Raw genomic sequence first — 72,089 nt, 5'->3', positions numbered from 1 at the left:
TTGACATTCTTTGCAGTACTTATTTATATAAGGTGTAGACGGTGTAGACTCAGTACAAATTTATAAGACGGTATTGTGTAGCTTTTTATGCTAAAAAATAATAGTTTAAACCAAAAGATTGTATACAATAAAATTTAATTAAAATAACTGATAATACTGACTATTTATATCGGCTAATGGGTAGCGATATAAAGCAAATTCTATCAGATAACAAATATTATGCTTGTGTTATTGACCGTCTTAAATATTAAATTCACCTCTACAGTAGGTAGTCTACACCAAATATATCCTTCCCCATAAAAATGTCTCCAATTCAATATCAAAAATCTAATCTAAAATCGATACGTTCAACCCCGCCAATTTACAAGCCCTGTTCACAACAAATACTTCGCAAAAATGAGCAAATTCACCCTCAAAGTTTGGGACAAAACATATCTGCCGGCGAAGTATAGTCCGCGAAATCAAGGTCACTCTCTGCAAGAGACAGACGACAAAAATATACCGTCACGTTTCCGATATACATGCCCGAAGTATATCCCCTGTACCCCTCAGCCTTAGGAGATTTAGATATTTTTAAATAAAAATAAGAAATTCACCATCACAGAACAGATAATAAATAGAATTCCGATAGCGTAGATTATTGAAAATGCGATAGGCTATTTTCAGGGAACTCAAAAATAATAGGAACTGAAAGAGTATTATTATTATTATTAATTATTTATTCAGCAGGACTTTGAATCTTAAAATAAACAGATAGATATATATTGCAAACGTATGTATAATATAGTTGATTCGATTACTTACAAATGTATAACAACAAATATAATAATATCAGTATCTTAAGGGCTCACGTGCGCCGCGTACGTCAAAATGAAGTTTTCTGGTATTTTCAGAGCATGATAATGGACAGTCTTTAAACGTTGTAGATAATCTATTCATATAATTTTGAAGCCTTATTACATTTGATGACTGCATAAAGTATTTTTATTACATAAAATAGTATTCTTTTAAACCTCTTGATCTAATGTTTTAGATTATAGTCATATTTCAGTACATCCATGTGCAGTGGTGTTAAGATTTTTTATGCTTATAGTTTTAAACGCATTATCTACAATGTTTAAAGAGTTTCCAGGATCATGCTCTGAAAATACCATAAAACCCCAATTTTGACCTACGCGGCGCACGTGGGCCGTTCAGATTTTTCCAAATATTATCATATGAATCTTTTATATATGATAAGCGCCGACGCCTGGATGACCTTATTCGGGGTGCGGAATCTGCTGCCTGCAAGAATAATCCAAGTGCTGTCTTCCGCATCACCAGAACAATTTGCGGTAGAAAACGTCCGGTGGTCACTGCATTACGCAAATCTGAAGGAGTGACAATCACTGACTCTGCAACGGTTCAGGAGCTATGGCGCCAACATTTCAGTGATGTACTGAATCGCTAACCTCAATTGCATCCCATCGATATTCCGTCGGAGATCATCGCCCTCGGAATCACTACTTCATTTGCATGCTGCGAAGATCCTCCGACAACTGCTAAAGTTAAAGAGGCAGTCAAAAAACCGAAGCGCAGGAAAGCTCCTGGAGAGAATTTTTGCTCTGCGGACTGAGCGCCATACTGCCATCCTTATGGTGACCTTCTGCGCGAGGTGTGGGAGAGGGAACAATGCTCCAAAGCCTAAAGGAATGGTACCGTAGTTACTCTTGACAAAAAGGGTGACCCACAAGATTGTAATAATTACAAAAGAATCACTTTCCTTAGCGTTCCCGATTAGAAGTCCCATGTTTTTGCGTGCACAGCAGAGTGGATTTGTTCCGGAAAAGTCCTGCTCGGAGCATATTTCTACTCTACAATGCCTCCTGCAACAGTATCAAGAGATGAATATACCTATCGCCTGCTGCTTCGTGGACTATGAAAATTCATTTGACAGCCCACATCGTGAATTTCTGTGGCAAATTCTGCTAAGACAAGGTGTCCCACGGAAACTGGTCACCTTGATAAGTGCTCTCTACAGAGTGTCGCGTGAGAATATCTGGAACATCATCTGACCTCTTTGAAATCACGTCAGGTGTCAAGCAAGGATGTGTGCTCGCGCCCTTTCTTTTTATCATCATGATGGATTTCATAATGCGTAAGACGGTTCGCCCCGACAGTGGGATACGCCTACATCATAATGACACAACCAAACTATGCGAAAAAAAACTGTGCGATTTGGAGTATGCATAAATTATCAAAAATAATTCTCAAATTGCAAGCTTCGTATTTTTCCGACAGGTGCTCTGTTGAACACTATTTAATTTTGAACTTATTTTTATTCCAATTGATCCAGGAACATTGAAATTTTGTGTTTATGTAAAAATATGTGCTTAAACCTAAAATATCTATAAAAATATAATATAATAAATTATCCAAAAATATTTTAAAATAGGTGCTAACAGATAGGATTTAAAAGTTTCAAAATCATCTGAAACAGATAGATATTTTTGATATTTTGTTGTAGGGCGGCTGAAAAACAAATATTTAAATACCCAATAATCCTAAGCCTAGTGGTGATAATGATGCATCTTTATAATTTCTCATATCATTATCATTTATCATTTCTCATTTTATTAATTATGTACTGTTTTACATTGCGTAATGTGAATAACGGCAATACTTGTTTTGGTTATCTGTCACCAACTTCAAAATAATGTTTTCAAAATAATTGTAACTGCACAGAAGAGCGGTGCGCATTTCAGGGTTAATTTCTTTGAGAAAATTCATATGTCAGAAGATGCAAAAAATATGTGAAATCGAAATATTATTAATTCATAAATTAAAAAGTTAATAACATTCAGAAAATAGTAACGCAAAATTAATGCGCGACTAAATTTTGTTATATCATACTAGGGGCATCCGCCCTCCCCCGTCAAGGACCTCGACCCTTGTTCACCGAAGGTAGGTAGGTAGGTAGTAGAGGGCAGAGCGTCGTTACTCATTTATATTGATATATAAATACATTGTCTTTTTAGATGACATATAAACTTATACATTTTTACTTGCATAAACTGTTTGACATCATATTCAAAGGATGGTATTTTTTCGGTATATATAAGCAGAAATCAGAAGCATTCACTGCAAATGGAAATTTAGTTTGTCTCGTTTTTACAATGAAGATTGTTCCTAAAATCTCTAATTGACTATATAGGTATATTTCTTTAAATATATTTCACATTTTCAAATGTTAACTGTGGTTTCCATTTAAACAATTTAACATTTAATCTTACAAAACCTACCTACTCTTGCCTACAATATTCATTAATTACATGTGATGATCTTAGAAAATAGAACAGATGTACACCTCCAAAGAGGTTCACAGAGAGAAGTCAGTAAATCACATTAAATGAAATATCGGTCGGAGTAATTAAAGTCATTTATATAATTATTATCTTCGCACATAAAGGAATCACATTACAAAGAAACTTAAAATTCAGTAGCGCATTTAGGGCGGTGGAGATCCGACGTATTGTCTGTTTTTGAGGCTCCCACGATAATAATAAAATAAACGCATAAATTTCATTTTTTAATAGGTCTTATTTGCAATGCTTTTCCGTAAATAGGCACTTTTTAACAAATTAAATATATTCAAATACCATTACGAATATTTCCAAACTACATTAATACGTGCCAGGCAACAGGAACTGAAATACCTATCGGGTGAGGAATAGCAGGTAACCGATCTCGAGTAAGGAATAATCCGGGATAAACTTAAAAACGTATCAAGAATACATCATACGTCAAATACTGACAATTGCTCTCAGTTTATGCATTGATGCTCATTTAATATTGCTATATTACACTCTCACATACCATTTCACATGCATAATGCGTGTTTCATTTTCGTAGGACACTCACACTTTCAAAACCCTGCATCAAAATGTGGCATATTGAATATAGCTTATCGGAATTCTATTTATTATCTGTTCTGTGATACATACCTACTGACACACCCCTGAGACGTTGGCTGTCTACTGATAACCACCCTAGAACATTATTCTTCTTCTTTTTTCTTCGGCCATATCCGCCCCTTAATTGGAGCATATAGACACCACGCGGCGCCTCCAAGAATCCCTATCGCTCGCCAGTCTTCTTGCTTCATTTCAGGACAAACCAGCATCCCGTAACTCCGCCATATACACTCTATAGATAGTATTTAGCGGCTTTCCAGGACGCCGGAAACCTATCGGCTTGAAGAGCAGGCAAGCCAGGTTGAGATTCTCTTCTAACACCCGCAGCACGTAGCATAGCCAGGTCCAACGTCGCTTTTTCACTCTCATGTTATGAGAGGCTGCTTGGTGCGTTTTCTTATCTCCTCATTGCTCCTAAAGTCATACTAAACTCAGTATCCATCGCAAACATCTATTTTTGAAGCTCAGTATACGTTGCTCTGGGCCTTCGTAAGGTTTGGTAAACATAGACGTATCAACAGCTCAAAATGACAAACAACGAAACAAATATATATATTTATATTTTAGTCTATGACTGAATTAACTAATAAATAATAATGACGAGATAAAATTATTAATTATTTTAAAAAACATTCTATCTTTATATGACGTGATTGAACCCATATATATATTTTTTTAATTGTCGCATTATTAATTATTATTTGAATAAAGCGCCAGAGCAATATTCCTCGACAATAAATATAGCCGGAGATAACCTTTGCCTTATAAGCTTATAGCCATTTTCTTATATGACTTGGATTTAAGATTTAATTGAATTTTAAAAAGTAACAAACACTGTCTACCTCAGTGGTCGGTAACCTTTTGAGAGACTGGGTAAAACATATACATTTTCCAAGGTACTTCCGTGTAGCGGAGGTACTCAACATCAGGCTACTGATGTTTTAGTGAAGATTTTTTTTATAATTAGCTGTCGTTGACAATGTTCTTTTGCAAACAAATCCGGTTTTTATTTACAAACTTTACACACTGTTGTTTACAATTATTTACATGTTATATACAGGCTTATATTCTAATTTATACAAACCTACACAAAAGGTCATCTTCATTCATCATCTGTCATACCACTTTACCAGGTTTTCCATCCACGCCTTACATTTACATCCTCGAAAATATAAGACGTGGGACTTACTCCTGAAAATAATCATTTTAACTAATCAAGGAATTAGGAGATACGGTTCGTTTATCCAATCCCGTTATATGTTAAGACTATACCTCAGTTGAGATATGGTCTAAAAAAATCGTGGCTAGGCGATGCGCGGATCGCGGGTCGCGGGTGCAAATGACGCATGCCGACCGAAATATAATTTGTCATTTAAATCCAACATACGTCCATTTAATGTACTGTTTATTGTTCTATTAGTAACAATCCTATTATATGCATTGGCGTGTTTTCTTTTTAAAGTAAATGGGTAACGTTTTTAGTCATCTTTACACGATTTAAGAATTAATACCCCCGTCGCCATCACGAAACAAATTGACGTATTGACACCTCAACGTTCGCTCTCAGACTGCCAGCGAGTCCAAAATATCGTGGCGCCTATAGTTAAAAATTATTCGCCGTTTCACTGAAGTATCGCCTTAAGGCCTTTTAAATGTTCCAGACATATCTGCGGAAGCTTTACTTTTGAACATTCACGGGGCGACCAACATTTCCGATTGCCCGCCTATGCACACCATGATAAAATTGTCTGTGAAAAGGCTCAAGAACGAAAAGGCACCGGGGGGAGACGGGATTTATCCTGAATTCCTCAAGTTCAGCTTTAGCACAATGCTGCACCTTATGATTCATCTGATGACAAAGGTGTGGGAAGAAGAGTGCTGCCCAAGGGACTGGGTGAACAGTAAAATCATCTCACTTCACAAAAAAGGTGACCCACTTAGCTGCGACAATTACCGAGGCATTACGCTACTCAGTGTTCCGGGAAAGTTTTTGGCAAATATCCTCTTGATGAGAATAAGGGACCCAATGATGCACGTCCTCAAGAAAAACCGGGCCAGGTTTCTACCTGGACGAACGTGTGCAGACCAAATCCAAAACATTCGATGTCTTCTCCAGCAGAGCCATGAGCTTTATAGTCCAATGGCATGCTGCTTTATGGATTATGAGTAGGCTTTCGACAGTCTGCACCCTCCCTTTAGTGGATACTGGGAGCATACGGGATCCCTCCCATGGTCATTGTCATAATAAAATGCCTGCATGAGAATAGCGAATGCTGTGTCAGAATTGGTGATACTGTCACGGAATGGTTCGGGGTCACGACTGGAGTCAGACAGGGTTGTGTCCTTGCTCTGTTACTCTTCATCATCCTCTTTGACTTCATACAACGGAAATCAATACCACCCGACCGAGGCATACCTGTTACCGACATGGTGAAGCTATGCAACCTGGAATACGCCGATGACGCTGTCCTGTTCGACAACTCAATCAAGGGCATTAAAGAGACAATCGACAGGTTGCATAACAACTCATCTCGCGTTAATTTGAAAATCAACGCGAAGAGACCCAACGTTTTGTGTAATAGAACCAGTCCTGATCTAGATTTCCCTCTAATTAGCGACGGACAAAACATCGAGTGCGTCGACAGCTTCAAGTACCTGGGGGTACATATCACGGGAGATGGCATTTTGCAGAAAGTGCTCGCTATCCGAATGCGAATGGCTGGATCAACATTCAACTCGATGCAGAATCTCTGGGACTCATGATTGTACTCGGTCAAAACCAAATTCCGCCTATTCGACGCTTGCATTCTGACAGCACTGCTTTACGGTGGCGAATCAGTGTACCTTAGTTAACCCTTCCATTAGTTATATTTTACAAAAAAAAACATCCGTTATCTCAGTAAATTTTTAAAAATTATTACTACTCACCTACATGATTAAAAATCGTATATTACATTGAAATCTGTGCGAACAGTGACATCAAAAACATTCACAATCTCTATATATATAAAAATCTCGTGTCACGGTGTTTGTGGTCGCACTCCTTTATTTTGCACGCAACTTTTTTATGTATATTTGTTCGGTATGAGAATAGGTCGTAAAGTGTAGTTCATACCGCTAGATGATTAGGGTGTCCCTATCCAGAAAAAAATCAATTGTTTTTGACAATTTTTTTTGTATTTTTTTTATTTGGCATCAAAAATACATATAACCCCAAATTTTCACCTTCCTACCCCCACCCTCCCATTTTTTAATCGCGATTTTAGTATTTTTGTGTGAACAAATTTAACCGTCGTTCGTATTTCAAACAGAACGAAAATATTGAGATGGCGCTACGTCCGAGAAGAATTCACGAGAAGCGTCGCGTCATTTTGATATTTCATTCGGCATATCACAACGCAGTGCGTGCAAAATTTTGTACGATTTATTTTATTTTTCTATTTGTGTGCATGTATTACAGTTATACAATGCCAGCAAGACGCAAGGGGGGCCATTTGGGCCGTCGAACGAATAAAGCAACAAACATGCAAAATAGTAGAGCAGAAAGATCAGACGAACAAATCCAACAAGATAACGAAAATGTGCGTGTGAGCATGTCACAATTGCTGAACGAAATCAAGAACGACAATTGGAACGGAGACAAGCGCGCCGGTTCGTAGTTAATACACGCAGAGCAAATGACCGACAACGCCAACAAGTACATCGAGCATTTACATCCGCTTTGTTCTTTCGTCTCGCATTCGAGTACGAGCCAGATATTGAATATTCCGCTCATCCGAAAGTGCTAATTGCTATGGACAAAGAATGTCCCCATTATCATGCACTCAAATTCAAACATGAGTCAGCCGGGATGTGTTGCGCATCAGGAAAAGTGCAACTACCAGAAATTGAGACACCACCAGAACCATTGAACGGCTTGCTCATCGGCACAGATCAAGATTCAAACTTTTTCCTGAAGTCTATTCGCACATTCAATTCATGCTTCCAAATTAATGACTTCGTTCGGAGCAACAGAAATAGTTCACAATACTGCGGAAAATGGTCAACAATTCTATTCAACGTTCAAAAGCAAAGGCCAAGTGTACCACAAAGTAGGCTCATTGCCACCAATGCCAAAGGAACCACATACATTTTTACAAATCTACTTCATGGGCGGTGAGGACATCAATCGTGTGGATGCACGTGGTGGCTACAATAACCTCATTTTGCCTAATGCCTGGCGTATCGTCGGCAAACTGGGTGCTCAATTGAATGAGCACAATGAATTATTGAAATTCTTCAAATCACACATGCACGAATTGCAAAGTGACAATCACGCTATTGTCATCAAAACTGATGAAACACGAGCTGGAGAGCACGTGCGTCGATTCAATGCGCCTGTTGTTGATGACATTGCTGGAATCATGGACATTCATCGCTGACACACACCGTTCATACGACGCTCTCCAATATCCGCTAATTTTCTGGAAGGCACAAGACGGATATTGCATAATCATTAAACAACGAGATCTGAGATCAAACAATGAATATGTCCGTTACTTTAATAAAATACATTGAATTGAGAAAATGAATGGTTGGTTTTTTTTTTGTTTTTATCGGCGGTCATCGTCTACAGCGCTCCATTCCTCTTTTTTTCATAGATCCCATCCCCACACACTTACAATACATTCGTTATTTTTTATTTAACAACCAAAATATTCATTAGAAATAATTTATATGGCAGAACAACGTTTGCCGGGTCAGCTAGTAAATAATAAAATGCCATGTAAAAATGATTTTTCGATTATAGTACTTATCATATTATGTAATGTTCAGTCACACAATCCGTAGAGTGAAAGTGACAATGTTGTTGGATTTCGCAAAGTGACGAGCTACGTTGCGAGAACTACATCAAATTTGCGTGTGGAGTCGGCAAGCTCAGTGTTATTAACTTAATATTTTTTAATAGTTTATATAATTATTATTCCACTTATATGTAATATTTAAATCAAAATTTTATATTGCTCACACCTCACCACATTTGCTCATACTAGGAGTAGTTCCAGCACCGAGGAGTATATTATCATAATTGATTCGGCTGGAATTTGGATTCAATTAGGAGAGTACTTCATGAAATCATCATACTATTTGCCCATAAGATTTTCCCAAATATGATTCAACTTTTTTGGATATTGGTCTGGTTAGCCGTGAGATATAACCAGTGCAGTTTAAGAACACAACATCAAAAATTATTAATTTATCAAAATATTGAGTGGGTACATTATACACCGGCTCACATCAACGTCACAGCACAGACCAACAGACTTGACAGGCTACCTCCGGGCTCGGTGGTCGAGAGCGCGAGGCTGTCTGGGTGTAACGCCACTCACAAGCGAGTAATACTCACCTTATTCATTTGCTAATAAAATGAAATTATTTATTTTTCAGGGTCCCATTACTTCATACTTTTACGACTTTCAGTTATGCAAAGGACCTAAAAGAGTAAATCTGACAGAGAATCTTCATTTGAGCATGATCATAACAAAAGAAAATCACTCAATCGTCATTGGAAATTATTCACTTCCTGGAGATCATGGAAATGCCATGGTACTGTGACATTAAATAAATATAAGTATAATATACAACTTGGCCACCACATCCTGAAGCGAAGAAACAACTGTATAACCCCTATTTTACCGTGTTATTATTTTTGAAGTTATACTTCTTTCGCGCGTTTGAGAAAACAGATCAGAGTGTATTTTTGGCTTGTGACGAAGTTGCGCGCCGATATAACACGTTTAGCGTATGACGGAAGTTGCACGTGCCGATGCATCACATATTTTTTATTATGATTATATTTATTTCGGTCTCAGGGCTACATGCGCATAGTGTCATTTAGTTGGTCGTTCAATACAACCAAGTAAACAAAAACAAAAAAGTGTTGTTAACATAACCAATATTTTTACACTGTTAATTTATATTCATAAAACTTTATTTATATTGGAGTGTATATTTATTTTTCATTGTAAAAATCGCGCACGTTTTCATCAACTCAATCCACTATCATATTAATAGACTCAGTTAGCGACTTATTCTATGAAGAATTATAACTTCTAACGCGCGTACATAAGTACATGCGCCGATTTTTTTCTTTCTTCTTTCAGACCCACGACGAAAAAACTCATCGTTAATAGGTTAACAAACAAGTTACTAGCGAGTACTACAGATGACGAGGATAAAGGCTGTTTGGCTTTGATGCCTCAAATTACACGTATTACCTCAAGTTTAACTATGGTGCCTTAAATCCATACTTTATTGAAACACCTTAATATTATATAGTTAAACATGCGACTCTTTCTCTGCCGTCGGTGTGGTAACGTTTGCTGTGCGCTGTAGTAGGGCGCTCGGATGGTGCTGTAATAATATGTGTATTCAACGCCCGAACTAGTGATGGAGAAATTATTTGAAGGCCCTACGCGGCGGTATAATTTTTGTTAATTACACCCAATCCTCTTTTTGCACGGCTTTTTTTTGCAGGGTTTCGAAATAACACGGTTTAAAAAATTACCGATTATTTTTTATTTACACTGATTTCTTTGCTTAAACACGGGTTAAAAAATCTATAAAGAATAAAAATACGTATGTATGTACATTTTTATCAAAAAATTGCGTTGCAATGCACCTCACGCTACTGGTGCATGCACATGTTGTAACCGGATGCCGCCCAGACGTACATACATGGCGCCACTAGTCAGTTACTTTGGGTTCGATACGAGAGACGCGCCGCGTGCTTCAGCGTCAGCGTCATTAAATATTTCCAGCGATGAGAGTGATTTTTCGCCAGCAAAAAACAGCAGTAAACGGGCACGTTTATTGTCAAGTAGCGACACTGAATGAATATATTTATCTATGCTAAATTTAATTTAAATCCAAAACTATGTATTTGTATGTACTTATAAATATTTTTATGTGTAAATAAAAAATAAATTCGATCTATTTTTAGGTTCAAGAAATTCGTATTTTGAGTTGACTTTTAGTAATGGAACCTATCTACGATTTTTGTATGGGCACCTTATCTTTTTTTACACGGTTTTGTTTTGCACGGTGATCTTTGGAACGTATTCTCTGTGTAAAAAGAGGATCGGGTGTACATCATATTTAATTTTTAATTTATTTTTATTAAATTTATTTTATTTAAAATCATCTGCTTATTTCTTCTATTACAGATTAGACTAAGAGAGTATCATCGTGACAATGGCATTTTTAGAAAACTTTGGACGGTGACCGATACAGACGTATGCAATCCTCATTTGGACTATGTAGTATCAATCGCAAAACAAGTTGCTAACATTGATAATAAATGTATTGTTAAAAAGGTATGACTTTTAAAATAAACAGTATTATATATTATTAGGTGGAAAGCCCATCCAAAAATGTATTAAAAATATTTAAATTATTAATGATTATATGGAACTTATAGCGGCATGTATAATTTAGGAACGCGCCTCATGTAAAATAACAGTACATAAAGATCCCCTATAGCAGGGTTGGCGAACCTTTTTACGTACGCGTGCCAAAATTTTTCAAAAAATATTTTTCGACTGTGACGTGCCATGCAGATTTTCATGGCGAAAAAAGTTAAAAAACAGTTTATAAGAATGCTATTAAAAAGTTTAAAAAACACAATTGAGTTCAATCAGTTCTTGAGATTCTATCTTTCACAACGTTTCTAGCGGAAGGCATATCTTTTATTCTTTGAATTTTTTTTTCCTTGTTTTCAAATTTTTTAAAGCGATCGTGAAAGCATTTAAACCACTCTACTTTCATTAATTATATTCTCCATCACTGAACGGTAATCTATTTTAATCGAATATGTTTGAGGGAAAATAACAAGTAGCCATTATTATTATTTTAGATTGACTGCCGACAATTAATTTCATGGTTGTTGATTGAATATTCTTAATTGTCCAATCCAAAAGACCGACTTATGCAATTTTATAACATTTACATTGAACGTAATGATTATTCTTAAAGCGTATTACCTGCTATTTTTTATACAAGTGATATATTCTTTATGCATGTATTTCTTCATTTCCGTTTGCGCATTGATTTGTAAAAATAATAGTAAAAAACAGGGAACTCAGATATAATGGGAACTGAAATACATAACGGGTAAGGCGATAGCAGGTAACCGACTCGGCAGGCCTTCACGTAAGTTAAAGAGTATTATCAAGAATATAGTCTATCCCCGCATACCCGGATTTAATTGATTAAAAAAGGCATTCAAGAGATTTCATTAAAATATCTTCATGTGAACAACCTAGATGACAAAAGCTTGCAAATAAAATCCGCAAAATAAGTTAAAGGATAAATGTCTCGAAGATAAAAGTAATGATAAACTACTTTACTGATTCAAAGGCAATCCTCATATTGTCATTAGATACTCAAATCTAGCGGGTCACAACATCGTCTACCTATCTATCTATCTTCAAAAATGGCCTTCCATTTTGAATTACACATAAAGTGTTCAACCGATGTGTGGTAGCAATGCTAATATATGCATCGGATTTAGAGTAACAGGGCCCTAACTAAAAAAATCAGTATATTGCAGTGGCGAAGGCTCCATAGTAGGCGATTATTTAAAGCATACGTTCTAAGAAAAATAGATCTTCAAGTTAAATAATTTAATTTAAAATAAATAAATACACTGAAAAATTCAAGCAAATTGAGAGTCATCTATCATCAGAATTTAGAAGTTTTATTTTATTTAGTAAGGTTTATAACCATATAACCATAACTAGCGCCGTCTGGAGTAAACTATATTATGAATTAATTTGATACTTTTTCGAGATCTGTTTTGTATGACTTTAGTCTCGTGGCGTCGATCACTGTCTGGCTTTTTATTCCGAAATCATAAGTTGTTTCATTAGCGCTTACATCCGCAAGGGCACATTTATTCGAAATAATTATAAATAAGATAATTTAAAAAATATTTTCTATGGGTTTCAATCACATATAAATATTGATTGTTGTTAATAATATAATTTATCTCGCGATTTTTATTTATCAGTTATTTATACGAAAGTTTGTGTTTTAAATATAGAAATATTTTAAAATGTCTAGTTGTACGGGTTAAATTATAAATTGTTATGGAACATATTATTATACACAAGAACGGATATTTTCAAAGATGATAGGTAATATATTTTGAGCCTATGTTATGTTTATAAATGTTTAGGAAAATATATAATTCAAACTAATTGCTTATTTATAAACTAAGTATATCAAACTAATTGAGCTTTTGAAATTTCATCGATTTAATGTACCTATTTATCAGTAGTAATATTGCGTTATATTCTTATTTCCCGTAAATATATCTGACAAACGTGGTTACTCCACAGCCTACCTCTTTCCAAAAATCGCCCTTCGCCACTGGTGTATTGAGTTAACCCCGTTTTAGATAATAACATAGTAGCATTTTATTGGTGGCATAGAGCTCTATGTCATACATTATATAGCCGTTTATATGATATGGTTGAGTAAAGTGTACTTTATTTTATGAATTCCATAGTGTCAAAATCTTTAGTTGCGTTTATCTCGAAACAATGTTATTATAGATAGGCCCCCGTGTTTCTTAATTCCCGATGTAAAATATGGACGTTACATTTAAGAGAAATCCAAAAATAGGAATAGCGCAGCGTGGCATGGAAAGATGCATGTTGGATATAATGCGAAAAGAACACAATATAAGCCAATTAATAAGGAAACAGACAAGAGTACGCGATGTAATGGAGGTCGCCAATCGGATGAAATTGCAATGGGCTGGAATATCGCTCGGCAAGTGGACAACCGCTAGATGGACAAATGCTATCATTTGGTGGTACACAAGGGGCACTAAACGACCACAAGGACGCCACCCGGGAGCTCTGGGTTCGATTCCCGGTGCGGACACAATATACTTATGTGATTCGCTCAGAGCCTGGGTGTCTGTGATTGTTCCACTTATATTACTAAATATACTGTTCTACTACACTACTGTCATTGGGCCTCTAAGCCTGTTGTAGTTTTAAAAAGAATTGTAACTGCACAGAAGACCCGTGCGCATTTCAGGGTTAATTTCTTTGAGAAAATACATATAATAGAAGATGTATACAAATATTATGTGCACTTAAAATATTGTCAAATATTAATAATCGTGGTTACACATGGCAGCTAAAGCACGCAGGTACATTTTATGAAGAACGTAAATTTCATGAAATTCAGTATTCTAACAAACAAAACGTTCAAAGGTACCGTATAATAACAGTCGGAAAATACTAACGCAAAATTAATGCGCGACTATATTGTGTTATATCTTCCTAAGGGGATCCACCCTTCCCCGCATCAAGGGCCTCTACCTTTGTTCGCCGAAGGTGGCCAGGGGCATAGTCGCATAAGTATTTATGTATAAACACATTATCTTTTCAGGTGAGAGATAAACAAATATATTTCGACTTGCATAAACTATTTGATATTATATTCAAAGGAAACTATTTCTTCGGCATATATAAGCAGAAGGTAGAAGCATTCACTGCAAAAGGAAATTTCTTTTGTCTCGTGTTTACAATGAAGTTTGTTCCTAAAATCTCGAATTGATTGTTTGTATATTTTTATTAAATATATTTCACATTTTAAAACATTAACTGTGGTTTCCATTTTAAACAATTTAAAATTTAATATTACAAATCCTACGTAATCTTACCTATAATATTCATTAATTCCATGTGATGATATTAGACAATATGGGTTTACTATGTTTAAATATTTAAATATAATATATACCTACTGATACACTTAGGTTTCACGGCTAGCACAAGTGTACACCTCCGATCCAATGTTGAGCACAGGTTCGTGTGTAAGATGCAGGATAGCAAGACAGTGTCAGTAAAGCAAATTAAATTAAATATCGGTGGGAGTAATTAAAATCAATTATATTTCTTCGCACATAAAGGAAACACGGTACAAAGAAACTTAATATTTAGTGGCGCATTTAGTGTGTTGGAGGCCCGGCGCATTGTTTGATTTTGAGGCTATACGATAAAAATAAAATAAACGCATAAATTCCATTTTTTATTTGGTCTTATTTGCATTGCTTTTTCGTAGACTACTTTTTTACAAATTAAAAATATAACAATACCAACACGAATATTGCCAAACTACATAAATAAATACCAGGGAACTCAAAAATAATCGCAACTAAAGGAAGCAACTAATCGGAACTAAAATACCTAACGGGTAAAGAGTGGCAGGTAACCGATCTCGAGTAAGGAAGAATTCGGGATAAACTTAAATATGTATCAAGAATACGTTATACGTCGAATACTGACAACTGCTCTCGGTTTATGCATTGACGCTCATTTAATATTAGTGTATTACAGACATCCATTGCACATGCATAATACGTGTTTCATTTTCGTAGGACACTCACACATTCAAAACCCTGCATCAAAATGTAGCGTATTTAATATACGTATTATCTGTTCTGTGATATATACGTACTGACACACCCCTAGGGTGTTGGTCCTCTACTGACGTCCACCCTGGAACATTTTAAAGGCCTAAAAATGTAACTTGATCCAATAGTCACTTGGTTAAACGAACCGTATGCCCAAATGCCTTGATTAGTTGAAATGATTATTTTCGGGAGTAAGTCCTACGTCTTATATTTTCGAGGCTGTAAATGTAAGGCGTGGATGGAAAACCTGGTAAGGTGGTATGAAAGATGAAAAATGAGATGTACCTTTTGTGTAGATTTGTATTAATTAGAATGTAAGCCTGTAGGTATTTAACATGTAAATAATTCTAAATAATAATGTGTAAAGAATGTAAATAAAAATGTGTTAGAATTAAGAATTGAAATGTACCTAATTAGTTCATTAGATGATTGTGCTGTGCAAAAAAATGAGATGAAGAATTATATACCCTATCCATGGAATAAGCCAAACCGAATTGTTTATTACCCTCCAAACTTACGCTGTTTCCGTTTGCAACCATTTACAAACTAGTCGAGTGTTCATGGAAGTACTTGCAAAACTGTATACAGACATCGCTTCGTGTTCCGTTATGCTTCACTCAAATTATAGTGTTCGGATATGCTCGCATATTTGGATCAAGTATTCATTCTACCAAAATCAGAAGAATTTCTTTCTCTATGGCCACTTTTTAACAAGTTTGATGTCTATGGACGCTTAAACGTCAAACAAAAACGACGCAAGACGTAATTTTTGCATTTTGCCGCGAGTTACCTCTAGTAATAATACAATGCCAATATTTAAAATGAAAGATGTTAAAATCGCTACGTCATTTACATACTCATTATTTATTATATTTTTCGATTAATACTACATTATGGCCGGATAATCCGAATGCCGAATAAACGTTATTGAATAAATATAACCGTTACAATATAAACAAATGCAAGTAAATGGTTATCGTGATAGTATACCTACCTACCATATAATTATTATGCATAAATCGATTCCAGCATAATCATGTGAATTGAGTTGTTAAAAATGTTATATTATATTTATTTAATTTTCATGAATCTGCGTCTGATGTGTATTTACTAACAACTTAACGACACTTAAATTCGAAAGCGTCGCCGCTTTTACGAAATTTGCGGCATTGTAAAAATTAGCTTCATCTACGAAAGCAAAGTTTAGTACCTAAAAATAAAGCATTTATGTTTGAATAAAATAAAGCACCAATTATATGATCAATTGTAAAATAGATAATACCATTAGACAATAATCAAAATAATTCACTGAATCATAATAAAATACGAAAGAAAACAAGTACCTATGACAATTATCAACAAACGCGGGAAGTCAGTTGCAATCTGTCAAAAATCGACTGCCGAATTTAGCAATCGGTTCGCTAAACTTATGGTAGAGGGGCATTAGGTGTTCGGGTTCGGCAAGATGCTTATGTACAAAATTTCCATGAACGGAATTATACGTTTTGCACGCCATCTGGCGTAAAATCGCATTCGAAAATATTGGATGAAAGGCCCCTAATACGTAATAATATACTTACTCGATGTTAAATAAGATTTGTTATTTTCTTTTATTTTGTTAACTGTCAATTCATGGTGGAACTGCATTGTATTGTTGTTTTAATTTAATAAAATGCAACTAAAAATGTCCCTTTGAGGCGGACGAAACCGGTCCTAATTTATTGATTAAAAGTGGAATAAGTAGTACAAAAAAATTGCGTTTTATTAAATTAAAACAACAGTAAGATTTTTTATATATAATAATCATAAGTAGGGATCGCAATACCGGTATTTCAAAACCGGTATTCCAGTATTTATCAATACCGAAATACCGGTTTCAAAAATCCGAAATACTGTAAATTTTGGTATTAAGAAAGCACACTCGTTTACGTTTTTGAAAATGAATTATAAGTTATGTGCTGCTAAAATGCAAATATATTGAGTGAATCCAACAGAGGTGAAGAAATAATAAAACAAATTTCATCAAATATATTTATATAAGTAATTGCCGCGATGAATTATCATAATATTATTTTGAAATAGAAAACATCCGTGACAAAAATGTTCAATTATTCTATAATTGAGCCGTTGCCCGGAATAATGTTGTATCCAACAAAATTGTCAATGTTGAGTTATTGATGGAATAATGTTGGGTATGTTTTTATGCATCGTTTAAGGTAGGTAGTATGGCAAAGAAAAATTATTTAGGCTTGTGGCAGCATTTTAAAGTTATTGGTTTGTGGAAGAACGTTGTATATGTATTGTGAAAATGGCGTCGCCGTCCGTCAATATCACGGAGCGTGGTATAATTCACTTGAATAAAGAAAGAAAACAGACATCTAATGTTTTAAACTGGACAAATATCAAAGCTAGGAAGCTGAAGGATGTAGGAAAAGAGTATTTATCCAGAAATAATATTATTAAGCCTGCAATTTACACGTCGAAACAGTTTTGTGGAATAATGTTGTATACCATTTGACAGTTCTGTTGATCTCATGAATAAAATTATTACATTCGACATATTATTAATATGTCAAACGTTAATCGATTGTATTCAATTGATTTATCCATATTGATATTGGAAATGTTCTTTGATAATAATGCTGGCATTGTAGTGCTCTATATATTGTAACTTAATCTAATACTGTTTCAATTTTTTTTATCGATCCTAGTTTTATTTTGCAAGGTGGCGTTTGTGCCAAATAAAATTTAATCCGGGATGTGCTCCTCGATTTTAATATCAAGACAAATATTCAATTAGCATTCAGGTTACTGAATCACAATGGACAAAGTCATCATCTCGTCTCATGTATCGAGAGTCGAATGTCGGACGCTATGTTCAGAAAGCAGACGAAGATAATTCTAAGCTCAAAGACCTCAATGACATGTGTGAATTCATGTTAGATGAGCATGCTGCCTTTTTAAGGCACTATTGAGTGAAGCAGAATGAATAAAATACATTTTGCGGAATAATGTTGTATGTGAAATTTTCATATACAACATTTTTCCACTAATTTACTATATTTTTTTGTAATAAATCCAAATTTAATTGCCTTTCTTCACCACTTTACATTTCAAACTTTTAATATATGTATGTCTATTGTATTTAAAATATAAAATGTAACAAAACATAACTGGTTTAATTTTTTCCATTTTTCTCAAAACAAGAATATTGTTGGATACAACGTTATTCCGGGCAAGGGCTCAATTATTGATGACTGTACAAGCATTGAATTTAAGAAAGTTTTCCCGCAGCCGAGAGTTATTTGCACTAAACTTGATGAACTTTTGAGGGCTTTAGTTAAAATTATCAATATTTATTCAAATTATTCGTAAAAAATCACTAGTTCTACAATAATTATGATCAACACATATTTTTAAATGTCAACATAATAAATGTAGATATTTACGTTTTTGCTATAAAATAATATTTTAATAAGCTTTTAACAGCTATATTTATTGATAAGCACGTACTTCTGTTTTGTTATGTTTAAGTACCGATATTCAATAAGAAATACCGAAAAACCGGTATTGACATTTTCATTCGGTATTGCAATCCCTAATCATAAGACCTAATATTAAGAAAATGCTCATATTGTATGAAATTGAAAACATGCCATTTACGGAGGGATTCACAGCTCACTCCCTGTCTGTCACGTGCTTTTCATACAAAAATGGGGACTTCACAAACAGCAGCTCGGGTGGCTGCATTATATTAGTTGGAAAATTTAAAGAAAGTCAATATAAGTCAGTTTTGTGTGACAAAAGTTACGAATTAATTGTATTTATACAAATAATGATAACTTTTTCTACCTAACTTAATACATAACTCACATCGACTCTCTCCGCAGTAAGTATTATTAGAACAAAACTCCATGTAATACAATTGTAAAAAAATAAATACCAATGTGAATAATAGAAAAGATACGCTAGTGCACAAATTTGTCTTCTAATTTGAAGTTAATTATTACCATCCTATAAACCTAGTGTAGGTTGTCCATAGCTACACATATTATGTTACATAATAATTATTTTTCCACATATGTTACATAATAACTTTTTTGAACATACATAATTTTGAAAAACACTTCTGAGAAAATATATTATATATAACCAATAGAAAAATCTTTTTGAAAAAAGTAAGACACCCGGGAGAAATCGAGCCTACATCTCCTGGGTTTACGCCCCGATCCGAGCATTATCCACGGGGTCATGCACCAAAATTACATTAATTTATATTTTTTGTATTTAATAAATAATTAAATATACAAACAATATAACACACGACGAAGAACTAAATGTAGGTACATATTTCCATGTATTTGTATTAACAATATAATAACTAATTAATGTGATAACTGAGCTCGTTTGAATGAATGTAAAAGTTTTATATATTTTGACTTGATACTTGAAAGAGCAACACGAAGTTCTCGGCCAAGATCCTTCAAGCAAGACTGCTTATTATTTTTAATTATTGCTTGAGTTGAAAAACTTTTCTCACGTAGATATGTCATAGAAAATAGGAGCTGTAATGCGATAGGCTTGTCGAACATCCGAGGATATTCTTTATTAACCGAAATCCAGAAAATAGCCAATGGAACAACGGCGAAAGTCAGTTCTAGCGTCCCGTCGTTTCTCAATTCAACCGATTCTTCTCGAATTTATAGTGAAAGCGCTTTTATAGAATATTCGGCATTGGTTGCAAAGGGTTTCGAATCCAGTCGTATTGATTATTTATGAAAGTAATGATGAAATTTCTTTTGCAGAAAAGTTAGATGTTTTTGAGACCGATCCAAAATTAATTGTTTGTTTTCATTGGTGGTCTGGTAGGTCCTTTGGTACATTTGTAGAGATCCTTGTCTTAACTCCTAATTTATCCGAGCACGTCAATATATTTTCATTCTGACCTTGCATTGTTTGCTGCAGATAGTTGCAGTATGCAGGTGCTCATATATATTACCAGCCATTTTCGCAAATTTGGCTATTAAGGAAGTATTGTATAATATACAAAATTATTAGTATTTTTTTAACCAATGCACTGCGGCACATCTAACATCGTCTCGCGGTGCACCGGCGGCATTCCTGGTGTGGTGACCCATTGCCGACTCAATAGAAAGCCGAAACATTCATGACTGGTCCTACCTTTTCCGCCTCTCCCGTTGTCTATGGATGACCTGTCATTGTTCTATAGCAGAGATGACGATCCTATGGAACGCGTGCCACCAGTGGCACGCGAGATGATTTTGCATGGCACGCGAATGTTTCATTTTGAAAAGAAAAGAAATATTACTATTTTATGTAAGTATATTATTTAAATAATGTTTTATTTTATAAAAATGTTTTACAAATAAATATATACTTCAGTAAATACTTACTTTTATAATAAGATATTAAAAAATAATGACGACATAGCCATGCGTATTTTCATCGGTTTTTCATATAATGTTTAAGTACCAATCCATCCGGAAACGGAAACAATGAATACATCTATAAATAATGACAAATCGCATTGTATAAAGACTATAAAGAATATTGCAGGCAAATCATTTTAAAGAATAATCATTACGTTTAATGTAAATATACAATTGCATAGGTCGGTCCTTGTCGGAAAATGAAAAATAAATAGTTACAAGATAAAAATAACTTTTTACATACGTTTTTAAATTTTCTGTTGAATCATATAAACCTGACTTGACTAGCTTAAACGATCAAAAAAATTTGTACTTTATAGAAATACTGAATAATGAAATGTCATTTCATATTGATTTTCATAGTAACGTACGTATATATTATTTAATAATTTAGTTGCTAGGACCCCCTAGCAACCAATAATGGTATCGAAATATTTTTTCATACAAAACAGAATTAACTAAAAATGAATTCAATTCTACTTCAAGATGGCTAAAAGTATTTAAAAAATGCATTGGCACCGTGTTCTGATATATTCTAAAAGTTTCAAATGTCTAGATAGTCGGGAAGTTAGTAAAAATTGATTGCAAGATTTGTAACGGACAAACGGTGGACAAAGAAAACGCGACCTAAGAAAAACGTTGTAAAATATACAATCAACAAACCTTAAGAAATTAATTATCGGCAGTCACTCAAATATAATAATTGCTAAAAATGGAAAACCGCTCAGTGATAAAGAATATAATATGAAAAAAGAGTGGTTTAAATGCTTCCACGATCTCTTTGAGTGATTTGTAAACAAGGAAAAAATATTCAAAGAATAAAAAATATGCCATCGGCTAGAATTACGGAGAAAAACAGAATATCAACAACTCAATTGTGATTTTTTAACCTTTTTAATAAAACTCTTTAAAAGTATTTTTTTAGAAAACTTAAAAAAAAATCGCCATAAAAAAAAACTGCTTGACACGTCAGACAGTCGAAAAATATTATTTGGGAAATTTTGGCACGCGTACGTAAAAAGGTTCGTCATCCCTGTTCTATAGCATCGGTGCCCAACCCGTAGCTCACGAACAACGTGTTGCTCACGTGCCGTGTTAATGTGTCTCGCGGCTCGCGTATTCAGATTATGTATTAAGCGCGCTGTGTATATCAAAAATCGTCAAAATTGCTACTCACTGTGGCAACACCTCGTCGGCATCACCACTGGCGAAAAGGCGAGTGTAATAGTATATTAGTCTACGGGCGAGACGAAGCGCGTTCTGACACAAGTGTCAGTTTTACAATTATATTTATCATATAGTTACCCTAATAATTATGTCTGAATATAAGCCAGAGGAAAAAAAAACGGACATATACATACAATTTTCAAGAAGATTGGGAAGAGAAATATTTATGTAAGTATTTTAAGAGCAAATGTATTTGTTTGATTTGCGGTTCAATAGTTGCTATTGGAAAAAAGTGCAACGTAGAACGACATTTTACAACGGTTCATAAAAAAAATCATCGTCCTATGTGTGGCTCGCCTAAATTTTTTAAATTCTTAATTTGCTCGTGATAGACAAAAGGTTGGACACCACTGTTCTATAGAGTGCCCATACTGACGCGTCTGTCGCGTTAATTTGTCAGAGTATTCTTAGTTTCAGATTTCTTTCAGATTATTTTAACGTATCTTGGAGACCTTCATCTGATTTAATGGTTAGTACAAACCGATATTTCCAGCTGTCTTGACAAAGGGAATAGTTTGATTTGGATAGATAAGTTACATGATAAAGAATACACTTGTATTAAGGGCGGACGTGCTCAGCGTGGGTCAAAATGGAGCTTTTTTTTCTATTTTCAAAGCATGATCCTGGACATACCTTAAACGTTGTAAATAATCTATTTATATAATTTTGAAGCCTTATTATCCTTTATATTTATTTTAAACATTTGATGACTGCATAAAGTATTTTTATTACATAAAAATTCGGGGGTCTAGGATCATAAGGGCGAAACTACAAAAATGGCTGTTTTGAGTTAAATATTGCATTGTCTTGCTAGAACTCAGTTCTATCATATGTACAAAGATGAAACTCGTACGTATAGCGGTTTGCCAGATATTACTTGGCGTATCTACAAATCCACATGGAATTTTAATGTCATATGGGTGAATGTCCTCTTACACCTGTGTGACTCTGACATTAATGCCGATTATTCAAAGACACTTCGACGTCAGCGGCGTTTCGCCTTTATGTCACTGACATAAAGTTTAGTTTATGGAAGTTTCGTAATTTTTAGTTTGGCGTAAGTTGTCAATTTGACTTAAGTAAACACTTGTTATCGGTTCATATTTGCGTATCAACAATGTTTTGGAGAGGTATTGATTGTGAATATCTTTAAACAGAACCAACGTACAAGCATGCGAAGTAAGTAATTACTTATGTGTAATATTTAAGTTATGTTATTTCGATTCATAACCGGTCAAATTGTTTTTAAATGTAATCTGATTAAATATTTATATACTTACAAATCATGTTTTTGCAGATCGAAATACAGAATTGGAAGACGAAAAAATGAATTTTTTGAACTCAAATCATGTACCAGATTATACACCCACTACTGATTATAATTTCAAGGAGAATCACTCTGATAAACAGTTAACCTTGATGAAATATTATAATGAATTTATTGTTCATTTTTTCAGATATGGCTTTATCTACTACTTCTCAGACATGCATATTATCATCTTAGGAGTTACTTCGTGGTTGCAGAGCTCAAGATAATATTTTCGAGAGTTTCTCCCTGATACGTTACCAGGATGGCCAGCAAAATGACTTATGGAAAATAATGCAGAATATTCACTCATCATAAAAGACAGAATTGAACTCTATATTTTTTTTAAAAAACCGGACTCAAAATATCTGTCTTTTGTATTAAAAATACTAATTCTTTTCTTAGACGTGCACATTATCCCAGAATTTACTTCGTGGTTGAATAGTGAAACAGGATTTTTTGAAGAGATTGTATTTGAGCCATTACCAGGACATTCGGAACAATTATTATTGTCAGTAGAACATATATTAAAACCTACGCATGAACCACCATTATATGCTGAATTTAACCATGGTATATACTTGATAATATTATATTATGAAAACAGATAAAAGTGAGTTAATTCATCGATTTCCTGTAGAACAAACTCATTTACAGCATCTCATGAATTACTACGTGTTTGAATAGCTCAACCGGTTTTTTAAAAATGTAATGGATGCCCAGAAGAAATTACAATAAGAAATGATGTCGGTGATGTCCTATAATGTTTAATTCAGAAATAAGATTGTGTTTAAATAGTAAACGAACACGTATTGCTAAGCCGTAAGAATGCAAAAGAAATAAACATATAACTAATAGACAAAACGGAATGTCATATGTTTCACTTACAGGTAAGCAAATTGAAGGAAATTATTTAAAGCCCAAAGACTATTTTAAATGTTCTAGAAAGTGTAATGAGAATTTTACCGAAACAGTACGGCAGACAATGTTGAATTTATATTGGTCTTTAGGCGATATTGAAAAACAAAGACCGGATGGTGCCACAAGATGTTGATTATAAAACATAGTCGTTCCCAAAAATGCCGATAGTTATTGATCTACCATCATAAATTGGCATTTCAGCGAGGGCGCCAGTATGACATTGAGAATGTTGCCATAACTAACAAAAAAATGGTAATTTATATTTTTTTATTGGTAGTTGATTTCTGTATAAATATTATTAAAATAAAAAATTAGCACAATCAAAATAAAAACGTGTTACTTTTTTATAACCACGAGGAAGAAATGCATAGTTGGAAAAATCAGAAATTGGAAAATATAAAGTAGTATTGTGTATATTTTAGTCATGGAAAAAATATAATAAAAAAACGAAAATAAATTAAACTCTAAAGACAGTTAAATAGTATCAACATAAATGGAATTTTAAATGAAACACGATAACTATAAATTACACAAACAATGTAGAAATTATATAACTACCATAATGTTTCAATTCCAAATAGACTATCATCCGATTCTGTGTCACTCTCAGGACCATTTACGGTAAAAATAAAACCTGTCAAGGTCATATTATGGAATTCAAACTTTTAAATGTCAGTTTAATTAATATACTAAATTTCTTTATAAATCCGTTTACATACACAAATAATAAATAAGTATTCATTTATATTGCTATCCGACATAGATTTTTATTTATATCATAACTTTGAACAAAACTAAAAAAACAAGAAATTACTTGCGTTGTAATATAAATGCAACTTGATAACACGGAAAATAAATCTTCAACTGTCATGGCGACTGGCCGTTGTATTCCATTATCGATATAAATAATCAATTCTTTTTGTCCTTTTTCATCATCGCAGAATTGCCATACTTTTAAAATGATGTCTCTGGCATCCCCACGAACTGTTTTAGAACTACTTGCCATTATGCACTATATATTTTCTTCTGTATTTTCAATAACACAATATTATATATCCCGAATTTTGCACGCTGACGTTTCAAAACGTAAACATTTGACTCAGTTTGGAATAAATTTGTCATAACGCCCAATCAGTAAACACTACTTACTGCGAAGTTATTTTCGGCTTGCGTTTCGTCTGCGGAGACATAATTCGTTGTTGATTATATTAAAATATAGCTTACTTCAAATACTTATCAAATAATTGGTGCTAAGTAGCTATCGAATAATGTCAAATATTGAAAGGTCACATTCGTTTATTAATAATCTAAAATGCTCTTTATGTTTTCAAATGTACAAACAATAAAAATCTTTCGAGCAAGAAAAACAGCGTACCTACCTAAATTAGCAACAAACACTCATTCGATTATAAAATACTATATCAAATATAAAATTATGTATTAGGTACATTCCTTATTTAAAAGGAAAAAGCTTTTTTTACTTGTTGATCTCTTTTTTTAATAGGTCGGTATATTTTATTTATCAACACTAAATATAATGTGTTTTTGATATTTTGATGCCATGAGAGCTAAATAAACGCAAGCGCAATCCATAATTCGAGAAATATGTTGTAAAATTAAATGGCATTTGTGACAAATTTATCCTCGATAGACAATTTTAGTTTCAAATTCGACCGGCTGCCAACTTACGATGGTAGATCTATAATCAAATGTTCTTTGAATCCGAGCACTCGCAAATGAAATGAGATTCCGTTCATGCGAGAATCGAAAACTAAGCCATTTGGATATAAATACCATCCATCCGCATGGTACTCTGCTGTTCAGATGGCACACAAAAAATACAATCTAACTGAGATGGATCAACAAGATTTTCTTGATTTTTCTGAATTACAAAAATACATATAAGAAATATAGAATAAAATAAAAATAAAAAATAATAAAAATAAGAATATTGATGCGGATGGAGAAAGTGTTATACGATTCATACGGATTGATACGGATGGAGAAAATATGGATTTGACGAGCAATTCAAAATGCTCCAAGTCATTCGAAGAGAAACCAGAATAAAAAAACCATTCATCTTTTCGACTCCAGCCTAAATATAACGCAGCACTTTCCCTCACTGCGAAAAATATATCAATGGGCATTATTCAGGAATAATATTACTATTTTTACAATTCTTTAAAGTTGCCAAATCTTGAGAATAATTAGGAAAACTTAGATGAAGACGATATACATAACAAAAGTATATATAATATAGTTAGATTTAGGAATAGAATTTGATGAAAGATACTTCGCCTATGTTTTGTATTATCTATATTGTATTATGAACAAATATTTACCAGTAACCTTATTTGAAAATATTTTGAGAGACAAAAAGGCGAATATCTCCCATTAATTATATTTTATTTTTTTCCCATCTAACTAATGTCTAAAATGACGATATTGATGCTCTAAATTACTCTTATGAATATGTTACAATAGCTTTAATTTTTTTTATTTCTATTTTTACAGTGTGAAATAGTTTTTTTTAACAATAAAAACTATTTTACCCTATTTTCCCATTTATCTCAGAACAGTGTTTTTGTAGTTTCGCCCTTATGATCCTAGACCCCCGAATATAGGCCTCTACAGAGTAGATGTTTATATTAACAGATTTTGTTTTTTACGAGAAATGGATGTCAGCCACTTGCTCTTATATATTTACATGTTAATAATTAATCAAGCCACTGATGCATTGAAAGTATGTACAATATATTACTTACTATTCGTAATATAATAATATTTAGTTATATTTTTCTGTATAAAACTATACTTATGTTTATTATTATTATTATTATATATATCTCATGTTGTGAACGTCTTGAATTTAGATTTGTTATGTCCACAATGTTCTGTTTTCTTAAATAAATAAATATTATATTAAAGATACTTTTTTATTTATGTTAATACATACGTTTAATTGCACTGTTTAAACCTAGAAGACGCTGAAAGAATCAAATAATTGTTGTAAATTTAATTTAAAATCACGCAAATATTGATTGATTTGTAAAATCTATTTAATTATACATAACGACTAAAAACTTCCTTTATTTTAATAAACATCGTAAGGCATAATAATTCTCAACCTAAATCAATATTATACAAATTAGGTAGGTAGGTACCTGTCAAGTAAGTATCTAAGTAGTTTATCAATCAAACTACTGAAACATTTATACTTAGCAGATAACTTACTTAATATTTTGTTTGTAATTTCATACTATCTAAAAATACGCATGTATGCATAATAATATACATGTTCAAGTTTTATTAGAATAATAAGTCGATAAAACGCTGAAATATAATGTTATTTTCATTCTAACATCTAACATTATTTTTAATATTTGTTGTAAATATAAATAAGTACCCATGTATATACAATAAATTAATTGATTATGCACATCTTTAAGTTTATACGAGGGAATAATTATTTTCTTTTAATAAACATCATAAGGCATAATAATTATTCTCAATCCATATTAAAAATGTGTCAAGCATGAAATGTATAAGGTACAACTACTGAGAAGATAGAAGTATAAACTGACTTGCTTATTTACTCCAACGAATCGTAACGTACGTCTATTCCTTTGCGCATTTAATTCAGCAGTGCGGCGTCCAATCCTCCCGGCAGCCAATTGAGTCGGTGTCGAATTGGGTCGGCGTCCAGTTGGGCCGGCGTCCGATTGTACCGGCGGCCAATTACCGGAGGCCAATCGCCGGAGGCCAGTTCGCGGTGCCAAATCGTCCCATTCCCCCAGTTGGTTGTTTGGTTTTCCTAAATCATTTTCCCCAGTTGATTCTCGATCGCCTTTCCATTGGCTGAATTTTTAAAGTACCTCATATAAAACTTGGTTAATATACATAATTTGCATAAATCATAGATAACTCGTAAGCTTGAGCCTTTTTTAAACAAAGGCTAGATCACTCATCTAGAAAGTGTGTTAGTTAGAGTATCAACAAGTGTAAGTTTTAGATGGGATTTTATTACAAAAAGTAAGTTTTTTATGTCTTTTAAAATAAATATATATTTTCAATAATAAAGAATGTAACATTCCAAGCTCATGTGTATATTCAGTGTTGAAAATCGACACCTCCTACGTAGAGTATTGTAACTTCAAAATCGCAACTTTACAGGAGAGCGGTTTAAAGATACAAAAGCTTGGTGTAAGTCGACCTTTTGAATGTTTTTCACCAAATTTGGGATGTCAATTGTAAATTATAAATAGATTTGTTTTGCATCAAAGGATATCTAATATTTTCTGTGGTTAATCATAAAATGCAGTTACAATATTATAGTGCGGAAAAAAATTTGATCCAAATATTGTATAAACCACATACAATAGTTTACGGCGGAACCTCTTACATGCATTTAGTTGTATGTGATACTTATCATAATTTACGTCGTCATGGTTTTGGTGAAATATATTGTATATGTTAGATACAATCCTTCACCTAGGATTTTTTGCGTATTTAAAATCATAATTCGGTAATAACAATAATTAAAAGTTATGGTATGGTTCGTCAGATAGGTAGGTTGGAAATAATACTCTATGAAAATTGCTTTTATTGTCATTTAATAAAACATTAAATAAATTTAAGACTTTCATGACATGATAAAAATTAAACATACAGAAAAAAACAGAGAAGAAATTATTTCAAACAAAAATCCAATTCAAGGAAGTATGTAAATATTGAAATAAAATCAAAAGCTAAAAAGAAAAATTACAATCACTTAAAACCAACGTTTTTGGTTAAATAATATATCAAATATCAAAGGAAAATCAGACCAGAGAATAACAATGGGTGATTAAGTGGAAGGGTGCACTTCAGGTTAAAATATAAGTGAAACTGAAAAAGAAATCATTCTGGAACTATATTTTTAGTTTGGAATTAATTTTCAATTATATGATGCGAAAAAAGAAGCATGCACAATTTAAAACATACAACCGAAAAGAGATTTTTTACACTCACATATTAATTATTAAGCTGATTTTATTTTCATCCTACAAAACACTATTTGCTATAGGTGTTCGTATTTACAAATAATAAAATCAATCTTCTTCAGAAACTGCTGGTGGAATTTCAGTGGTAGGTATTAACAGGTATAAAATTACTGAAAAACTCAAGATAACGCTCAGGAATGATTCCATTGCTGCACATATGCAGTAAATCATCTGTCTTAGCTTTTGGAATTGGCAATATTTGTGAATAAAGAACGTTTACCGAAAATGAAGTTTCTCGTTGCGTGTGCTATGTGTTACTTTTCACGACCATGGTCGAGTAGACAGTGCTGGAAAAGTCGCACTTGTAATTAATCTTAAACGGATCATTGTGATTTACATTAATTTGTATTAGTCCATATATGATAATTTAATGGAGCTCTGAAATCAAACATACTACGTGATTGATCTCTACCACATCCTCAGGTTTTCCTTCTTGTTTTGTCCATCCAACTAAACACTACCATTCTGGAGGTGCAAAAATTTGTTTGTTTGTCGAACATCTTTCAATCAGGGCTTGAACGCAGTCCTCTTCATTTTGCGTACGTCCCCTTTCCAAAAATGTGTGCTTTACATTAACATTGTATTTATGGACCAAATACAGTCATGTTAAAGTCATAAACAATGCGATTTCTGTTCTGGCCTATATTGTTAGAGCAAAACCTGAATTCTTTTGCTTATAGACCACAATAAGTAAGCAACTTGAGTCCTCATTTGCACCTCGTTTGCCTTCAGCTTCCTGCTATATGTATAATGTAGCTACCTTTTGTGTAAATTGAAAAACTGTGAAATTTCAAACTGATAATTTACGTTTATAATAAAATGTACTTACTCAAATTTCCGTGAAGGGCATTCAAAATTTTTTGGAAGTCAAAATTCGCAGATACAATTTTGCCGTGTAATGATTGAACATCATTTTTATCAAATAATCTTAACTGACGAGCAAGGTTCTTGCCATAAACTGGGAGTTGCTCCGTGGATGCTACTCGGACTTGTAAGTTTTTGAAAATGTGATATTGGTCACACTGGTCCTTTTTAGGGACATAGTGACACAACACAAATTAAAATTTTCATTGATTATAAATAATAATTGATACTGCCTTTCTGTTTGAGCTTTATGTGTGTATATTATGGGCTCATACCATTCATTATATAGTTTAAATAAATGGGTAAAATCCAGGTCCCCATCTAAGTAAAGTTTGCTTGATCGCTGTCGAACATAATCTGATTCGACCGGTTGGATGGACTTAACATGGTCGGAAACACTAGTATTCATATCTTCAGTTAATACAACATTTCAATTTTTGTGTTGACTTCGTTGATCAGGTGTTAAAACGGCGGTTTCATTATCCACCTTGTCCAAAGCTGTGAATACGAATTGGTCACAAATAGAGAATGTAGCTAGAAATTTTTTTTGCAGACCTTAACCAGCTCCATGTTATTTTCATTTTGATATTTCGTCAGATGATATTTAATAGTAAAACTTCGCCGCGACTGAGTTTCAGTAAAAACTCTGCGTTGCTTTTCATTTATCGCTAATTTAGCAACGTATTACCACTTTTATTTCGATCACCCGAAACCTTAACCATTATAATTGAGGTTTTTTTAAAAAAAAAAATGATTAAAAAACATTATAAATCTCATAGTTTATGATAACAGTACCTCTTGAGGTGATTTTTCACAAAAATAGCTCTATATTTTATAATATATCCAATTACTTGTACTGTTAATCTTTTCGAGAGAATGTAGTCTGTTTGTATCAGCAACGCTGGCACTAGTCTCATCATCGTCACAAATAATGTCTAAAAGTTCCATTATCATATTTTAATCAGCACTTGAAGGCAGTGATGACTCTGTAAAAAGCAAAACAACTAAATAAACATGAATTTATAGAAGTTTTCACGCGTATAATGTTGCAACTAAATTTGTATGTCGCCGTATAATATGATAAGTACTACATACAATTTATTTTACTAAAATAAGCACGACGTAAATTATTATAAGTGATAGATACAATATTTTTTTTCAGTTTTTTCCGACGTAAAATATGGTAAATATTACATACAATAATAGTTACAAGTAAAGAAACGACGTAGACAATGGTAAGTATAACTTACGATACTTTTTGTTGTCGTACGAGAAAAAGATTAAAAATATTAACTTACCTTGAATCCTAAAGTCACAGTTTCCCTGGGTAGAATTTATTTCGTCCATTGTTGTTTTACTATTATTATCCGTTTCTATAATATTATACGCTGTACTATTAATTGTCCCATCTGGCCTAATCACACATTTTTGTGCACGCATAGATTTTCTATCAATTTTTGTATTCTTGACTTAAGTCCTGTAGGGGCGGATATATTGCGCAATATTTATTGACATTGTCTAGATCTCTTCATTATGGTATTTAATATTTACCAAACCATACAAAAATACAATATAACCGAAAGTTCACAGTGGTAGCGGTGTGTCACCTCCCGTCCGAAGTGAAGTATCGTAATTAGCAGTAACAATACACCCGCGCGGCAAGATCTCCGCGCGTTTCCCGCGTATAGTATTGCTAAATACGTTACCATACTTCACGTCGGAATAATTTCAAGAAATTTGAGATACAATAATATGCAATGCTTGAAAATCGCACTTATAATACGAATTTTGAAATTCTGTAAATTGCATCATATGTAATACATACTATGGATACGAAAAATGAAAAAAAGTGAAAAACGTCATTTTGTTAGTTACAATAGTATACGTAGGAGGTGTCGAAATATTGGTTTAAATAAACTGTTAAAAAATAAAAGTTTGAAACGTACAAAGATAAACATAATAATAATTTATTATACATACCTACATTTATTAAACTATTAGTTATTACGGCCAATGACAAACAATTTTAATTATTAAAACTATTTACCTAATCATCATCATCAGCCGGGGTCAATCCACTGCTGGATGAAGGCCTCCCCAAGCTTTCTCCAACTCTCTCGGTCCTTTGTCGGCTCGCCTCGGTTCCCACGTATTTCCGCCGAACTTTACCAGTTCGTCAATCCAGCGGCTTTTAGGGCGACCCTGTGGCCGTTTTGTACCCTTTGGGAACCACTGGATGACGGCATTTGTCCAGCGGCCGTCCTTTCGGCGAGCAATGTGCCCCGCCCATCTCCATTTCAGCTGTTTGTCAACGTCTATTACATCGCGTACTCTTGTCTGCTTCCTAACCCATTCGTTCCTCTTACGGTCCTTTCGCGTGATGCACCTCTCCATGCCTCGCTGTGTGACTCTTAGCCTTTGGACATCTCTCGTGTTGAGGGTTCACGTCTCGCAGCCATACGTGAGCACGGGTAGCACACATTGGTTGAACACCCTACGCTTAAGACATAAAGGTAGGTCACTCTTGAAGATAATATTCAGACGTCCGAAAACACTCCATCCTAGCTTTGTTCTTCGAGCAATTTCATCGTGCATGCTTCCGTCAATGGACACCTGCTGTCTGAGATAGACGTAGCTGCTGACTTGCTTGAGTTGGGTGCCAGAAATACAGATAATCGCAGGGTCCGAAAAACAGTTCCTCATCACTTTTGTCTTTGAGACATTTATCTTTAGACCGACCGTTTGACTGACATCCGCGAGTTCTTGCATTCTACCTTGGAGGTCTTTCGGGTCTTGTGAGAGTATAACAATATCATCTGCAAATCGCAGGTGACTGAGGTGCTTCCCATTAATTGGAACACCCTTTTCCTCCCAATCAAGTTTCTTAAATAAGTCCTCAAGAGTAGCGGTGAATAGTTTAAGTGAAATGGTATCACCTTGCCGGACACCTTTGTTAATGGGGAATTTACACGACCGTTTGTGGAGTTTCACGCATGCTGTGGCATCACTGTATATACTGTTCAATATGTTTATATAGCGTCTGGAAATTCCTTGGTTGCTAAGGGCGTCTATAATTGAGAAATTTTTGATGGATTCAAACGCCTTTTCATAGTCTATAAAACCAACATATAATGGCAGTTTGTATTCCTGGTAGCGCTCTATGATTTCCCTGACGACCTGTATATGATCCATAGTACTGTAGCTTCTTCTGAATCCGGCTTGCTCTCTTGGTTGGTTCTCGTCTAGAACGGTTTCGAGACGGTTTGAGAGTATTTTCGTGAAAACCTTATACAGAATTGGCAGTAGACTAATTGGTCGATAGTTTTTCAGATCTTCAGTGTCTCCTTTCTTATGAAGAATAATAATGGAGGCATTTTTCCATGACTTTGGGATGTTCTCTTCGTGCAGATAAAACGTGAACAGACGTGCGAGCACATCGCTTACCGTCCTCCCGGCCCGTTTGAGAACATCGATAGTCAGCCCGTTTTCTCCCGGGGTTTTCCCACTCTTCATGCACATTATAGCATATTCCACCTCTTAGGTAGTAACCTCGGGAAGAGGATCTCCATATTTTCCGTTCACCGGAAGATCTGAGTTGATGTCAGTGGCATCTTTGTATAGAGCGCTGTAAAGCTCTACAACAGTGTCCAGTAGATGATCCCTATTGACAGATGCTGCTTGTTCTTATGTAAGCTCCTTCCTGACGCAACAATTGATTCTACAAGGTTCATATTGAACTTACGAAGATCTTCTCGTATGTTTTTACGTAGAGTTTTGCACAGCGTGGAGTATTTGAGATCATTTGCAACTTATTGCTCGCTTTTCGTACTCCTACGCAGCTTCATAAGATCCAACGTTTCCTTTGAAAGTTTGCTTACTCGTTCAACCACAGCAGCAACTGTCTCTTCCAAAGATTCTATTATGATTTTTGTTACTGCCTCGGTGTTTTGTAGGGAGATGGGGTCATTTTCAGATTGGAAAGCCGCTAGCCTGTTCTCCAGCTCTTGTTGGAATTCGACTCTGGGCTTCTGCATCAGTTTGGATCTCTCACGTTTGATGTTAAATCGTACTTTACACCTTACCATTCAGTGGTCGCTGCCAGTATTAAATTTGTTAATGACTGTGCAGTCTAGAAAAATATCCTTCTTGTCGGTGAGGATGTAGTCGATTTCGCTGGTTCGTTTTGCTGGGCTTCGCCATGTCCATTTTCGAGAAGGCTTCTTTTTTAAGAATGAGTTCATGATGTAGAGATTGTGGTTTTCCGCAAACTCCACTAACATGTCTCCTCGGCTATCCCTGGTGCCATGTCCAAAGTGCCCGACCGCTACATCATCCTGGTGTTGAGATCCGATTCGTGCATTAAAGTCTCCCATGATGATAGTGAAGTGACATTTCCTTTTATTTTTCAATGTACTGATTTCTTCATATAGCTCCTCCACTTTTTCATCAGGTGAGTTTTAAGTGGGCGCATAAACTTGCAAAAGCAGAATCTGGTATCTTTTGCTGAGCTGAAGTGTGAAACTTGCTCCTCTATCTGAGGAGAAATCAAATTCAACTATGCGATCTTTCCAGAGTCTGTGGATTAAAAATCCGACACCGCTTGTGCGTCCGGTCTTAGTCCCATTATAACAGAGTACATATTATCTGCTGTGGAGATTGACGATATCGTCTCCTTGTCGTCTTACCTCGCTGAGCCCGACAACATCCGAAAGGATTTTTTCGAGTTCTTCTTCGAGCTCTAGAAGTTTTTCGTTGCTGGATAATGTTCTCGCATTATAGGTGGCAATGGTCATCGGTAGACAGCCGTACCGTCTTTCCGGGAATTCTTAGCACCCTCTGCCTTCCCTTGCTGATTGCTGCCGTGATCAGTGTCAAGTTGGTCTCCGGAGAATGAGGGCCGAGATTTTTGTTTATGTTCCATGGGGGTATTTGGACATAACACACCACGCTGTCCAAATGGGTTGGTGTGTGGTTTTCTGTCTGGGTTTTCCTTCCCGTAGCCAAGGAGTCTCTCGTTTTAAGGCGCCAGAGTTTCGCCTTTCACCCTTCTCTATTAGCTACAGATGAGTTATACTGTCACAAGACACACCACATCTGCATTGCCCAGGGGACGCCGCGTGGAGGCTAGAGATAGGATTTGTTGGCCATCTGTAGAGTAGCGTCTCAGCACTTTATAGAAATGTACCTATTGGCAATAGTGCATTTCATTGAGGCCCTAGCCAACCATTTGCCTAAAGAAACTAAAATAATAACTTACACTATTCCACCCCCGTGATGAACAAAGGGCAAAATGTTCGCTTCTGAAATTGGTGGATTGGTGAAACGGCAAAGAAACATCCGCGTAGGAGACGAAGATCCATATAGGATTATTCAACGATGATTTTGGTGATTTGCATATAGTGTTCACCCAATTAGAAACAACAGAACGTAATAAACTATTTTAAATATCTTACCCATATTCCTAGGCCTTTATAAATATTTCCTGGCACGCTGCTTATCGCTTTTAGAAACACACATAGTAAAATGAAATGTATTATGATGTTACTTGCGCAAGTCATTTTAACGTTTGGAATTAATTAATTCATTTACTCGGACTTTTATATAAATAACTTACAATACAGATACGTAATTAGTTGTTATTATACGAGTGTAGGCTAAAAAGTTTGCAGCGTTAAATAACATGCTACAGTAGAGTTAAAACTATTATTATTTGTCTATAATTTACAATAAATTGCTTGGTCGTTTTATATACATATTATGCACCTACATATTATAGTTATATCTTTATCATGAGCTTAGCTTGATCCACTGCTGGAAGAAGGCCTCCCCTAGATCTTTCGGTTTTTCTCGATTCTTTTTTGTTTCCACATACATCATCCAAATTTATTGGTTTTATTGGTATTTATAAGTGGCAAAAATAATATTGAAGATATTGATTGAGCAATTAATTTTAACCTACTAATAGATAACTTAGTTTTTCTATGCTGCGATTTTTTTGGCCCATCGGTATATTATCATCTGATTTAAATAACTATAATAAATGGTATAATGTTAGGATACTTATGCATTTTGTACTTGTCACTTTTATTAAAGCATCATGGTCATAACAATACTTTTTTTTCATTGGCGGCGTGAATATTTGGAGAGGTTTCGTAACAGATGTTTTCTTTAAATGTAGATCTTAGAGATTTTCTCAACGTATAAGATCCATACTGATCATTTTTGTAATTAAAACTTTATAATAGCAATATTACGTCGGTTATAAAATGAAAATTATTACGTCACTTGAGATAACTAACACGATTTTCGGTTCTTCTCTGTTTAGTGGAAGCCAGCGTCAAACAAGTTTTTAAAATATCCGATATGATGGATTATTAATTAGGCTAGGTTAAGTTGGTTATTTTAGAGTAGTTTATGTTATTTTAGGTTAGGTAAGGTTAAAATTCTTGCCGAAATTGGCTATGAAAAAACCACTTTTCCCGCCTGGCGTCCTGTTAACAGACTTGTACCTAATAAGCTATTTCGATTGTAAGCTGGTCGTAAATCATATTGCACCGCTAGGATAAATATTTATTTTATATTTTTCAGCGGCCTTCTATTTTTCTTTCTATAATAATTTAGAATAAAGTATACATGTCCAACTTCAAACAAATAGGCTGTTCTTGTATCAAAACTAGCAGTAATCAACCACATTCTCCCATTGCAATTTTTCTTTCTTTCCAATGCATTTACCTTTACTTTGTTGCTTTAAGTTCATCTCATTTAGTTTACCTGTGAGATTAGCAAAATAAACCAAATCAAACAACTACTTTTCATTTTTTAACTAAACAAACTCATCTTACCTTTTACCATGACGTGTGAACCTAATAAAATCACATGGGTCACTTGATCAACCTACTAGGACCATTCTCTGACTCTTAACTTTTTTTACAGCGATGTAATTTTTATATATTATAATTAGTTCACACAATTTGTGATAATGCATCACTGTTATAAATTATTATCTCTTAAAAAAAGTAAAATATAAAATTTCATGTTAAGAAAATTATACAATAAAATACCGATGGCACAAAATCCAAATTTGAATCCTGTAAGTATGGCTTTTCAGGTATTTTTTCTGTTACCTTTCATAGCCTACCTTTCTACGATAGGCATGTTTTGTCACTGAATAACACTATCCAGTATCTTCCGATATATTATGTAGTTTCAATTATCATAATGAATTAATACTTAAAAGTTTTCATAGCTCCAAATGATTTATTAACAGTTTAAAACATTTTTTTCGTAGAATTTAAACCAAAACCAAGAGCAACTATATTTCCCATATGACTGAGGTAAGGGATGTGTGAGATGGGGTAGGTAGGTTCCAACGAGTAGCAGGATTTGTGCGTGATAAAGTAATCCCAGCTTATTTCCCTTAACCACAAAAAGATACACTCGTTAATACAGACTCGTACTATGAGATTAATGAATTTTACAATTAATATTTACATAGAGGTGTCGCGAGAAAATTACTAATAGTGAAATCGTATATGCGACTAGAGTTTAGAATGGCTTTAATACGTGTGTGTTTTGATATATTGCCCCCTTGGATTTTATAGTGAATTAAGACAAAGGAAACGCTGCTATCTACTACTTGAATATTTTGATAATCATGCTTATGAAGTTTATTGTGCAATGCATGATTCTTTCGTAAAGTATAAACAATTGATTTTAATTTGAACAATTATGCAGTTTCAATAATTGAGTAAGATTGATTTTTATACAAACAACTTTTGTGCATGGTATAGCAAACTTACATAGCATTATTTCTTAATTTGCGATATCATTGATTCATTAAATTATTATATTATTTTTCTAAATAAGCTTTCTGTTGAAATTTGATTGAGTCGCATAAACTGCTTGTTTTGTAGTTTTAACAATATTATGTTGCAAGATACACTGTAGTTATAAATTAATGGTTTTCTGTTAAGTCATGCTGGATGGTAGGGTATTAAAACAAACTTAAGATGCTAACTTAAAAGTACACTCTGCCTGGAGATCCGTTAGGCACCCACAGGACTATACAATATTTTATCAAACCTGAATACTCCATATATGCTTTTGCCTGCATTTGATTTGTAAAATATATTTGTTAAGCTTATGTCAATTTTTGGTCATCAGCCTAAAAAAGTAAATGAATGATTTCGATAATATGTAATTATATAAAAATGAATTATGAATTATATTTTTGCCATAATGATAGACCATAATGAGTAAAATTATTTTCTGTAAATTATGCATAAATGCAGAATAAAAAAAATTGGTAATATCTATTTAATGTAAATGGAATATGCAATGCACGTTACCTCTCATCCTGTGCATTGACGCAAACTCTCGTCACATAGTATACCAGTTCATGATTATTCCAGTACTTTCATGGTGCAAAATCCCGAGGCGAATCCTGGCTCCTCCAAATCATCTTCATCATTCCGGTTTATCCCTACTCGAATCCGGGATTCAAATTGCAATAGTTACTCAAGAGTCTCAATCTTGCCTGCATTTTCTTCAAGTAACTGGGTTTAAGCCAAATACCATTCACCAGTCCAGGCATCTCCAACTTCAAGTAGGTTATCCACTGTTATTATTCAACTTAGAAAAACGTAGAATATTTGACTCACCGAGAGAACACCGATGACAATAATAAACAACATGACTTGTCCTTCACCACTACAAATAAATACACAATTTCGTCGTGAATTTTTTTTGTTAATATTTTGGACACTCATTGTCAAACAATCGTCCTACTGTGAAAACAGACTTCTGCTCAATGGTAATAATAAACTGAGCGTAGTTATACACAAAGCAGCCAAGCCACAATTTTGAAAAAAATGAGTTATTGTGATTTCCATAATCTCACACGTTTGTTTTAGGTTCTGCACAAATCAGCCAAGCTGTTGTCATACAAAAATCTCATATAAATGCGTTTTAAAGATTTTGCTAATCGCAAAATATGACATTTTTGATTTGCATGAAGCAACCAAGCTGCTGTTATACAAAAATATCATATAAATGCGTTCTAAAAATATGCCATATTCGTTCTGCAAAAAGCAGCCAAATGATAATATTATTATGTACTTACCTGATTATTAAAATCCTGACTATAAGGTGTGTTTTTCTATATTCAATTAATAAACATTATTTTCTCAATGACATTAAGTATATGTTTTTTATTTAATTATAATATATAATATAATATACAGATTTTTCATATAAAAGATAGTGCCAGGCAGCTAAATATTAATGTATAATTTACAAGTTTTTCGAATTATTTTCAGAATTTTGAAATTCCCATAATACTTCAATAACTAAGAAGGTATTTTTTAAGAAAATAGTTGAAAAAATAACGATTTTTCTTACAAAAATAAGAGTTGGCTGCATTCAAGAATGAACATTCTAAAAAACCCATTTTGCACAAAACAGCCTGGACTGCTAAAAGACCAAAATTTCGTACATTTTATGCTTTTATCTCCTTTATAAGTTACACAAAATCATATAAATATATAATATCTATCATTCAAAAGGTAAACCTACATGGTATACAGAGGCTTTGTGAATTTTTAGAAACACACTTTACATAAAAGTGCTTCTATCTCTGTTTGAGGTTTGTGTGCCATGGCTGCTTTGCGTATAACTACGCTCATTACTATGCTTTTTTAGATCTTCTCTTTTTCCCACTACTGTAGCAAACTGTAAGTATTTGAACACGAATCAAGTTCCTCATTTGGTTGAGGCAATAAAAATTGGAAAAAAATGTAAGTAGATACATGCTTTTATCAATATTAGCTTTTAATTACCAATAAAGTGGCTCTAAAAATTTTTTTTTTATATCTTGCTATTAGTTAACGGTCCGTTGGATTTTTCAATTTTTGTTGAATTAAGAATACATACCTACTACCTACTACTAATACATGTTGTTGGATTTTTTTTAAATTCATTAAACCCTGCACAACCAAACCATGGTAAATCAAAAATATTATTATATCTATAAAATATCCAAAATTATGTATGATTTAATGGCATAATTTTAGATATTTTAGATTATTACTTTTTTACTTTTATTGATAATGGCTTGGTTTCGCAGTATTTAATTGGATTTTAAGAAACTAACCAACATCATCAGAATCTGTTAATAATTGTAGACTTACTTCAATGAAAACAAATACGATTGACCTCCAAAGTATATTGTGCAATATTTGTGTCGGATCTTAACACCCTACCTCCACCCTTTGCCAATGCATAATATAGAAACTTAGTGATGATTATTATGGGTGCCGAACGAAATCCCGAAGGCCGAAATCCCGAAGAATAAAAAAATACAAACATCAATAATTGCGCAATCTTGAATTTAAAAACCATTTTTTTTGTAGAACAAATGGGTTTTGTCTCTCCTGCAAACATTGCGAAATCTTTACACTTATCTTGAATTATAATATAATTAATATTTCCACAAAAAATGGGGTTTTATCTCTCTTGTGAAAATTGTGCAATTCAAGATTGCGCAATTATTGATGTTTGCATTTTTTTATTTTTCGGGATTTCGGCCTTCGGGATTCCGGCCATTCGGGATTTCGGCCATTCGGTATTTCAGCGATCGGGATTTCGGTATTCGGGATTTCGGCTTTCGGGATTTCGGCTTTCGGGATTTAGGCTTTCGGGATTTCGGCCATTCAGGACTTCAGCATTCGGGATTTCGACCCAAACCCATTATTATATAATAAAAGTATAAGTGCTTGTGTCTCTTTAGTTTACAATGTATTTTTAATTAATAACTTTACACGTTAAACGTACAACAATATATTGCAAGAAAATTCATATAATATCAACCATGTAAAAACAATGGAGTATTATCAATAACATACAATTAAATTCCAATGACGAGTACCACACTGAATGAATAACATGATAAAGGATCCTAAAGTTCCAAAATAAATAATATCCGTTTATTTATTTTTTTTAGTATAATTTACATCAAAACCAAGGGATATCACATTTCCTCGAAAAGTATATGCTATCAATTCATTTCGGCATAGTCCATAATATAACGCCTGTCCTCCAGTTATTTTAAAAATATATTCGTCAAGTCCACTTAAATTTTTTGATTACGAACCTAAAATAAAAACAGTATTTTAAATATCTGAAAAAAGTATCTATCATCATAATTGTATTATTGTAGTACATCTGAATAAATTCATTAATTCTTGCCATACTTCCGTCAACTGGATCCGGCCAAACACCATCCACTAGATATAATAGACAAAGATTTGCGATTCTGGCCCAAGATAACGCCAGAGGATTGAGAGATCAGAGATAAAATATTACTCATTTACAGACGGTATCAGAATGCTTACCTTTTTCATCGTACAAGTTTCTTTTTTCATACTACTTTTTGCCAATATGTCAGTGATAAATTCATAGGTTGGTCTACATACTCGTAATATATTTTTCTCAACTAAGCTCAATACTCTTTTCTCAAATACAGAGACCCGCATGTTTATCTATAAATGAAATAAAGTAAATTAATGAAGGAAAAGTAAAACTAGACAAAAATCTTTTAAATACTTTCTATTCGAAAAAAATAGTCATCCACAGAACAGATAATAAATATAATTCCGATAGGCTATATACCAATATAGTAATATTTTGACGCAGGGTTTTGAATGTGTGAGTGTCCTACAAAAATTAACCACGTATTATAGACGTGCAATAGTGTGTGTAATACACGAATATTAAATGAGCGTCAATGCATAAACCGAGAACAGATTGTTGTCAGTATTGGACACGTGTTTAAATTTATACCGTATTCTTCCTTACTCGAGATAGGTTGCCTGCTTCTCCTTACCCGTTAGGTATTTCAGTTCCCATTATTTCTGAGTTCCTTGTAGTCACCCGTATATAACAAAAAACAAAATCAATCAATTAAAGGGTTCAATAAAAATTTTAAAATATGCGGTAGATATATAGAATAGACTTATAGATTGCATGATATACCTATATCCAGATGCGTTATCACCTCGTTGCAAGAGTTTGTATATCAATGAGGCGTAGTTAGATAAGTGGTCTCAAATTTCAGACAGCTGATAGGCATTAAATTTTAATTTTTTTTTGTATTGTGGTCATTAGTAATCACTGATTACACTATTATCGCCACGTGTAAACAGTGCCGAATTAGTAATAAGCTATAGTATTCGGCCTATTACCATGTGTCGGTATTAGTGCGAGTATTAATGATAAGAACTCAATCCGTGTAAATAAGCCCTTAGCGATGGTGCCCACAGAACGCGTCGGGCGCGCGAAGTCCGCGTATGCAGTGTTTATTCATAACCATAATCACACGTCTCTCGCCGCGCATTACCCTTCACCTATGTAGTGAGCGGCCCAAGCAGCACAAAATAAATATTATTACAGCGCCTCTCATAACAAAGCAATAAAAATATTATATTATTTCGGGGCTTGTAATTAAAATTTACGATGACATTATTCAACCAACGATAAACTGAACACGCAATAAAATAAAACAATGACTTCTCTGTAATTAAATAATTGCTTTCCGCCCGCCGATCGACGATGCCTCGCACAGCGTGTTTTTGCTCGCTGTGTTCAATGAATGGACTCATTGTATTTTCTTTCATTCGTATCGCCGAGAAGCGGTGATTTGCGAAAAAACGATGATTCATGCGGCGCGCGCGTATAATGCGTCGCCATATCCAGTGGACGCTGGCGTATTTGATTACGTTGTATTTTCAATGATTTATGCGCCACTTGTAGAAATTTTGCGCGAGTGCGGCGCCCGACGCGTTCTGTGGGCACCATCGCTTAGTATGCATGAAAATGGCGCGGCTCCAGTCATTATTGCCGAGCCTGTTTCCGACCCGGAAGTTCTCCGTCTGTCAAACTGACAGATACATGACGTCATTATAATATAATGCTGTTACCTATGATATGCTATACTATTTAGTGTTTAGTACTTTGGTTTTTTAGTTCATTATTATTATTAATTGAATACATAACTTCGATTTCATTGTTTTTGTCTGTACACCGTTAACACAGCAAGACACAATTTTATTTTATTATACAACATAAAACATTTAAGAGAAAACACGTAATTTGTATTTGATGTCTCTTGTAGAATCATTAGATTACTATTTATCTGTAGCCTTGATGTAATTTTAACCTGTACCATGCTCACCATTCGTACCTATGTATAGTACCTACTACGTAAAATTATCTACGAGGGTTATTCAAGAATTAAAGACTTTTATTATTTAAAAAATCAGCAAAAATTAAAAAAAAAAAATTATACTTAATTTTAGGTACATATCCCCACTATTTTTTGACGTAGTCCCCGTTATGATCGATACATTTGGTGAGCCCTGGCACTAGGTCCTTGATTTCCTTGTCGTAGAACTCCGCCGCCGTCGTCCTCAAAAAGGCTCTCACCTCTTCCTCCACGTCCTCGTCGGTCCCGAAGCATTTTTCGGTCAAACATCGCTTCAGGTTAAAAAAAATATGGAAATAACTTGGCGCCAGGTAGGACTGATGACGGAGCAGGATGACGGAGGACATCCCATTTGAATGAGTCCAAAAGTTCAAAAACACTTAAGCACTTTTCACACGATTTTGTTTGTGAGATTCCGTCAGCATTTTGGACACCCAACGAGCACACATTTACATACCCCAACTTTCCCCTCAAAATTATTTGTATAGTAGACTTACTGACTTCTGAGATCAAAATTTCGACCCCATGGACTGTCAGACAGTGATCTTTACGAACTTCATCATTAATTTTCTTCAACGAAATGTCGCTGATTGAGGACCTCCTTCCTCTCCCCTCCTCATCATGGACACTCATTCTGCCATCGAAAACTCAGTACGCCACTTCCTGACATTCCGTTGGTTTATCCCATTACCATAATTGGATGTGAGACGATGATGGATTTCAACAGGGTGGACTCGTTCCTGGTTGAGAAACCGAATGATTGAACGCTTCTCGCAGGCGGTGGGATTCGACAGCGGAGCGTCCATCTCAAACGGACGTAAAGTCCATAATCATAATAGTCATACTGAATTAGCTACTGAGCCGGCTTACAACTCGTTCTGGAGAGTAAAGTCTACACTAGACGCAGTACTATCTTTCGAGAAATAACACCCGTGTTGCCAAAAATGAATAAAGGTCGACTCTTGGACAACCCCTATGTGTCATTAGTATCAATAAAAAATATCACCTATAATGTTGATGGAAGAATATAAAATATGGCAGCTGAAGAATGTACTTAACCGACTTTACAATGAACATTCGTGTTTATATTACTTCACTTACAATCGCGGCTGGATTTGACGATTAATTACAATAATAATAAAGATCGAAAAATACAAAATAAAGAACCAGACAAAAAAAAACCAAAAAAAATAAAAATAACCAACTTTAAAACCAATATCCTCATTTATATTATATGCCAAGATACACGTCATATTATTACTAAAAATGGGCTCGCAGCTTTCTCCATGATATAATTTCTAACGGCTGAAATTGGCTGAATCTCTTCCTCTTTCATTTTATTCAATAATAATGACAATATTCGAGTTTTGTACCTTTACATCTTTCAATCGAATACATTTGTAATGTATATTAATATAATAGATAGTACTTATAGTAAGTTACCTACCCGTAAAATTACAACACAACAAAAAATAATGGTTATGGTCTTTCTAGTTTTATTAGAATATTTTTTTTCAGATTTTAATATAAAAACATCTCTCGTAATTTTTTTTATGATTTTTTTCTATATTATGTCAGTTGTGCAATACAATACTAAAACCAGGGAACTCAGAAATAATGGGAACTGAAATTCATTAACGGGTAAGGCAATAGCAGGTAACCGACTTGAGTAAGGAAGAATCCGGGTTAAACTTACATACGTATCGATAACACATTTTACGTCGAATACAGAAAACTGCTCTCGGTTTATGCATTTACGCTCATTTAATGTTGGTGTATTACACACACCATTGCACGTGCATAATGCGTGCTTCATTTTCGTAGGACATTCACACATTCAAAATCCTGCTTCACCATGCGGCGTATTGAATATGGCCTATCGGTATTCTATTTATTATCTGTTCTATGACTAAAACTATGATTTATCCGATATTTATTTTGTTATAAAAATATTGATAATTTGATTTTTAAAGCCGTTTGAAAATAACTTACATGTTCATTTTAATATGCCTATATTTTCCAATGCATTGCATTTGTGAATTTATTGCGTAATAAAAAATATTTTTTAATAAAGGGCAAACATAACAAACTTTTCCTTTTCATTGCTACTATAAATAATGTCAACGCAACTGAATAGTCCAGGTACCATACCTATTGTACCTAATATGGTAATTTAATATTAAACTTTCTTTAACAAAAATATATGTACTTACTTAACGAAATTATTTAACTCGACTGAAAAAAAATATAATTCTACATATTATTTTCATATTATTATTATCCTTATCAATATAATTAACATGCCAGTTATAAAGGCTCGACCACAATGGTCGTATTTACGAAATATTTTTTTTCTACATACTGCGTCGTAATCAGCATCGTCCAGGTTATCCGCCTACAATACTTGACCAAACGCAGCATTCGACCCTTTCGTTTAGATTTTTAATTTTAATAAATTTAGAAATCATTCAATGCAGTATGCGGATGCCTTCGCGGGTTATAAAAAAAAGACAGCCGCAGGGTGGCGTCAATGAGCAGGCAGCTTACGACGCATTAACCAATGCAAGTAGTGTTGTTACCAACCACAGAAAAGAAAATAAATAGAACTCTCATCTTCTATCCTGTAAACGGTTCAAAGTGAAGCAGGATTTTAGAAGTGTGAGTAAATGTGTAGACGCACAAAAAATGACCTTCCATGCACGCACAGAGCCGCATTATTGATGACTACTTTTTATTAGAAAGATTTACTTAATACGAAACATATTTTAAATACTTACATATTACTAATATTAGTGTTTTAACGCGTTTTTAAATTAACATACATACTTATTAATTTCACACACAATTAGTTAGGAATATACTTTCTAGAAATTGAAAAAGGATATTAATTGGATTTTTTAGAAAGTAATCACACATTGTACAGAATAATTATGAAAAATATTAAATATAATTATAAAAATCCCATTCAACTTATACGTCACATAATATTATAAGATTAAGTAATAACAAGATAAGTACAGCAATATTTACATACAACAGGTAATTCTAAATAGGTATAACATTAATCGCATTTATAATAATATATTAACAGAAAGTATACATTTTTGTCTTATACCTAACTTACTGTCATCCATCAAATACACATTTTATTAATGGTGTGGGTTGAAAAATTAATCTAATAAACAAAAATGATGGGACCCATGTAGTAGGGCTTCCAATTATTATTAACCTGAGGAAAATTACTTACTATCCGGTTAGCGGTTAGGTTGCTTATTTACAATATATTTTTAAACAAAAAAAAATATTTACGGGCAAGACGAGACGTGTACCTACTCAATTTAAGGGATTAAGCAAAAAACCCAATGCAGTTGTCGATATTTCACAGTTTTGCCGTGGGATATCTGAGCCACGCGTAATCCTTAAAGACCGCCGCGCTATTATTTATTCTATGGAATTTGACTAACACTATATCAATAACAATAAAAGTAAGCCATTTAAAGGTTAAGTAAGTAATAAAGTAATTTAGGCAGGCGATTTTATTACTTGAGCGTAAGACTGACCTGTTGATTATTTGTTACGACGCGACGTTTATGAAAAAGCTTTCACACGCTATTTTCGCTGTTTGTCTCTTTAGTTGTTCATATACCTACTAATAATTTTACCCGGTTTTCGGTTAGTTTACATATCCGCGGTTACCCGGTTAGCAGGTTTCAGTGAAAACAGGGTTGGAAGCTCTAGATCTATTTACACGCTATTCATTTTTCGTATACAAATATGAAAAACGACGGTACGGACATAAATAAGAAAATATTATACACGATTTATTCAATCGAGATGGGTATCTAAAACAAGGTACCTATTTGGAATGATAAAATGATCATGGCTATGTCAAATTGCCGAAGGAGATAAGGTATGTCGACGTAGTTTTAAAATTTAGAATAATATAGCTAGCCATGTGTTAGTTTTTTAAATTCATAATCGGCGGTTCTCGTGGTGCAGTGCGTAAAGCACTGGCCTTCCATCCCTGATGATGAGTTCCAAGTCCAAGTCGTACGCCGTACTTGGTCCCGTGGACATCTGTTATGCCAAAAGTCAATAGTATAATATCATTAATTATTCACAAAATATTTGAAATCGTTAAACTTTGTACTATGTTATTAGTGTGTTTATCTCTTCATTTTATGATTAAAATGAATATTGACAGTAAATAAATGCACATTTACATATGTATATATTTCATATGCAACTGTGTAAATCATTATGATAAACGAAAACAGTTATAATTGATTATAATAAATATTAAGTAAGTATCTAATATTCCCTGTCTGAAATGCAGCCCTGTTATCCAAACAAAACACACGTATTATATGCATACAATGGTGTGCGTCCCACTTTCCAAATACATCTAATATTGTTTGTGCGTTACGTCAAATACCATGCGTAAAATTAATTTTAATGCATGTTAAGATATTGACATATATATTCAAAATAAAAATAAAAATATGCTTTCTTGTGAAATGTAGTTGTGCTATTTGTTTTATTTTTCATATTTGTATCGCTACTACAACCTTTTACTGAACATATTGCCATTTTCAATTTTAAACTAACATAAAACCGAGAGCTCTGAGAGCAGTTGTCAGGCCGACGCACAAGCTTAGAGTGACGTTTTCTGAACACGCGGTTTAAGTTTACCTTACTCGAGATCGGTTGCTTGCGTAGCCTTACCGGTTGGGTATTTCAGTTCCCATTATTTTTGAGTTCCCTGTTACCAACTAAAGATGGCCGACTTTCACTTTCGATACATATAATGCCAAAACCATCGCCTTAAGCGTTATTTTCAGCCACCGTAAAAATTGTACCTCGTACCTACCTCGCAAGATAATAACATGAATGCTTCACCACCGAAAACGATAATTCTGTCCACTATACCTACCTCCGGCCACCTTTCTTCGCAGCCTCTAAAAGACCCGGCCATTTCGCAGAAATTCGTATCGGTACACAGCCAAGTGACCGCACCTCGGTCACCCTCGACCGGCAGGGACTAGAAAGGCCAACGAGTCGGTTAGCCGATAAACGCCAAAGTCCGAGCGACAACACTATCACTGGCATAGATCAACTTGGAGACATGATAAACCTTAAAGCAAATGACTCTCGACTATTCTGAGGATACAAGAAGATGCCCCGTGCAATGTTACGTACGGATTATCTCTGACAACGCAGTTCCAGCTAATGAAATCACCACAAATTTCGTTACAAACCACGGCACACTAAATCCAAGATACAGTGACTTCTAACCAAGATATCGGATATAGGTGTATCTTCATATTCATATTCTTCAATGTCACCCGCCTCTGATAAATGTTATTTCCTTACTCGAAGACAAACGCAGCCATTTTTACAACAAAATACCTACTTGTGACGGTAGAAGCATTTTTTATCACTAGCACCCGTTCACATTCCGCCATTTTTGCCAGAAACATCGTATGGACACAAACGATATCTTCATCTCTTGGCAAAAAATTAGCGCATTGAACAAGAACAGTCTCAATTCTATTTGGTAAAAACTCGCGACGTCAGGAGCGATGACATCATGACGGAGGCATGCAAAACCGCCGACCTCTATGTAAAACATCTCCTGAAGGATGGAAGCCATCAGAAGACAGTAACGCCTTACGCCATCGTGAAGCCTCCTGGCTTCCAACAGAAGCTGCAAGGTATTACGTGCAAAGCAAGAAGACAACGTGGGCCGCACCACGCACCTACCTACATCTTGGAAATTTTAGGCACTTATTTAAACACATCGCAAATTAAAAATACCTACGCCGTAAAAACCTAGCAGAGGTTAATCGCCTCCAGCAATTGTTTTATCATAGGTACTTCAAACATTTTTATATATTAAAATCATGCCTTAAAGATATAACTTTTAAATCGATTTTTGTATATCAAATTATTAGTCAAATCAATTGAAAATCGTACAGCGCATACTTAACTCAATCCTTGACACTGTAAAATCAATTTTATAATTTCGTTCATCCATAACTATTATTTTTTTAGGAATCAAATTTAACCATCTAAATTTTAATCCTTATGATTATAATAAAATTACAGTACATAGCCAGACATGTCATCTATATAACGTAATTTTTATTTTGTCTGAATTCGAAAATTCGTTGAACAAATTAATTAAATTACCTTCCCTTTAGCATGTTCCATAGGAAACTATACAAATACATAGGTACCTAAGTACCGTGTCCGCGCATCTCAGAGATTACAAAATAATGACTAGTACCCGTTATTGCCGCTCCAAAAACGCCATGCTCCTGCCGTGGTTATAAAAAATCGAGATCAGGACTATGGAAAGTCAGTCTACTCCAGAGATCAGCCTACGCTAGTAGGTCACATCCAGCAGCCAGTCTTGTTACGGTTATCACCTTATGAAGGTTTCCGGCTTGACAAGTAGCCCTCGCCTAGCAAGTCTGGTAGATTCCCCTTGAGGGTAACCAGCGCAACCAGCCAGCCACCATTGCCGTCGACCATTTTTTTTCTGCCAGTTAGAATCAGTGCATCTCTTTATAACCCGGTCAGTTACCGTTGATATAAATTACTTCAGTGTCAGGGAGAAATATTTTCATAAAGTTTGTGTGGCTATCCTTTTTTTATTGACTTTTTCGCCTTGACTATTTTCATGTTGTGCCTGTGACTTATGTGTTTTATGTACTTTATTGCTGTCAATAAATATTTTGCAGCCCTGTTCGAGCGTATTTTCGTCCAACACCCACTCTTTTCTCAATATTTTCATAAAGTTTGTGTGGCTATCATTTTTTTTATTGACTTTTTCGCCTTGACTATTTTCATGTTGTGCTTATTGACTTATACATTGTGATGACAATTTTCATGTTGTGCCTGTGACTTATGTGTTTTATGTACTTTATTGCTGTCAAATAAATATTGTGCAACCTTGTTTGAGCGTATTTTCGTCCACCACCCACTCTCTTCCACTGTCAAATGTTAGATGGCTAGCGATATGAGTATTGCGCAATATAGCCGGTATCAGTGTCATCGTGATTAAATGACCAAAGCAGTGCCAATTTCATTTTTATTCCGTGTCTTACCGCGTTGCGCTTTATAGTCTAGTCAATCTGTACTTTCTGGTTGCAAAAAGTGGGGTAGAAGATTTTTTTTCCTACTTGTATATATAATAATGAGTAATAAAAAAACGAGTTTGCCAATTTGGTTGACTTCGGCACAACTTTTGGCGGGCAAAAAACGGCAAAATTCTGGGTTTTTTTTTGGTTGTCTTTAACTTGTCCAAAGCGTTTATAAATATTTTCCGGTACGCTGCCAACCGCTTTTAGAAACATACATACTAAAATAAAATGTATTATGATGTTACCTGTGCAAATCATTTTAACGTTTGAAATTAATTTCATTTTACTCGTACTTTTATATAAATAACTTGCATTACTAATACGTAATTTGTTTTCATACGAGTGTAGGCTAAAAAGTTTGCAGCGTTAAATGACATGCTACAGTAGAGTTCAAATTATTATTATTTGTCCATACTTTACAATAATAATATTGTTTGGTCTTTTTATATGCATATTATGCCTAGATCTTTCTGCTTTTCTCAGTCCTTCTTTATTTTAACAAACATCCATCAAATGTTATGACTTCTGTGATACAACGGACATCCATGTAGTTGCATATTACCCTTTATGTATACATGTTAGACTTAACACAATGCTTACGGGCCCTTTTAATTAATTTTGTAATTAACGTGTTAATTTGCAATTGAAAAGTAATAAGCAAAAACACAATTGTGTGCGGCCCGTAATCAGTTGACCGTAAATCAGTTATCTAGTAACCGAGCAACGTGACTGATCCGTAGCTATTTCATCAGAATTGCAAACTCTATTACATCACCTACTCATGTTTTTCGCATTGAACGATAGCTACTATCACCACTGGATTGATAAATAATGTACTGTTTAATACCCATATTGTAAGTAATGATGTAGTCGTCTTGTCTGGTCTCTCCGGTTTCACAGTAAATGCCAACAGCTGTCGAAATTAACTAATATTTCCAAGTGTACTATGAAAATGTTGCTAGTGATAATAGATAGTCAGATAGATCTAAAAATAATAAGAGTAAACCTGTAGAACTTATTTATTCTAGGCTGAAATCTTTTCAGCCTACCTTTATATTATTGGCTGTTTTACAATCATAATATTATATTTTACGTATCATTAATTTATATAAATCTTAATGTTTTCAATAAACCGTAATTATTATTATTTTGTCATAAAAAAATAATTATAAAGGATAATAATAATTACTATATTTATTGAAAAACATCCATACGTCGGATATCAAAATAAAATTTGGATACCAAGATATATTTTCCAAATAATATTTTTCTTCTTTTCGTGGATTATGAGATTCAGTCAATAACTTGACTCCAGCGGAGTGTTTCTTAGAAGTGATGTCTCTCTCGCAGGCCACTCTTCAAGTCAACTTTTAATAATTATTGTTGAGTGTCTTACACTGGAACAGATTAATAAGACATAAATTAGAAATCTAGTCGCAGTAAATCAAGATTTTGAAGGTAGATTTGGTGTCTGACTTAACAACCAGGCCACAAACCTCAAGGTATACAAGGTCTCCAAGATGACCTTAAATATTTATTATTAAATTATTATGATTCAAACAGATACTTACATAATATAAATATTGTATTTATGGTTTAGATATTAAGAATTATCTTGATTATAATTTTTAGATTTTTTATTCAGTAGTAATCTAGAAATCTGTTGTAAATTATTTTCCACATTTTTTTTAATAGCCAACATTAGATATTTTGTGTACCTAGTGCTCTTGTATTATTTTGTGCGTAGTTTGGAGGCAAATTTCGTGATTGTGTTGTCCACGCGGAGTTTCGAGAGCTCAATGCTGCTTTTTCAATATTGGGCAGTCGTTGATAATATGCTACAATATTTGAGATATGCAGCCATCACATAGACAGTAGTCGTCGTCCTTCAATATTTGAATATGTTTAGATAGGCTTTCAGTGCTCAAATACCTGTTAGTAACCATGTGAGCTCGTGTGACGTTTTTATGTTTCGGCTATTCCTGTGCGGCTTATTCAGAATATTCTAGGATTTATTTCTATCATTTGGAGATGTATTTATAGTGTTAAGCCGTCTCTTACTAGTGGGTATGTGAATGAGAGGTTTTGAAAGGCTACTACCCTGTATTAGTGGATGTACTATCTGAAAATATGTTAACAGGGTTGTAGCTGCGAGATTTTAATCATTTTAAATTCGAGAGATTCTCTGATACGCAAAATATCTGCATAGGAAATAGTACATTTATAGTTACTTTCGAGCTTGAATTTTCAGGTGGAAATTTAAATTCTATTTCCATAAGCTATAAAGCTACAAAAGCTCCCCCTACTCTGTCATCGATTAGACTGTCATCAGCTGTCTATATCTCCAATCCTATAATGTAGTACTGTATTTTTGTATCTTTGTTAACAGTTCATATTATGTGCTCTACATTTTCTAGATATCTGGTGCCAGGGTGTGGATTTTGTAATTAATGTATGTTGTTTTCATACGTTCTGTCTACAAAAAAGTGTCGAAGATGTAATATACTAGGTTCCCCAGAACTTTTGCTGATAAAAGAAATGTTATGCGACATTCCTTAGGTCTCGGCCACATAGATAGGTGCCTTGCTTAGTGCTTAGTGCTACGATACGTGCTGGGTGACATATCCTAGTAAACGGTTGCACATATACTAACGCAATGGCCGCTTGCAAGCCTCGCTACGTGATTATTAGTCACCTAGTGAGTCTCCCGGTGAACAATTATTGTGTTGTTAATTTTATTGTGTCACCTAGTGATTTTTCAAGATGCAGGAAGTTTTAATAGGAGCAGTTTATAAAAGAGAGTAAGTATATAAAAATGTTCCTCGGGTGTTATAGAACATCTTAAATGCGTATCATCCTTTTGTAATGTCTTTTTTAAGTTGACCAACAATAAGTCAACTGTTTCTTGGTTCATCCTCAAATAACTAAAAAACTTTTCATGGTATTTTCTAAATTCTTTGTAAAGAAGTTGAAACTCTCCAAGAGTACTTCTAGATAAATTGACATTATGCATCCAACACGTTCGAACTTTCGACATTTTAAACTTAAATAATTGTCTGTGAGAAGTAGCTTTCTAATTAGTTTTGAGATTGAAATCGTTGTTCACTTGAGCGCTCCCTAATGTCAACTGAATTTGTACATAAGCAAGTAACGTGCAATGTGGCTGTAGTGTTTTTAGTAGACAACCATAGCACCTAGCTTACAACTAAGCGAATCACTTCGGTGTGGTCGAAGCATTACAGATTGCTATTGCTAAGGATCTTTATGCGGAGTTCAGTTTATTTTGACCCAGACCGATGCCGCGTATGTTAAGATTGACTCGGTAGCTTTTCGGTGTATTATTTTTAATCTTTAAGAGATGTCTCCTAAGACGCTCTTGCTGTATTTAAGAAGAATTTTCCCAGTAAAGCTGCTTTCTTACTAATTTAGTCTGTGTGTTTTGCCTAATTAATGTGCCTGTCTAATATTATTCATAATATTTCGAAGGAAACGACCATCTTTTTTGCTCTTCCTTTCCACTAACTTTCTGGTGTCCGTATTTTCCTTTTACTCTCATCAGATGCTATGAATATTGAATGTGGGTTCGTTTACGTGACAAACTTTAATAAGAACAAAGCTTAAAGATGTGAATATTGAAAAATACAATATTTAAGTTAATCAACCTCGTTTATTTTTTTTATTTTTCCTTATATCTCATATTATTTTGTAGCTAGGAAAAATATTTTGTTTACATTCAACGCTGTCATTCTATTTTCTTTTCCACAAAAATGGTGGAAGTAGAGCAGAGACTGGGTAAAAAAAATCAATTTTGAAAAATTAATTTGGATAGTGGGTAAAAGTTTGAGACAAATTTTTAATATTTTTAAAAAATAAAAAATATATACATATGTGTATAATATAATACGTATATTTGCATGTGTGTTTAAATACAAATTTATTTCATAAAAACATACATAATATAATAAATTATTTTTATTAGTTCCTTCCTTGGTTTTGAATTTTCAACATTTGGCAAATACGTAAGGTTGTCTTCACACTTCATTTGAGAAAATTTTGCTCACAGAATATCTTGAACTAAATGCTGATAAATAGAGAAAATGCATTTTTTGAGAATGAAAAATTTTGTGGCAGTAACGCCCAGCACGATCATATTGCATTCATATTATGATCGTGTATTGTGTTTTCAAGATGCTGGCGAAGATATTTAAATTAATTTTTTGTCCATAGAACTGAAAATTTTAATTCAATGTATTCTAATTCCAGTTTATTGAAAAAATGATTTTCAGTTACATAAAATTAAAAAGTGATAAAAGAAATTGTTATTTATTCATTCTAACCTTTTTTAATTATCGGTATTTTCAATAAATAAATAATTTTACAAAATGAATAATTTAAAAAAAATATTATCATATTTTATTGGCGGGTACTCAAAATGTTGTAGTGGGTAATTCAATTATCCGTAGATAGTTAGTTGCCGACCACTGAAGTAGAGCATCCAAACCAAGATAAACCAAAACTGGTTAACCGGATAAGCTCACATTAAAAAATAACCGAAATTTTTAGTAGAATTTTTGACCAAAAACACAAATAAATATAACACAAAAAATGATGTACATAGTTTAACTACCTAGCGTGTTTTAATAATTACTATAGGTACCTACCTACTCATAAAAATATTGCATATAATAAAACGGCAGTAATAATTTCCGTATGCGGCAATTTTTCCATTTAAATTAACATATTTATTTTTATTAGAATATACTATATAAAAAAACAGTATTATTATTTATAGATAATATGTAAGGGTACTTAAATTCTTTTAGAATGGTGACCATACCAGGTATCAATAATTTCAATTGGTTTTTATGCTGTGCTTCTAATTATATTTCCATATAGCCTGCCACAATACGAGTGGATAAATAAATGTTAATCATCGCTTTGGGGGCAATTTCTATGCACAAACTCGCAAGTAACAAATAATAAACGAATAAACAAATAAATATTTGTAACATTAAAAGTATTCGCCATTTTTATACACTTTTTGTCTAATTTGACTAATTAGGTAAGGAAGATAATATGAGTGATTTTATTACTCAAATAATAGAAACGATATATTAAGCCAATGGCATAATTTATTTACTTTTTTTCTTATAAACAAGTACAATTATTACATTCTTTAATTTAAGTATTGTACTATTTCATTTGAGCCGTTCGCGATCCGGGTTTCCCTTTTAGCATATTCAGGCACTACGTGCACTTACTAAAAGGTGAGAGCACACACTGACAACAAATAAATAAATTATAACTAATATTATAAATTAATACAATAAAGCAGGTAAAACTTTATCACCCACCTATCAATTTAAAGATCACAATAAAAATTTAATCAACAAATTATGAATAGTTGAAGTGTTTCTAAAAAAACCCTATCGACTAAAATGAAATAGTAAAAATCTTAAATCCATTAGAATAAAAATTAAAATTCCATCAAGTACATTCGGTCGATAGTGCTAATATAATAAATACAATTACATTCATCTAGATATTACAATATATTAAGTTTCAAAATAAATATTATCCGTTAAATTATTTTTTTTTCGTACAATTTATATCAAAACTTAAAGAAACCACATTTCCTCGTGAACTATACATTATTATTTCATAGCGATATAATCCATACATCCCTTTGCCTCCATTTAATTTGATAAATATATCCGTCAAGTCCACATCAAGTTTTTGGCTATCAACCTGAAATAAAATAAAAATAGTAGGTACCTACCTATTTTGAATATTAATTATTTAAATAAATTTAAAAAAAATATTTAAATTAAATATGTATCATTTCATTAATCACAAAATAGATTCGGCCAGTTTTATTGCACGCCATATTGATGCGTTTTAACGCACACTCTCTCGTCCCGTGCATTGATGCAACCCCGTTTTCCAAAAAAAGCGGTCTTCCAAGTAACTCCCAACTAGGGAATCCAATCTTGAGCCAAAATTCTGATCCCGGGATTTCGGGATTACAATTTGACAATCCCGGGATCGGCATTTTTTTCCATTGTTAATATAAAAATTTATATTTACAAATAACATTGATAACATCGGTCAAAAATAAATCTAGTATAATTTATACTAATTAAGACATTAATTTTCGGGATTATGTTTATCAATCCCGGGATTGATAGGTATCAAAAATATTCCAAAATTGGAATCTCTACTCTCAACGTATCTTGGCTATTCAACTGTCAACTGGTTGCCGGTAAAACAACATCCACTTTATAATAGAGAGAACTATGTGATATTGGCCTAAGATGACGTCAGAGGAGTGACAGAGATTCTAGGTGGCGTCGTGCAATGCAAAAAATATATACCGTAACGATCGGAAATGGACAAATAAAGAAGAAAATCATGAAAAATAAGCTCATTGCAGACGGTATTAATATGCTTACCTTTTTCATCGTACAAGTTTCTTTCTTCATAGCACTTTTTGCCAATATATCGGTAATAAATTCATAGGTTGGTCTACACATATTTTTCTCAGCTATATTAATTATTCTTTTAAATACGTTCTTATCAAATAAAGATACCCGAATATTCATCTGTAAATTAAACAATGTGAATTTATTAAAGGACATAAACAATAAAACAAGTCAAAACTCTTTTAAATACTTTCTTCTCAAAAATAATCACCGATATGATTACCTGTTAAAGGAACAAAATCAAATAATTAAAGGGATCAATAAAAAATAAAAATAAGCGACGGGGACATAAAATAAACCTGCAGACTAGGTGATAATATACTGTCATCTCTGAAAGGAGCGGGCGGATCTGAGGTACCGATTTTTGTACCCCTCTCGTCGATGAAGTGTGTACATGCGGTATCGTCTGCTGGCTTCTCACTTTGGGACATGACGTGTTGATGGACTACTTGTTTTTACAAAAAATGGATGTTAACTACTTGCTCAACATATTGGGTCCATACTCTGACTTACACATAAATTGAAAAATAATATATCGTCGGTGTTTTGTAAAAAGGGCGAATTAACCAAAATGCTACTTTACAGGAGGAGGGTTTTTAACTTTTGATATTTATTTGTTTTTTACCTGTAGATGATTATAAATATCTAACAAGTTTATAATAAAGCTTAGAAAGAATACTGTCATTATAATAGGTATTATAATATAATATTTTAAAAGGCCTAATATGTCACATTTGCTTTTTATTTTGTAATTTTAATTAATTAATTTTAGTCGATTATCGTTTTTAAGTACTTTCCTGTGAAGATAAAAATTCGCCGTTTTTACACAACAAAGCTAGTAGGGTACATATTGTATTTTCATTAAAATCTTGATTTCGCCAAAATGGTTGATTCGCCCTTTTTACAAAACACCGACGATGTGTTCTTGCCGGACCCAGGTTTTGAACCTAGGACCCATGATATTATAGGCCGACGCTTAAGCAGCGCGCCCATCGTGGGACTGTCATTATACGTACAATAACGGAACTGGTATCTTCAAAGAATGAATAGTTTCCAACAATTCTTGTGTGATTCATTTGATCAAGTATCATTTCTAAATTAAACTCTGTTAAATTTTTGGCCTTTGGTCCTTTATTTAAAGTAAAAGCTGTAAATTCCATGTCGATCTCACCCTAAAATATAATAAAAAATAACTATAAAATATATTTTTAATACCCTTTGATATATATATAGACACAAGACTTATAGACATTATTATTGAAATTACATGAGTTTACAAAATTAGTAGAAGGACGTCAATAACAAACTTGGATAGCGCCGGTTGGTTGGTTGGTTTTCCTAAATCATTTTCCTCAGTTGTTTTCTCGATCGCCTTTCCATTGGCTGGTATTTTTAAAGTACCTCATATAAAACTTGGTTAATATACATAATTTTCATAAATCATAGATAACTCGTAAGCTTGAGCCTTTTTTAAATTTTGGAAATTGAGTTAATTAGAGTCTCAACAAGTGTAAGTTAGATTGGATTTTATTACAATAAGTAAGTTTTTGATGTATTTTAAAATAATTATGTATTTTCAATAATAAAGAATGTAACATTCCAAACTCATGTATATATTCAGTGTTGAAAATATTAGTTTAAATTAATTGTTAGGAAATAACAGTTTGAAACGTACAAAGATAAACATAATAATAATTTATTATACATACCTACATTTATTAAACTATTAGTAATTACGTCCAATGACAAACATTTAAAACTATTTACCGAAAGAAACTAAAATAATAACTTACACTATCCCACGCCCGTGATGAACAAAGGGCAAAATGTTCGCTTCTGAAATTGGTGGATGGTGTGAGAAATCTCTTAGTTGGCTATGTGAAGATTAGTGACAGTTAGACAACCATATTTCAAAGAAACATCCGCGTAGGAGACGAAGATCCATATAGGATTATTCAACGATGATTTTGGTGATTTGCATAAATAATAGTGTTCACCCAATTAGAAACAAAAGTACGTAATAAACTATTTTAAATATCTTACCCATATTCCTAGGCCTTTATGAATATGTCCTGGCACGCTGCTTACTGCTTTTATAAACACACATAGTAAAATAAAATGTATTATGATGTTACTTGCGCAAGTCATTTTAACGTTTGGAATTAATTTCATTTACTCGAGCTTTTATGTAAATAACTTACAATACAAATACGTAATTAGTTGTTATTATACGAGTGTAGGCTAAAAAGTTCGCAGCGTTAAATAACATGCTAGAGTAGAGTTAAAACTATTATTATTTGTCTATAATTTACAATAATAATATTGCTTGGTCGTTTTATATACATATTATGCATCTACACATAGTTATATCTTTATCATGAGCTTAGCTTGATCCACTGCTGGAAGAAGGCCTCCCCTAGATCTTTCTGTTTTTCTCGATTCTTTTTTGTTTCCACATACATCTACCAAATTTATTGGCTTCATTGATACAATAGGCATTCATGTAGTTGCTTAGTACCCCTTATGTGTACACGTTAGACTTATTTTATCGATGGGTTGTCTAGTAACCAAACAACATGATTGTTCCGTAGCTATTTCACCAACATGGCAACCTCTATTAATTACATCGACTACTTTATCTTGTTTGTTGTATTAAGGCTATACTTCAGCTGGGACACGGTCTAAAACGATCGTGATTGTGCAACGCGAAGAATGTGCAAGCGACGCGTGCAGAACAAAACATAATTTGTCATAAAAATTCCACATGCGTCCATTTAGTATTATTTTTATTGTTCTATTTGTAATAATAATAATTAATATATTCATTGACATGTTCTATTTTTCAAGTAAATGGGTAACGTTTTTTTGTCATCTTTACATGATTTAAGAATTAATTCCCCCGACGCCATCACAAAACAAATTGACGTGTTCACAGCTCGACTTTCGCTCTATGATTGGCAGCTAGTCTGAAATTTCGTCGCACCTATAGTTTAAAATTATTTTCCGTTTCACTTATGTACGCTCTTAAGAAATAACTACTGTCACCATTGGATTGATTAATTATGTACTTTGTAATACCCATATTGTAAGTAAGGATGTAGTCGTCTTGTTTGGTTTCTCCAGTTTCACAGCAAAAAACAGCTGTTCAAATTAACTGACATTTCTGAGTGTGCTATGAAATGTTGCTAGTGATAATAAATAGATAGACAGGTCGAAAAATATTAAAAGTAAACCAAGACTTATTTATTCTGGGTTGAAAATTTTTAGGCCTACCATTATAATATTGCTGGCTGTTTGACAATCATCATAATATTATATTTTACGTTTTATTACTTTATATTATGAATCTTAATGTTTTCAACGAACCATAATAATGTGCAATGGACAATAATTACTATAATTATTAAAAAAAAACAACGTCGGATATCAAAATAAAACTAATGCTTTTTTCTAGATAATATAAAAAAAAATATTATTTTTGTGGCTTGTGACATTTTGACTTTGATTAGCTGACCTCTCCCTCGCATGGCACTCTTGAAGTCAATTAATAACAGTTACCCAGGAACAGATTAATAAGACATAAATTTTAAAGCTAGTCGCAATTAATAATCAAGGCTTTGAAGCTAGATTTGGCATCTGACTTAACGACCAAGCCTTAAACCGTAAGTTATACTAGGTCTACAGGGTGATCTTTATTGTTAAATACTTATTATTTAATTCGTATGAACCGTGCCCTTGCTTTTTTGTGCATGGTGGTCCAAACAGATATTTACAATATTATATTATATATTTCTAATATATTGTATTTATGCTTAAGGTATTAAGATTTTTCGCGATTACAATTTTTAATTTTCTAGTCAGTAGTAATTTAGAAGTGTTCAAACTTTTGGATATAGAAAAATACCCAAAAATGAAAGATTTTGGACTTCAAATCATTTCTATGTTCGAAAGTATATACCTAATCTGCGAGCGTGCCTTCTCTAATACGAAATACATACAATCAAAATATATAAACAGCTTGAAGGACTCCACGCTTGATGATATATAAATTAGACTTGCCACAACAAAATGTTGATATTGAGATAAACAAAAGTGTTGCTCAATAACTAAGGCCACAATGCTCCCATTAAATAACTTATAAGTACGTAGGTATAAGTATAATCTTTGTTTTGTTAACGTAATTCATTTATAATGAATAATTTTAGATTCCAACCATCTAAACATAGTTTTATTAAGAATTGTAAAATAAAATGTAAACCATAACTTGTATACGTTATAAACAGGCACGAAAAGTGAACAAACTGTCGGCCACCATGACAAAGCATAAAAACTATTAAGCTATTAAAGCTATTAAGCTGAAATTTAATATCTCAACACCTTATTATTAAATCCCGAAAAATTTCAAGAAAGTGAGATTGCAATAAAATTATAATATTGATTTTATATTGCACAATTAAATATAATAGCGATGTACGCCTGTTTTCATACGCCGGGTTCATATGCAATATATTTTGTAACATTTGAGCTCGGGCTTCGGTCAACGGAAAGCAGTCAAGCAAACCGATATTTTGTTTTTTATTGCAAAGAAAAAAAATCACCTTCCATTGCTTTGGTCAGCTGATAAAAGGTGAAGTTTTCGGTTACGAAAACTCACTCCTACCGAGCATTTCAGTAAAAGCACATCTGACGTCACTTTGTTATTGATAATTCTTGTAAAATCGCATCGTCATTTATTTTATTACTACTTGCCGTAGTATTTCTTACCTACGTAATTTAATTCGCTGTCGTAGTCATAGTAACTTCACATTGTCATTTTATTGTATTTTTATGGGCGAATAAACTGGGTAATTCTCGTAATCACACACATCCTATCTGAGTCTTATCATTGCAACCTTACCTACCCACGACTGTATTCACACCCCTATATTATGTGCATTGATAAACTACCCCATTGTTCAGTAAATAGATTTCTGTTTGCTTCAATAATAACTTTGACGCAGAAATCATTTAAAGTAGAAACATGTGAAACTTTTTTTTAAGTTTTGATTTCCATAGTTTCAATTTTTTATGAATGATTTCACTTTGTTTTTTTGAACCAGTGAATGCATTTTTTGTGGTTTGTTATGGATATTTTGAATATTAACTTTACACGCTTATCTTACACTAATATACGGCAAGAAAGCACCTACTTCATCGATGCAAAAACATAATTCAATAAGATGTTTTTAAGTTTAAATTACGAGTAGGTACCACACTGGTTGAATAAAATATTAAAAGTTTTCAAAGTTCCGAAATATTTTTTTATTTTTTCTTTGTAAAATTTATATTAAAACTAAGAGATACCACATTTCCTCGAGGACTATATCCTATTACTTCATAGCGAAAAAGTCCATATATCGATTTCCCTCCAGTTAATTTTAAAAGTAAATCCGTCAAGTCCACTTCAATTTTTTTGTGTTGAACCTAAAATAATATAAAAACAATTTTTTAAATATCTGTTTTAATAAAAAAAAAAACTGTTTATCGTCATAATTACAGTACATCTGAATAAATGCGTAATTTCGATAATCACAGAATAGATATCAGCTATTTTTAGTGTACACCATATTAGTGCATTTTAATGCACATAGTCTCTCGTAACGTGCATTGACGCAACTTTCCTTATAAAATTTGGCTTCTCAGGAGACTCCTGACTTATCCTGGCTATTCAACTATCAACTGGACAACAACCACCACAAGATCATTAGATATAAAACAGAGCTATGTGATACTGGCCTTAGATGACCCTAGAGGAGTGGAAGACCAGAGTGACAGAGATTCTTGGTGGTGTCGCGCAATTCAAAAAGTATGCACCATCTACCAATCTGAAATAGACAGATAAACAAGGAAATTATGCAAAATGAATTATCACTTATTACAGGCGCCATCAAAATGCTTACCTTTTTCATCGTACAAGTTTCTTTTTTCATAGAACTTTTTGCCAGTATGTCAGTAATAAATTCATAGGTCGGTCTACAAATATTTTTCTCAACTATATTCATTATTCTTTTAAATGCTTTCTTCTCAAATGAAGAAACCCGAATATTTATCTATAAATGAAACAATGTGAATTAATGAAAGGACATAAAATAAAAAAAAAACTGGGCAAAACTTTTTTAAACACTTTCTTTTCAAAAATCGTACAAAAAAAAGAACACAATCAAATAATATGAATTGAAGGACTCAATTAAAAATAAGCGATGGGTGTATAAAATAAAGCTACAGATTGGTTGATACATATACTTATATACAGTGGTATAGCCACCTCGGGGAATGAGTATGCAAATCACTGTGGTATAGTTGAATAAAGGGCTTTAAATTTCAGTTTTTGTTTTTATTTTATTTTGTAATATTATATGAGTCACATATAATAACGAGATGCGCGGCATGATATAGAAATGTTCATATTTGGCGTAACCAATGACATTATTAATGGACGACGCACTCAATACAGTAGCTAGCACGTAAATTCGCGCATTCGCATGTATAGGTAGACGTTACGCAATTTCCATTATGCGATATCACGCATCGAGAATTTATAGCAATATGACCTTTATTGTAATGGCGTTAGAGCAGTGTTTCTAATGTCAATGTTCATTTGAGCGAAACCGTTCAAACCAAACCATTCGGCAGACCCAACAAAAAGCATCAGGAATTTATAGCAATATCACCTTTATTGTAATGGCGTTAGAACAGATTATGCCACTCGGCAGATCCGACAATAAAGTGTCATTTTCTTTTCCAGATGATTCGTCCATAATAATGTCATTGGGCGTAACGCGTAAAGCTTACAAAATAAATCAATGAATATGGGATGAATGGATAAATGGAAGATGACAAAAATACGCGAAGTGATAAAGTAGATGTAGATGAAATGGCAATAGGCTGAATATATCGCTCGACAAATTGAAATAAAAAAATATTTTATTACATTTCTTCAATATAATTATGTTGAATTCGGATGTAGTCAGGATTAATAATAGGCACTCAGACCTCATAAGCATTACAGCCAGATAATAAAAATACTTGCTTAATTGCGTCGGTCAAAAGTATTAAGTACCCACTAAAAAATACAATATTTTTATAAGTTACAAATAATAGACTCAAAGGGGGCCACAGGCTAATTAAATTTTTGAAACGCTGGCGTAAATTATTATACTGGTAGTCAGAAGAATACATGTAGATTATAGATAAACCTTCATTATATTATTATATGTGTGTGAATAAGTGGCGGGCATTTTCGATTCATACCTAGTTGGTAGTAACCTACACATCCATTTTATTTTGGTTCGTCTATATTTATATTTTTTACTGTAATGCGTAAATGTTACTAACAATATTATACACGTACAGTAATGGAGCTGGTATCTTCAAAAAATGAGTAGTTTCCAACAATTCTTGTGTGATTCATTTGATCATGTATCATTTCTAAATTAATCTTTGTTATATTTTTGCCCTTTGGTCCTTTATTTAAAGTAAATGCTTTAAATTCCATGTCGGTCTCACCCTAAAATTTTATAAATAATAACGATACAATACATATTTTTAATATCCCTTGATACATACAAGATTTAAGAATAATAATATTATAGAAATTACAAAAAAGTACAAGGACGTCAATAACAAACTTGGTTAGCGCCAAACGTCGGTTTTAATTCATTTAACTCAGTCGATTACAAACCCGATCAGCTTTTTCATTGACAAATTAAGGAAGCTTATATAAAACGTGGTTAATAGATATAATTTGCATAAATCATATATTATCGAAAGGTTGGTGCTTTAAACGCTAGAGTTAGTAAGTTTTTGATGTATTTTAAAATTATTTATTTTCAATATAAAAAAATTAACATTCCATCTCCACGTGTATATTCAGTGTTAAAAATATAAGTTAGATTTAATTGTTAGAAATGAATAATTTTAAGCGTACAAAAATAAAAATATTAATGATTTATTATTGGCGTAGGTACCTATCATTAATTATGTAACTACATCAAATGACAAAAACATTACATTACTTACGCGAAGAAGCTAAATAACATACATTATCTCACGCCCATGATGAACAAATGGCAAAATTTCCGCATCTGAGATTGGTGGATAGTGTAAGAAATCCCTTGGTTGGCTATGTTGAGATTAGTGATAGGTTACCAACCATATTTCGAAGAAACGGCGAAGAAACACCCGCGGCAGGAGACGAAGGTCCATATAGGATTATTCAACGATGATTTTTATTGATTTTTATATAATATTCAGTCAATTAGAAATAACAGTTTTCAAATATCTTACCCATATTCCTCTGCTTTTATAAGTATTTTCCGGTACGCAAACAATCGTTTTTAGAAACATACATAGTAAAATAAAATGTATTCTGATGGTACCTAGCCAAATCATTTTAACATTTGAGATTAGTTTCATTTTACTTGTACTTTTATATAAATAATTTGCATTAAAAATACGTAATATTATTATGTTTTATGCGAGGGTAGGCTAAAAAATTCGCAGTGTCAAAAAACATACTACAGTAGAGTTAGTATATTTATTATTTGTCCACACTTTATACGGACGGTGGGATGAATCAACCAAGGGCTGGCACACATATATGTTTTTTTCCAAATATTAAATGGCGATTGGAGATAACCAAATATCCTGACTCCTGACCATCACACCAGTCACTTTGTGACTGGACACGGTGGGTTTGCTGGCAAGCTCTTTGATCTTGGACTGTAAGCCGTTCGACATGTCCATGCAGAGGGGAGATTCAGGATGCCAACCACATCCTCTGGGAATGTCTTGTGAACGAGAAGAGATGCTCAGGTCGGTCCAACCAGCTGTTGGGCCCATCGGGCCATCCGACTTGGTTGCTACTAAGGCCAATTATCTTGCATTTAAAAAAAATTGCGGCGTCTTACTACGGGCGTGAAGATCTCTTCACATAATTTTTGCTGTCCGTTTGATTAGCTTCATTATTTTGTTTTATATACAGTAGAATCATTTTTTTTTTTCATAATTTCCCTGTGCTCTTCTCTTCCCGGCACTTTGCATTAGAAAGTAACTTTAAACTCAGTCAGAGTTCACTTTGAGCGTAGCAACCTTAGTCCTGGGTATCTCCTCCTAGGGCATTCCCGGCCTAAAACTTAACTGGATACTTCACATCGCCATTAGTGCCACGTGATACGCTCGATTAAGACCGGGTTTGGTGCGTGGCGGGTTTTTGTTTGGAGGGATTAACTTCAATGGTCATTCTTTACTGCCATATACATATACCAAATTGAATGGCTTCGTTGATCCAACAGGATTCCCACTAGTTGCTTAGTGTCCCTTACGTTTACATGTTAAACTTAATATATCTATCGGTTGTCCAGTAACCGAGCAACATGACTGGTCCGTAGCTATTTCTTTAGCTTGCCAATCTCCATTACATCGCTTATTCTTGTTTCTCGGATTAAACAATATCAAGTGTCACCATTGGATTGATTAATTATTATCTACTGTGCAATATCCATACTGTAAGTAAGGATGTAGTCGTCTTTTGTCTGGTCTCTACGATTTCACAGTAAATGCCAACAGCTGTCGAAATTAACTGATATTTCCAAGTGTACTATGAAATGCTGCCAGTAATAATAAATAGATAATAGACAGATCGAAAAATAATAAAAATAAACCTGTAGAACTTATTTATTCCAGGTTGAAAATTTTTCAGCCCACCTTTATATTATTGGCTGTTTTATAATCATAATATTATGTTTTACGTATCATTACTTTATATAAATCTTAATGTTTTCAATAAGCCGTAATAATATGCATATTAATATTATTTTGTCATAAAAAAAAATTATAAAGGACAGTAATTACCTACTATAATTATTATTGAAAACTTCAATAAACGTCGGATATCAAAATAAAACTACGAGTTGCGCAGACAGAGCGCGGTCAGGCGGTCTGCGTTCCGCGTTTGGAGTTCGGCGTTCTTTGTACTGTATGGACTTCATACTGTATGGGTACACAGCCGGCGGTCAGACCGCGCCGGTCAATTGGAACGCTAGAGTTCTGGAGTTCTATGCCCGGAATTACAAAGAACGCCGTACCTCCCGTCCAGTCCCGTCATTGGAATTTGAGCAGTCACACAACATAGAGCGAAACCACACGGGGGAGTGAGTACGCAACAGCGGTGCTTTCTCACTTCCACTCGCAGTCGGAATATAGCGATCTCGCATTATGCAGCGCTTGTGTCAGTACAACGTTTGTAAACAAATGGAACGCTTATTGTTGACCGCCACCTGTATGCTGTCCCTGAACGTTAGCGGTCAACGGTCGGTTGAACGCAGAACTCCGACCGCTCTCTGTCTGCGCAAGCCCTAAATGTTTTTTTTTAGATAAAACAAAAAAATATTTTCTTCTTTTTGTGGGTTGTGAGATTTAGACAATAACTTGTTGACTCTAGCGGAGTGTTTCTTTGAAATGATCTCTCTCTCGCAGGCAACTCCTCAAGTCAACTAATAACAGTTCATTTTCTTACACAGGAATAACAGAAGACAGGAATTCTAAAGCTAGTCGCAATAAATCAAGATTTTGAGGCTAGATTTGGTGTCTGACCGACTAGGCCATAAACTGCAAGGTATACAAGGTCTTCGAGATGACCTCAAATATTTATTATTATTTTTTTTACTATGCCCTTGCTTTTTTGTACAAGGTGGTTTAAATAGATACTTAAGACATTAAGAATTTTATAGATTACAATTTTTGGTTGAAGACTATGATAAATTATGTTCTACTACTTTTTTAATTTTCTTATTAGCCATAAATGGATATCTTGTGTTATTTTGTGATTAGTTCGTAGGGAAATTTCTTTAGTATGTTGTCTACACAGAGTTCTAAAATTCCATCGCCCCTTTACTAATATTAGGCAGTCGTTGATAACATGCTACAATATTTGAGACCTGTAGCCGTCACATGGATAGCAGTCAGTCGTCGTCCTTCAATTTAGATCTGTTAAGATGAGCTCTCAGTCCTCAATTACCTATTAGTATCCATGTGAGTTCGTGTGACATTTTTATATTCCACGCAAGAGTGGTGGCATAGCTTATTTTCGGAATAATTTTCTGCGTTATTGATTTTGTGGCGGATGTTGTATATCTGCTGTTAAATAGATCCATTTTGTGTTCGTTTAATTTTTTTGCATTACTTAAGGGAATTATGTATGTGTAAGTTGAAAGTCTTTTGTATGTTATAGCTTGTTTAGCGCATTTGTCAGTTTTCTGATTTCCATTTATTCCTGTATGACTTATTATTCAGAATATTCTACGATTTATTCCTATCATTCGGAGATCTATTGATAGTGTTAGGCTTTTTCTTACTACTGGATACATGAATGAAAGGTTTTGGAGGGCTTCAACCCTGGATTAGTGGATGTAGGTACTATCTGAAAATATGTTAACAGGGTTGTAACTACCTGATTTTAATTGTTTAACTATAATTTAGAGAGATTCTCTGATAACCAATATTTCTGCTTGGGAAACAGTACAGTTGGTAACTTTCGAGCTTGAATTTTCAGGGGAAAATTAAGATTTTATTGTCGTTGGCTACAAAAGCTTCCCCTACTTTTTCATCGATTAGACTGTTTTGAGATGATGTAATTAATGTATTTTAGGATCTTCGACAACAGTTCATATTATGTGCTCTACATTTTCTAGATATCTCGTGCCAGGATGTGGAAGTTGTGCGTATTGTATGTTGTTTTCATACTTGCTATCTATAGGAAATTATCGTAGAAGTATTTGGTTTGTTTTAACTTTGTATATTTCAGTGAGTTCTTAAGTTATATCCTTATTGTACTACGGTCTCCAGGACTTTTGCTGATGAAAGAAATATTGTGCGACATCCCTAACAGATTGCTATTGCTAAGAATTTTTATGCGGAGTTCAGTTTATTTTGGATGATATGTTTTATAAGAGACTGTAATCGAGACCGATGCGGCGTAAGCCCCTCGGTGTATTATTTTTTAAACTTCAAGAGATATCACCCACACGACTCATGCTGTATTGAAGAAGAATTTTTCCATTTGAACTGCTTTTTTACTGTGGTAGTCTGCATATTTTGCCCAATTAATGTGTTTGTCTAATATAATGCACAAATATTTTGATGAAAACGATCAACTTTTTTGCTATACTTTCCACTCTGGTATCGTATTTTTTTGTTGTCGTTAGATAATACTATTATTATAGAATGTGTGCTTCTTTACGTGACAAACTTTGATGAAAACAAAGTTTACAGATTAAATATTGAAAATAGTACATTATTTAACATGTTTAAGTAATTTATCCCAAATTTTTTCGTACCTGATAAATATACCCTTTTACAGCCACATCCTTAAGATAATCGACTACGAATTATTTTTTATTTTCCTGATATCTCATATTTCGCAGCTAGAAAAACATTTTATTTCGTCTTTCTATTTTCTTTTTCACATGTTTGAAGTAGATCATCTAAACCAGGTTAAACCAAAACTGGTTAACCGGATTAGTTTACATTAAAAACTAACAGAAAACCGAGTAATTTCACTTTATTAACCAATTAAATTTTTAGTAGAAAATTTGACCATAAACACAAAAAAATAATGTAGTTAACTACTTAGTTTTTTGTATAATAAATACTTTACTGATAAAAATATATCATTATTTTTGCTATTAAGGTTTTACAGGCCATTATGTGACGCCAATTATTTTGTATCCACTCATTACTTGAGTACCCACTTATTTATTTTTCCAGAATGCATACAATAAAACGGCAGTAATAATTTCCGTATGGGGCAATTTTTTTCATTAAAATTATTATTTTTATATATTTAGTACAATTATAGTAGATAGGTACCTACTTACACAATATAATGTAAAAATTATTTAAAAAACAGTTGGTATTATTACTTATTTATATGTAGGGATACTTTAACTCTTTTAGAGTGGTGCCAAAACCAGATATTAATACATTTTATTTCAATTGGTTTTTATTACGTGCTTCTTATTATATTTATTATAGAAAATACCTACTTTCAATTACGTTTACAACACTTAATGAATAAAACAATAAAGGTTTCCAAAGTACCAAAATAAATATTATGGGTTTGATTATTTTTTTTTCGTACAATTTATATCAAAACTAAAAGATACCACGTTTCCTCGGGAGGTATATACTATTATATCATGGCGAAACAGTCCATACAATGATTTTCCTCCATTTAATTTGAAAAATATATCCGTTAAGTCTATTTCAAGTTTTTGGCTATCAACCTGAAATCAAATAAAAACTTTTATCGATACCTATCTGAAAAAATATACAATCAATACCAACTATTTTTAATGCTCGCCATATTAATGTAATTTAATGCCCACAATCTCTCGATCCATTTATTGATGTACCTATCCTTAAAATCTACGGTTTCTCAAGAGAGTCTTAACGTATTCTGGCCATTCTTCCATCAAGTGAATTCTGGCTTAACTCCAGAAATTAAATAATATAATATATAGAAAACCTATGTGATACTGGCCTAAGGGTCCTAAGACGATGCCAGAAGAGTGAGAGACTGCTGATATTCTTGGTCGCATCGCGCAATGCAAATAGTATGCACCATCAAATGGTCGGAAATGGACAGATTAATAAGGAAATTATGCAAAATATAATATTAAGATAAAATATACCTACTATTACAGTCGGCATCAAAATGCTTACCTTTTTCATCGTACAAGTTTCTTTTTTCATAGAAATTTTTGACAGTGTGTCACTAATAAATTCATAGGTTGGTCTACATATATTTTTCTCAACTATATTCAATACTCTTTTAAAGACTTTCTTCTCAAATAAATATATCCGAATGTTTATCTATGAATAAAACAATGTGATTTAATGAAACGACATAAAACATAAAACTAGACAATATTCTTTTGAATACTTTCTTCTCAAAAATAGTCAACAATGTAATAACCTGTTAATAAAAAAAATCAAATAAATAAACTGTTCAATAAAAAAATAAAAATAAACGATGGTTATAATATAAAGTAAAGCTGCAGCTTGGGTAATACATATATACAGTGGCATAGCCACTTCACTGCAAGAGTATGCAAAACATTGGTGTATAGTTAAATGAAGGGCCAATACGCATTAATATTTTATTTTAATTTTATAATTTTATATTATCATTCACGTGTAATAATTACGAGAAGCGCAACGTGACATAGAAATGTGCATGTTTGACATAAAGAGCAAGTAATCACAAACTAAACCAATGGATAAAAAGGCATACAAAAAAACACGAAGTGATACAGTTCGCTAATTAGATGAAAATGGAAATGGGCGCTCTCTAAAGACATAGGACATTTTCAATGATGTACTTTGCATTTTGTTTTTGAAACTTTATTTTTCTGTATTAAATTGTACTTAAGTATTTTTTTGATTTATTTTATTTTTATTTTATTATTATTATTATTATTATTATTTTCTATATTCTCTTCTTCTCTCTTGTGAGGGTAATACTTGTTATAATGTAAATTTCATATTATGTACGTCTTGCAATTAGATTTGTTATGTCCACAATGTCTTGTTTTCTTAAATAAATAAATAGTGAATTGGGGAACAGTTACAAAAAAAATTCGATTAAATTGGATACAATTTTAGGAAGAAGTTATAATAATAATTAGAGAATGCAATAAAAAAATGTTTCATTACATTTTTCTTAAATATTGGTATGTTGAATCTGGATGTAGTCAGGGCTCAGGATTCATATTCTCTCAGACCTCATAACCATTGCAGCCAAATATTAAAAATCGTCAGTCGAAAAGACTACTCAACAAAAGAAACGTCAATAAATGTCATATATTATATTTTTTTAATTTGGTTAATTTTTGTAAAGTAACTACTATGGTTGGGTAGCCACATC

The sequence above is a fragment of the Rhyacophila brunnea genome, unplaced genomic scaffold, assembly GCF_057557595.1.
Source record: "Rhyacophila brunnea isolate RB1 unplaced genomic scaffold, BYU_Rbru_1.0 scaffold_15, whole genome shotgun sequence".
Lineage (NCBI taxonomy): Eukaryota > Metazoa > Arthropoda > Insecta > Trichoptera > Rhyacophilidae > Rhyacophila > Rhyacophila brunnea.
This window is presented reverse-complemented; position numbering follows the sequence as displayed.